Source organism: Dipteris shenzhenensis, chromosome 13 (genome assembly GCF_047967505.1).
Source record: "Dipteris shenzhenensis isolate YYH24624 ecotype China chromosome 13, Dip_SZ_1.0, whole genome shotgun sequence".
Lineage (NCBI taxonomy): Eukaryota > Viridiplantae > Streptophyta > Polypodiopsida > Gleicheniales > Dipteridaceae > Dipteris > Dipteris shenzhenensis.
In genome coordinates this window covers 29,141,000-29,213,088 of record NC_141608.1, presented here as the reverse complement: position 1 = coordinate 29,213,088, position 72,089 = coordinate 29,141,000, and the positions used below count along the sequence as shown (strand labels likewise).

The following is a 72,089-nucleotide window of genomic DNA, read 5'->3' as shown; positions in this document are numbered from 1 at the left end:
GTCTATAACTTGAGGCCAAGTCGGGTACTCCTCAAACATCCTGTGTCATAGTAGGGACTTCCCCAATGAAGTGTTGTTTGCAAATATCTCATCTAGCTTTGCATCTCCCTTTGGCACTTGATGATTGGGATGGATAGTATCCATATTCTTAAGAGTCCTGAGCCGTTGCTCAAATCTCTCTTAACAATCTTGGATTAGCTATTGTGCCTCAGCCAGTAGGCGTTGCTTCTCTGTGACTAGGTCAGGGTATTTGTTTTGGCCCACTAGGCTTACATCCCATCTTTGAGACTGTGCTTTCCTTGCTTTGCCCTTCACCTTGGACCACAATGCTGTGGATTCCATGATTGATCGGTTGTGTCCTGATGATGTTGAAGTGGAGACCGTTGCAGTCTCTTCGTTTGAACCACTTTGGATAATGAATTGATCTAGACCTTTCCCTACTTTAACTGCAGTCGTGCGAGCCTTGCCTTTGGACTGAGATGCGGATGCCCTTTTCCTATTGGCCTGATTGTGGAACTCCTTATGTCTTTGGCTTGGGCCCTCATGATCACATTCAATGACATCAAGGACACTTTCCCCCTTTCAATACTTAGCAAGTTAATGCTGGCTTTTGGGTCAAGAGCTAGCCTAGGAGTCGTTCTCATAGGGCAAACTTTATAGAGATGATCCACCCCACAATAGGAACGCAATGGGGTTTTTGAATTGGTTGTTGTAGTTGGCCCAAGTGCGGGTCGATCATCCTTATATGGATAGTCAGTGATGCCCTTGACATTTATAATAGGAAATGGCCTACTTAGTAGTAATTTTTTATGAACACTCACTAGCGTGGTGTGGACCTTGCAAGTATAACATTGGATTGTTGGTTTGCTATTCACGATGTCCATGTCCCTGGCTTGCAACATTGCAAGAGCTGTTTGATACGTCAGGATGTACTATTCATCCTGCATCACATAATGACTAATCTGACTAGCTTGATACACATGACTCTCATAGGGAGATGGCTCAGATTCGAGTAAGGCATAGTCAGGGTTCTCCCACTTGCTTGGTGGCTCCTCAATGATTATCTGGTTTATGGGCCCTTTCAATCCTTAGCAAGTTAATGCTGGCTTTTGGGTTAGGAGCCAGCAGTCTAGGAGTCCTCATAGGGAAATATTTATAGAGATGATCCACCCCACAATAGGAACACAATGGGGTATTTGAATTGGTTGCGGTTGGCCCAGGTGTAGGTTGATCATCTTTGTATGGGCAGTCCCTAAGTAAGTGAGGCCCTTGAAATTTATAATAGGCAATGGCCTAGTTACTAGAAATTTTTTACGAACACGTACTAGCGTGGTGCGGAACTTGGCAAGTATAACACTAGATTGTTGGTCTGCAATTCACAGCATTCATGTCCTTAGCTTGCCACATTGCAAGAGCTATTTTATACACGGGGATGTACTATTCATCCCGCATCACATAATGACTAATCCGACTAGTTTGATACATGGGACTCTTGTAGATCCTGGTAAGGTGTAGTGAGGGTCCTCCCACTTGCTTGGTAGCTCCTCAATGATTACTTGGTTTATGGGAGTAATCTGAGGCGATGGGGTTTGTGGACCTAGAACTGGCAATGGGAATGAAAAATTTTGATCCCATATTGGCCCTTGGTTGGCCTAGAGGGCTCCCTACAAGGGTAATTGGCCCTAATTGTATTGATTAGGTGGTGTCAATAAGTATAGTGGTTGCCTTTGTTGGTACATGGGTGGGGGCATCGTCTTAGGGTAACAACATTGTGAAGTTTTATGATTTCCCCACTTGGCAAAATGGCCATAGTAGAGTGCTGGCCTTGCCCATAGGTGAGGGCACTCATTTGTCGGGTGTTTGCATATGTATATCCCACACAATACACTGTCTCGCCTTGAAAACAATTGCAAATTACTTGGGACCTCCTTGCCCAACCCACCCTTGAGTTGTTGTGCTACTTGATTCAGTAGGTTCGTGGCCACTTCATCTATGTTTGCACCCTTAGTCCCTTGGGTGGCATCCTTGACCTCGACAAAGCTACTGCTCTTGGGCAGAATGAGACACTATTGAAGGAGGAGCCGATGATTTGTCAGGCTATGCCTCATCCTTCATGTTGTATTCCAGGAGCATGGTAGTCTTGCTACATAGATTGAAAGATGTGGGACTTAGGGTGAATATATGGTCATGCAACTTAGCATCCCTTAATCCTATGAGGAATTGAGGCAACATCTACTCGTCACTCATCCTCTCATGTGATTCACAATGGGAATTTAAATGTTTGATCCTTGCAATGTATTCCCAATGAGTTTCATGCTCCTTTTACTTAACCTCGTATAATTGGTTGATCGAAATCCACTTTGGACCCATGGGAGCAAATCCCACTACAAAGGCCTTCCTTAAGGGCTTCTTGTTATCTTTTCCTCATCCCCTAAGGCTTTGTACCACTGGCATGCCTTGCCATCAAGGCTAAGCCTAAAAGCATTTACCTTATCTAGGTCACTAATGTCTCCAAAGGTCTTGCAAATGTGCTCAAACTTTTTGCCGTGGGAAACACGATATCCTTTGCCTAAAAAACTTAGTGATGAACTTCATGACCACTTGCCTAAAAGCTTCGTGATGCACTGGTGTCTCTTCTGGACTAAAATACATTTAAATGTTTTATAATGGTGTTCTAAAGATATTTTAATTAAAGTGTACTAAAATACATAGTACAAACGTAATAGAATTACTTATTTTAATACTTTGAACCTTAAATTTTATCTAGAACCTAAACTAAAAATGATTAATTTTAACTAACTCCCTAAATAAAACTCCCTAAATAACATTTTGTTTAAATTCCCTATCTACCGTTTTATTTTAATTCCTTAGCTAACGTTTTATTTATCCTAACAAACATTTAATTTAAATTCCCTAACAAATGCCTTATAATATTGTTAGAACTCTCTGCCTAGGCATTTCCCTGAGGGTAGTACATCATTAATTTCTTGTGTGAATAATCATGCAAAGTTTTGTAAGCTTTTGGATGACTTTGTTTATGAAATGTTGGCCCTGATCTAAAACAATTTTGATTGGAACTGCAAATCTTGTAATGATGTTTTTATATTAAAAAATTGCCACTACTCGCTTTGTTATCTCTGAGAGCAATAGCTTCAACCCATTGTGTGCAATAGTCAATTGCAATCAATATATACTGGTTTTGTGTGTACTTTGCTGGAGGTTTGATTGGACCAATAAATTCGAGTCCCCATTTTTGAAAGGGTTTGAGTGGCAAGATCGGTTGGTGTGGCATCCTATCAAAATCTATCGGTTTTCCATCCCTTTGGCATGGTAAGCAGTATTGATGTGCATCTTTGAATACTGTTGGCCACCATAGGCTAGCTTGCATAATTTTTCTTCATGTAATCTCTTGTGAGAAGTGACCCCTTGTTGTCCCCTCATGAGCCTCAGTTAGGACAGCTTTTTGTTCATGGGTAGGTACACATCTTTTGATCACTTGATCAATGACTCATTTATACAACACTTTTGCAATCACTAGCTAGGGTTTGCTTTGCAGTACTAGTTTCTTTTTTTTATCTCGAGTCAGTGATTCTAATATGACACCATCAGTTAGGAAGAAAAGAATCTTGTCATACCAATCTAGTGGTGCTTCCACTCGAACTAGAAAGATGTCTGCATCAGGTAGGTCATCGAAAATACCTATAGGAGGTTCTCCCTTGGTAAGGTTGCTTAGATAGTTGGCTACAGTGTGTTGTCACCCAAGTTTATGAATGATTTGGTAGTCGAATTATTATAGGATGAGCATCCATCAAGCAAGTCTACTTGCCAAGCTGATCTTTATCAATCAAATAAATCAATGCTTGGTGGGCCACATGGAAAATCAATTTGTTGGCTAGTAGATAATGTCTAAATTTCCTGAGTGCATACACCATCCCCAATGCTTCCCTCTCCATGACTGTGTAGTTTTTCTCTACACTGGATAGTACTCTACTGGCATAATAGATTGCTCGGAACCATTTTTGAACCTTTTTCTACATTAAAACTACTCCTACATCCACATCTGCTGCATTGACAAAAACATGGAATGGTAAGGACCAACGGGGTGGTTGCATAATAGGTGCAATGGCGAGCATTTTCTTCAAAATATCAAAATCCTTCCTTTGACTTTTGCTGCAAACAAAGGGTGCATTATCCTTAGTGAGTTCAGTCAATGGTTTGCATATGTGGGAGAGATATCTCAAGAATTGGTTGTGCCATTTTATTTAACCAATGAATTTGGATAACTGCTTGACATTTTTAAGAGGGGAAACTTTATGAACTACGGCTACCTTCCTTGGGCCTCTATCACAATACCTTCTTTAGAGATGATATTTCCCAAGAGCACTCCTCCTTTGACTCTGCAAAAGCACACTTGGCAAGGTTAAGACTTAGTCGGGACATCCTGCATTTTTTGAAGATAGTCGGAGATGGTGGAGATGTTCATACTTTTTTCCAAAGACTAAAAATTCATCCAAGAAAACTCTCATGAATTCATTCTGATATGGTCAGAAGAAATCTTGGATCCATTTTGGAAATGTTGGAGGACCATTGTTAAGACCATAACCCATGACATTACTGGCAAACAGTCCCCATTCAGTGATGAAAGATGTCTTGTCTTTGTCTTCCGATGCCATTCAAATCTAGTTGTAACCACTGAACCCATTGAGGAAGCTATAGATCTCATGGCCAGCTACTGCATCAAGCATAGTGTAACAAAATGGTAGTGGGAATAGATCTATAATTGTAGATGCATTGAGCTTTCTATAGTTGACACACACTCTAAGCTTACCATTCATTTTGGGTACAATGACGAGGTGAGAGCCATGTCACTTTGTCTAGAGGATAAATGAAACCTACACTCAGGATTTTGTCCAGTTCCTCTTTGACTTGTTTAGCATAATTTGTATTCATCTGATATCTTTGTTGCACCACTGCCACAACGTCTTTTTTGAGGTTGATCTTGTGCTCACAGAAGGAGGGATCAACACCCTTCATGTCGGTGTAATTCCAAGCAAAGACATCCTTGAATTCCAGTAAGAGTTTTTGTAAATCTGCTCTAAATGTTTGTTCCAATTTTGCACTGGCATAGACTAATTCCGGGTCATTAGGAAAGCCCAGATTGATCTCATCTAGATCATCCTCCTTTGCCCTAGAGCTCTTTCTCATATGTTCTACAAATGCTCTTTTTGCCTCAAGAATAGCCTGGCTCTCTGTTATGTCGAATGGATTCATGCACTCATTGAACTAGTCTGTTTGGCATTAGTACCATCTTACTTCTGAGTTTGATCGGCAGACTGTTGTCCATTCTGCATCTCCCTGTGAGTTTTGTTGGTCGAACTAGGTCTCGTTTGAGGATTACTGTTAGTTGTGTATTGATCCATAATCTTGACTACATCTATCTCAAAAAGAGGTACTAGAGATGGTTTTCTCTACAAAAAATACTCTTCTTCATCTTCTTCAAGCTCAATCACCATGTTAACTCCTTCGGCCTAGAGTGGCTACATCATTCGAGGAATTGGGTGCTTACAAGTACTAATGGAATCTTGTATTTCTTCTTACCTCTTTAGATTGTAATCTGATGTCCTCCCTAGTCTAGCTTCACCTTAGTAGCTTTGAGCGATGGTCATCCAAGCAGCATGGGGTAGGCGCCATCTTCTCCTTCCATTCTTAGGACTAAAAAACTTATTACTGGAAAAGTTAGTCCATAAACTCTAATTTCTTGATATCTCATGATTCCCAAAGGTTGGATCCTTCACCTGGATCCTTCACTGATCTACCATTTTAACTTGAAATGGTGCTAGGACGAGTTCATGACAACAAAATGTTTTGTAGAAAGATTCAGATAAGATATTGACACCTGATCCCCCATCCAAAAGGACATCGGGGATTTTTCATCTCTTGTACACCACGTGGATGGTGGGTACTTTGTAATTCACCTCTTCTACCAAGGAAACATAAGTCTCCGGATCCTTTTGCTCAAGAGAGGTGGCTGGCTGCTTATCAATTATGAAAGGTAATGGTTTTTCCTACAACCTAGATATTAAATCATCTTTGAAAGCTAGTATCAAGTTGAGAAGTTGACTTAGTGTCATGCTAAGTTGGGATTCTAGCAAGGCTTCAAACAATGCATCAGATAAACCTTTGCTATTGTGGGAGTTATGTTTGATCATAGTACCTTCAAGGTGTACCTCGGTTTGAGAGGGTATGTCCGTTGCCCGCTTTGTTGCTTCTAGTATCCTGGTTGGATGGGGTTCCCATTTGTTCCAATTATTATCGGCCTGTGACTAGACATCGGCATTTTGGCATGTTGGCTTGTTCATCTTGGACTGTCCTTGTTGTTGGGAGTTAAGGGGTAAGGTATCTGCCATCCTTTCTTTTCCATGCATGGCTTCTTTGGCTACATTAATCTCTTGGATTTGTTCAAGTGCTTGTTCTCAGACTTTCTCCTATTGTACCCAATAAATGGGGCTCTTTGAATTGCTTCACGGGTTATATTTTTGTTCAGGATCCTCTGGAACTTTTCCCTTTGATCAGGTCATGACATAGCTTCGACCATAGGTGGTGGGTCGGTATGACCTGTCATTGGTGGAGTTGTCATGTGTTCAGACTCTTCCTAGATTGTTTCAAGGAGGATTGTGTTGATTCCAATTGCTGGTGGAGGTTACTGCTCTTGCCCTTGTCTTTGGTTGTATTGCACTATCAGTATACCCTATTCTCCTTTGTGTTTGCACCACAATTCACATAGAAGTCCCTACTGGCATCTTGCTACTCCATAATAAGCATGAGGCTTGTTGGCATTGGGTCTTGCTGGTGGTCCCCAATTCTGATTTTTTGGTCTTCTAGTGTTTTAGACTTGGCCTTGTTGTTGGTGTGTCACTTTTTCTTTTTCTCTAAATCCTCATCTAAATCGAATCTTGAGTCTAAGCTATCTGAGGATGATTCTTCACTGTCATCCTCCTCTTAGCCAGAGGCTTCTTCTTCATCGGACTCTGTATCAAAGTCTTGATACTTCTTCTTCTTTCCTCTTTTGTCCTTTGGCTTGATGATGCCAAACCTTCTTTCAGCTCGCTGAGCTGCTTCCACAAAGTTATTGAAATTGTTGGCTCCTACCAACTGATCTCTTCTGGCCACTGTAGTTTTTAATTGCTTGTTAACACCCTCACAAAAGTAATCTCCTAACTATTCCTCAAATGGCCTTTGTGGTGCTGCTAGTATTCTATTCAAACTTCTAAATTTTTGGGCATAGTCCTCTACCAAAAGGTCTTTTTCTTAAAGTGTTCTCAACCTTTTCAGAATGGCTTCTGGTGTCTTTTCTTTGCAAAATCTTCTGGTGTCTTTTCTTTGCCAAATCTTGCTTTAACTCATCATATGTAGCAAAATGTACAATACCATATTGCATAAACCAAGACATAACTTTGCCTTCAAATGTAGTAGCAAATTTCTCCTTTTTAACTGCATTCGGAAGTTGTGCTAAGCCAATGGCTACCCATCATGTTTCGAATTGCCCCACGTGACTGTCAGGATTGTATCCTTTCTTACTTATGAATTTCATGGCCTTGATCATTGGATTCTACATCCTAGGTGGTTGTTGGGGTGGAAGCGGTTGTGGGAGTGGAGCATGCTATCGTCTTTAAGGTCGAGGAGGTAATGGGTCGAACAGTCACCTCCTAATTGCTAAACAAATTCCTGTAGACAAGTGAGTCTCACAAGTAGTTCAGATGAAGACTTTAGCTAGGCTGAGTCTTTCCAAGAGTTGGATGTTGGCTTCAACTTCCTAGAACTATGAGCTCTAGATTCTAGAGCTCTAGATAGAATCTAATGAAGAGCTGACATCACTAGGAACGTAATCAGAATACTCCGTACTATTGTCAAAATATTCAGATATTGTTCTATCTTCTGAGTGATCTTCATATTGTGCTTAGGCTCTCTCTTGGGTGAAGTAAGGTTCTATATTCTCCTCGTCTGACATTTGTTTTGAGACTTTCCATGAGAGACTAGTGCTACTCTATCAAGTTTATTGTAGTGTCTTGTTGTTGAATAAAATTAATGCCATGGTCAGCTGCTGTGATCTTATAAAGGTCACTTTACTCAGCTTTAGATTGGATGGTATTGCATACAGTCTCAGTCAGATGCTTTGCCACCATGAAAATTCATCAACCCCAACTGGTCAGATGCTTATAGTGATATCTTTCGATCACCTTCCACTACCCTTGTCTGGATGAGGATGTCATATTTATGCGCCTTCTCCGTTTGAGCACATTGGATTGTGAAGTTGTATGTTGGAAGAACTTCATGTGTTGTTTCCGCTCAAGAGTTCTACAGTGTAGCTGCTTGTCAGATTGGAGTCAGAATGTATTCTAAGCTGCTAGTTGGTTGGTCTATCACAACCAAAGTAATTCAAGGTCATTTAGAGGCAAGATCACCAAATGTATTATGGGCTAAACTTACCCAGAACAAAAGATGTATCAGAGCTATGCAAGGCAATATGACAATGCAAAAAACAGAAAAGGTAGTCATGGACACAAGTCGGGACTATGTATTAACTCAGAAATGTATCATTTAAGGAAAAAGTAGATATAATAGGGAAAGATAGGAGCAAAAAGATTTCTCCTTTCAATAACCAATAGTATAACTTGCTCTTCTCCTCATAATATTTAACTAGTGAAGAGAGCGAGAGTTGTGACACTTATCATATTACCATGACTATATTTTGTAATAGTCCAAATAGTCATAACTACCCATATGGCTATTTTCCCCACTACTACTATTACTTCTGTTGATTAAAAAAGTGTGTTCTACTTGGTGATGTGTTGTCCCCTAATTGCCAGTACTTCAAGAGTTGACACGAGTGCCATAATTTCAATTTTCTACCAAAATAAAAAGGCCATGACTATCTTGAATGGCAAACCGAGTGTCAGTATCGTCATGAAGCAGTGTTGGCCAAAACAGTGAAAGCCTAAGATGGAAATCACCAATTTGATTGTGCAACTAGCCGATAGTGCAACGACACAGCAAGTGGGGGTCCTAAAGCACATAAAGATCAAGACCTTTGGTCTCACCTATTGTGTTGAGTTTGTGGTGATGGATTTCCATGGGCAGCTGGATGGCCATGATGTCATCCTAGGCAAAACTTTCATGTATGATGTAGGCCTAGTAGGCCTCTAATCAGATTTATATGCACAAGGACAAGCATATTGTGAGGGTTGACCTATTGACTTGGAAGGCACACCCCATGACTGGCAATCTAATGTGTTCCAGGTGTGCAATGAAAGAGATATGGGTGAGGACCGCCAAGACAAACACTGGTATGCTTTGCTATGCCAGAGATTCAGTTTTTCCAAAACTTGATGCATGTCTTAGCAACTATAGAGGCGGTTGAAAAGACAAAGACCAAGATTGCGGCTCATGATCAGATACAATAGTTTCCCTTAGCATGATAAATGTTTCCCTTAACATGATAAATGTCTTGAGAGACCCCACGGAGGATCAAGGGGGAGGAAATTCAATAATTCATTGGTTGAGTTATGTGGGTGCTGTTATGGCACACCACAATCTCTCATCAAACTAGGAAACTAGATTGAACAGGCTAAAGGTCCCCCTTGGTTCCCTTAAGTCAAAGGAGGCTCTTCTTGTAGATATGTCTCATATAGAGGATAAAATACCCCAAAAAACCAAGGCCCCAAAGGCCAAGGACACTAAGGCCCACCCCCTACAAGGGAAAGTAGCACATCTACACCAAGAACTAGCACAATTTTGATTAGGCATTAGGTTAGCTGGTCAACCCAGGGGTGAGAGGAAAAGAGCATCAACATTTTTCAATCCTACTAGGGAAACATGTGTTGAGAGAATGAGTGGGGACTTGAGTGGATTGAGCATAGGAGTCTTAGGATTGAGTGTACAAACATTAAGAACAACAATTCACGGTAACAGGTGACAAGCTATGGTAGTTGCTTAGACTACTGTCCAGGCAAGAACACCTACATCAAGGTGAAATGAGTTGGCAAAATCGGTAATGGAAGTTGGAATAGCATAAAAATTAGGGATAGATGGTCAATGGTGATGAGTGGAAGTAGCAAAAGCCATACGACAATGACGAGCTCAAGGATGGAGAAGGTCTAGCTATGCACATGGTGAGGCAAAAATTGACTACTACACCACTACCAGGAGTGAACTAGTCTCTTAGATTCATCCAAGATGACCCAAGGAGCATGCAATTCACAAGTCCTTAAGGTGATGGTATGAATAATTCAAGCATTTTTTCATAGAGAGCTAATACTTTGATATGTTCAATGAGTCCACCCATGAACATGGTCATCAACCTAGAAGGCATGAATCAAGTCTAAAGGTAGATGATCCTTGAAGTCATAATTAGGGAGACCTACCCATGAGATGGAGTCATAATTAAGGAGAGACCATGAGATGGAGGTGGATCATGAACCAAGTCATTGTTGATAGAATGCACCAACTAGATCATGTGTAGAAAAATTAGCCCTAGTTGGTGGAAGGCCAGTCTATCTCGAAGAGATTCTAGAAGAACTATTGTAGCAAGAGCAAGTACTTGGGTCTTCTTGCAAACACTATGGATGAGTACCTAGATGGACATATTGCAACCATGTTCACATTGGCTAAGTACCTAGATGAACACACGGTAACCATGTTCACAGTGATAGTCACTAGCATGAAATAGATGGACACACACCCACAGACACAGACACACCTATATGTGTATGTATATACATATACATAAATATAATTGTATATAAATTTAAGAGAGAGTGTGTGTGTGAGAGTTAGAGAGAAATATAGAGATAGAGGGAGAGAGAGAGAGGCAGACAGACAGAGAGAGAGAGAGAGAGAGAGAGAGAGAGAAAGAGAAGATAGAAAGAGCGGGAGGGAGGGAGGGAGGGAGGGAGCAAGCGAGCGAGCAAGCGAGGGAGAGAGAGAGAGAGAGAGAGAGAGAGAGAGATCCAACACCCAAGAGGAAAGGAGCCTTTAAAATGTATAGGGAGAATGGTTAAGAGCATACAAGAACCTAAGAGTGACACCAGAGGCACTAAACCCATGAGCAAGCCTAGAGTGTTAGAGTTGAAGTCAAGGAGAAAAGAAGGAGAAAGCCTAGTGTGAAATGCTCAGGCTAGCCAAGGAATAAGATCTTCAAAAGCCACATTTCAGTTTAGAGGCTTGGCAACTTGTAAATATTAAGGCTTAGTTCCATCTCAATTGATCAAATAGTCTCAAGATTACATAGTGGAATGGAAAGAGAACTACAAGTAGCATTGGCAACACAAAAAAGTGTTAAAGGTAGGAAGGAGGGCCAAAGAAAGGTCGTTAAGATGGAATGATGCAATGGTTTGGAGTCGATAGATAGAATGAGATGTTAGATAAAATACAGTCATAACCCAACTATATTTTTCAAGCTAGGAAAATGTTGATCCAAGGAAAAGTCTAAGGGAGGTAGCAGTGGAAGAAGTTGCATGACACTTGTTGGCTATAGTTTTGGGTCGAGTCCCAATAGATTTGGTGATTTTAGATGCACTTTGTATTGCATCATAGGTGTGTCTCCCTACATGAAAAACTAGTATTGTAATGGTTTTGGATGACCAACTATCAGTCTTGGCCATCACATAGGTAGCCTTCCACATAACCTTGAAGTCTGCAACCCAAGAGAGAAGAAATGTTACAAGAGAGGATGATATAAATTTATTGAATGTATCCATCAGATGAGGAAAGGTGAATGTTTTCCCCACCCACAATTTCTGAGAGAACCTTCTAAACATGGCACCAATGTCCTCATGTGTGTGCCCTACCATCAAGAATCCCGATTGAATAGTCTTGAAAACATATCTTGCTGTAATAGTAGAAAAAGGTATGCAAATAAGTATGTGTTCTTGTTCTTCAATACACAAACGTCTATTTGGAGTAGCAAGTTCTCTAGCAAAAGAACCTTTCCAAGATGGTATATGAGAAGCACAGGTGGTTTCTTACTGTGGACCATCCATATCGATTGGATCCATCTTTTGGGGAGGCAAAACTAGCTCCAACTCCTCCAATCATGAGATTCGATGATTGCAAGCAACTTTGGCATGATCAACAAGTCAAAAAACCTCCACCTAGCATGCAATATCTTTCCATATTCTACACTCTTCTTGATTTGAGGCATCATAAAGTCAATATCTATTAGACCCAATGCATATATTCAAAAATGTGTCAAAATTTTTGTGGAAACATATGATTGGGGATGGAGATAGTCCAAAAGCACGAGAGGACTTGAAAGTGATGAAAACAAAAAGACCCTTCTGGCCAAAACAAAACCGTGGCGGCAAGGTGATTTTACCAAAGGCACCATGGGTGTTGCGAAAAGCTGAAGGGGCCTTGGTGAAGAGTGTTATTGCGGGTATGAAAACCCCAACTTGTTACGTGTTAAAGGGTGCCTTTACTTTGGATGGAAAACTAAGTGGTCTAAAGTTGCATGATTGGCAGAAAATGATACAAGTCACATTATTTCCATGCTACTTGATTTAGAAACATTTTGGACTCTTGTTTCAAGTTTAGTAACACATAATTGTTACTATACCATGTATTTCTAATTGCTTTGTAGGGATGTAGTACTAAGATGTGTCAAATGCCATCAACAAGCTCAGTATGTTTGTGAGGTATGTCAAAGGGTATGCAAGTGCATATTTAATTTCCCTTCTCATTGCAAAATTTAGCTCCATTGCTTACCAAACCAATAAATGCAAGAGGATATCATCAAAAGAAATCATCCATTTTAGAATTGAGAATTATCACCATCAAAGCCGTATGTTTGATGATACTGTAGGAGGATATCATCAAAAGAAATCAAGAAATCATCCATTTTGGAATTGAGAATTATCACCATCAAAGCCGAGTGTTTGATTGAAAAGGCATTTCCAACAAGTATCATGGGGACATCCAATTTGCATCTACTCGTGCACTTGGTAGATGAAGTGGCATATCTAGGCACTTTATGTAGTCGGTGGATGTTTTTCTTGGAATGGTTTATGAAGATGTTGAAAGTGTCTAGTTCTATAAGACAAAAAGCTAGAAGGCTATCTGGTGCAAAGATTCTAGGGCCTGGATTGAAGTGCAATTTTCACTCATCTCCTCCCTTGGATCTACTAGCAAATCTATGGCCCATATTGAAGCACATTTGTCCAGTAGATCTTTGTGTTGGTCAAGGGTTGAGATTTGATTCTTCTATCCTTTGATGGTATCCCTTATATTTGCCCCGTTTTCTAATGGATGGGAGTGCTCTACCTCAAATTCAAATGTATCCCTTGGATTGGAGATTAGATCAAGGGCTAGGAGTGAAGATCATGGGTCCAAACTCTGGATTAGAGGTCTCCACATAGTTAAATGCTTTTGTTAACTTCAACATGGCATTGCCACACACCTTAAAGCACTCTCATTGGTACGCCTTAAATTGCTCTCTAATCCCATGAAATTAGGAAACACTAATTGGAGGCCCTTTTGAGACCCCAAATCTCCCCTAATGGGAGGTAATAAGTATCCCCCAGAGTTACCGAAAATGGATTATAAATGTACTATTGATCGGTTAGAAGACAGTCTCAAAGACGCTAGGCAAAGAGGGAAGAGTTTGATAGATATGGAGGAGGAATTCGCACAAGATTATGATCTAAAGGTATATAATCATGTTACTTTTATTTACATTCATTTATAATCTTCTTTCATAGATTGCTAAGGAGAATCCATCACCTTTGATCACTACAAAGTACAAAAAATATGTAATATGAAACACAAGGGAGTCATGGCCAACTTTTTGCAAGAGAGTAGAGCTAGTGCAAGGGATACAAATCTCATTGCATGTAAAATGGATTATGTTGGTGGTATCCCTTACGTCAGGCTAACATGAGTAGGGGTCAAAGTGCAGTCACCGAGTGCCGACTTACTTGGAAGCGATGGAATGTTTTGGACCACCGAGCATTGTTTTGTAGTTAAGGTGAAGGAGATTGTAATAGATCCACAAATGGCAAGTAGCGCCATGATTCTAAGTGCTACTGCTCTTAGAAGGTGGCTTTGCTTAGCTAGAAAAGAGGTAGTTGTAACAAGGAGAGTAGAGAAGGGAACAAGAGAGTAGTGTGCCAAGCTCTCTCCCTCTCACTTGACCTTGCTAGGTTAGGAAGGTTACTGAGTGTTCATTACAAGCCCAGGCAGCTTGGTTGTAAGCAAAATATCAATACAAGTTGATTCCTTTTGTTTATACTCTTGTCCTTTAAGGTAGATTTCACTCAGTATTCTCCCATTATCATATGGTCTTCCTATGAACAACCAACCCCAAACTCTAAGTGTTAATGTTGCCATCTGTTATGTCACTTGAGCACACCATAATTAAGGGTTGCTAGAGCAAATGTCTTCACCAAAGGGTCAAGTTAGCATCGATCACTTTAAGTTAGCCATGCATGAGCAAAAAGAAGCATCAATATTTTGGCAATCCTACTGGGGCAAGGTCAATTGAATTTTGAGTTGACAAGTTGTTGTGGTAAGGTTCATGTTGACCCATGAGATGAAGTGAAACAGTTGTTGGAAAGTGTGGGCTACTATAAGAAATTTCTCCAAGTAACTCCAGACGAGTGGCATAGTTTGGTGATGTGCTTGAAGATTGGTGTGTGGGATACAAAAAGTATTCAAATAGCCACTCGGATAATTTCTACCTTAGTCAATGGCTAACACATGCTTGGAAAGAAGGTAAAGATATGTGGCTAGTCATCGTGAAGAGTGGAGTCTCTGTCATCGAACAGAACAGGGAAAAGCTCAAAAAACGACTTTTTCTTTGAAACCACTTAACCAGCTCTCAAAACCACTTCGCAAAGCCAAAGTGACTTTTCCAAAGGTTTCTCCAAGGTCTCTACAGACTCGGATGCAAGTAAAGTCACCCACAAAGCTTCCCACATAGCTTCTCCTTCTTCCCACAGAGCTGCTGAGCTTCAAGCATTCACGCACGCTCAGCTAGATCAACCGGGCTCTGATACCAGTTGAGAGTGCTCTCAACAAAAGCAAGAACGAAAGAGGGAGAGAGAGAGAGAGAAACAGAGAGCCACACAAGTTTTGGTGGGTGCAGAACCACCCTAATCTTCTTTTTCATTCATTTATATACGTGTTTGAGTATTGTACATAACCGGGGTAAAGGCACAGTGACCTTTAACCCCCACAACTCCCCATAGGGAATAGTTCTCCACTTATGACAATGGAAAGACAGGTTGTGTGCATCTTGGAAATGACTATGCATGTGACATAGTGGGAGTAGGTGACATCTACAATGTGAGACATGTGCCTAAGTTGACCAAGAGTCTTATTTTAGTGTGTCAACTAGATGATGCTGGTTTTCACACCACTTTTGGCTTTCAGAGTTGGAAAATTCAGAAGGGCTCTATGCTTTTGGCCAGGGGTGCCAAGTGTGGGACTTTTTATCTCTTACATGTATTAGGGGTATTTGATCATGTTGTTGCAATAACCGAGCAGCCAAGCACTTCTTTATGGCATTGTAGGTTGGGGCACATGAGCCAGAATGGAATGAAACTCTTATGCCGTTTGGGTTATGTACCGCATTTGAGTTTCTCTGATTTTGAATTTTGTGAGCATTCTCTATGGGAAGCAGACTAAATCAGCCCATAAAAGAAGGGGAAGGAAAGAGTTTAAAAAGCTTGATTTGGTGCATTTAGACGTATGTGGTCCCATGCCTACACGGTCATTAGGCGGGGCTGAATACTATGTGACATTCATTGATGATGCAACTAGGAAAGTGTGGGCTTATGCTATAGCTCGGAAGACTAATGTGTTCCAGATATTTCAGAAATGGCTGGCCTTGGTTGAGAATCAGTCAGGTAGAACGCTTAAATGCCTACGGACTGACAATGGTGGAGAGTATCTCTCTCATGACTTTCAGCATTTCTGTGATACACGTGGGATTAAGAGGGAGCTCACATCCCCTCGTACTGCAGAGCAAAATCCAGTTGCAGAAAAGATGAACCACACCATTCAAGAAAGGTTGCAATGCATGCTTTCCAAAATGCAAGTCTTTCTGGTGGTTTTTGGGCTGAGGCAATGAAGACTACAGTGCATGTGATCAATATATCACCTAGTAAGAGTTTGGATGGTGGTATTCCTAAAGAGGCATGGAGTGGCAAGAAGCCCTCTTACTCTCATTTGCATATATTTGGGTGTGAGGCATATGCACATGTGCCAAAAGAGCTTCAAAAGAAGCTAGATCCTAAGTCTAGGAAATGCATCTTTCTGGGTTATGGTGAAAGTGGAGAGATGGGCTATCGTCTCTGGGATCCAAAAGCAAAGAAGATCATACGCAGCCATGATGTAGTCTGCAATGAGAAGAAGATGCATAAGGCACCCATGAGGGATGTGGAAATGAGGAGAATCACTTTCTAGGATGTGAATCCACTTGCATATGTTGATAGACAGCAAGCTGTCGATGCACCAAATGTGCAAGAAATGGTACCACCAAGTACTCACACATGTATACAATCAAGGGTAGATGATGGATCATCTATTGGTGGAAATGATGAGCCAAATGTGGTTGATATGCAGGTGGGACAGCAAGCTGAAATGCCCTTGAGAAGATCATCTCGAGTGTCTAGACCGCCTGATAGGTTTGTTCCAGAGGTAGACTATGTGATGCTTACTAATTGCGGGGAGCCTTCTTACTATAGAGAGGCTATGATGCGCGAGGATCAATGCAAGTGGGAGTATGCTATGCAATCAGAGATGAGTTCACTTATGAAGAATAATACTTGGGACTTGGTTTCTTTGCCACATGGAAAGAAAGCATTGCCATGTAAATGGGTCTACAAAATGAAGGTCACAGGTGATGATGTGCCTAGGTACAAGGCCCGTTTGGTCACTAAAGGGTTCAAGCAAGAGAAGGGTGTGGACTTTGATGAGATATTATCTCCGGTGTTGAAGATGACCACACTTAGATGCATGCTTGGACTAGTGGCATCAGAGGATATGGAGCTTATGCAAATGGATGTCAAGACAGCTTTCTTGCATGGGGATTTGCATGAGGAAATTTACATGGTGCAGCCGGAAGGCTTTGAAGAAAAGAGCAAAGAGCATTTAGTTTGCAAGCTGAAGAAGAGTCTCTATGGTCTTAAGCAAGCGCCTAGAGAATGGTATCAGAAGTTTGATGCTTTCATTTGGTCCCAGGGTTTTAGAAGGAGTGAAATTGATCACTGCCTCTACACTAAAAGGGCTAAGGATAATAGCCTAATAATCTTGGCACTATATGTGGATGATATGGTATTGGCTAGCAAGAATACTTATGAGCTAGATGCATTAAAGGCCAAGTTGCATGAGGCCTTTGATATGAAGGATTTGGGACTTGCAGGTCATATTCTTGGTATGCGCATCACGCGTGATCGGAGTAGGAAACTCCTTTGGCTTTCACAGAAGGAGTATGTTACAAAAGTATTGCACTATTTCAATATGGAGGGGGGGAAGGCAATGAGTACTACATTGCCTCCATATGTGAAACTGAGTCATACAGATAGTCCCAAATTAGATGAGGAGAGGGCCATGATGGCCAAGGTTCCTTATGCATCAGCGGTTGGGAGTCCTATGTATGCTATGATAGCTACTAGACCAGACATTGCATTTGCAGTGGGAGTTGTTAGCCGGTATATGGCTAATCCAGGAAAGAGGCATTGTGAGGTAGTTAAGTGCATCATGAGGTACATGAAGCGTACCAAGGAGATTTGCATCTACTTTGGTAGAGGAGACGTGTGTACTTGGGTACACAGATTCAGACTATGCAGGGCATGTGGATAGTAGGAGATCCACTTCTAGTTATGTGTTCACCTTTGCAGGTGGTGCAGTGTCATGGATGTCTTGTGCACAGAAGTGTGTTACTTTGTCTACCACAGAGGCTGAGTATGTTGCAGCCACAGAGGGTTGCAAGGAGGCTATATGGCTTGATCGGCTAGTGGGAGATTTGGGGATTCATACAGGTGTACCAACATTGCATAGTGATTCCATGAGTGCTATTCAGCTAGCACAGAATCCGGTCTTTCATGCAAAGACCAAACACATTGAGGTCAGGGACCATTTCATCAGGGAGGTACTTGAGGACAAGCACATAGAGCTTGTCAAGGTTCATACAGATGATAACCCTGCAGATATGCTAACGAAGAGTCTACCTAGTCAGCGGTTTGAGTATTGTCGTGTATTGATGGGCATTGGATATTATGCTCACTGGTTGTTCTCCCTTAAAGGCACATTGTCCTTTAAGTGGGAGGTTGTGGGGGTTAAAGGTCACTATGCCTTTACCCCGGTTATGTACAATACTCAAACACATATATAAATGAATGAAAAAGAAGATTAGGGTGTTCTGCACCCACCAAACTTGTGTGGCTTTCTGTTTCTCTCTCTCCCTCTTCCATTCTTGCTTCCATTGAGAGCACTCTCAAAGATGTATATCATTTGATTAAGAGAATTATGCAAGATGTCATGCTTGGATAGCTCAACATAGTGAAGATATCTAAAGAAGCATGGGATATGTTCGTAGCTCTGTATGAGTCTGATAACCATCCAGGATTCTCATGTCACTAAGAAACCAAACCATGTCACTAAGAAACTAGATCAACCAGAGTTTCTACAATAGCAAGAAAACTTATCATGCTTATTTACTTAGGATCAAGGATTACAGCAATCAACTTGCAACCACAAAACATACTATGAATTCCGTAGAGATGGTTCAAGTCATCCTAAATGGAGTAGGAGAGGGATACAATAATCTAGTCTAGAGTATTGCCATTCAAAGGCAAATTCCAACACTAGAAGAGTTATAGTCAGTGTTACTTGGTGAAGAACTCAAGACTCGATCCATTCAAGAACAAAAAGGTCATTCTAATGATCAAGACTCACTGCCCTAGACAAGGGTAGAGGTAGAGGAAGAGGAAGAGGTAGAGCATCTCAAAGAAGTGGTCATTATCATCATCAAAATCAGCATCAACAACATCATTAGCAGAGTAGTATCAGCATCAGCATCATCATCCAAGAGGAGATAATTCCAATACAAGAATATTCAAGGAAGAGGGGAATGCATTCACCAATGTGTCAAACATTCAGTGCAAGTATTGTCAAAAGTTTGGGCACTATGAAGGAGATTTTTGCAAGAAGCATTATGATCAAAGAGGTCAATCTAGCAAAAATAGAGGGAATTTTTATGGAAGAGGAAATCACCGTCGTGGACATCCAAATCACAATTATTATGCCAATGAACCTCAGATAATCTATCTTGCAAGTGAAGATATGAAAAATAATGCATATTGCAAGTGAGCCTCAGATAATGTATCTTGCAATTGAAGATATGTAGAAGAATGAAACAGTTTACATGGACATTGATTGTAATTCCAAATGAGAATACAACTATCAAGTTAATCAAGCAAATCAAGATCCTTGGTACATAGATAGCAGTGCATCATATCACATGACAAAGAATTAGGAATGTTTTACAGAGATGAAACCGTTGGAAGGACCCAAGAATGTTATCTACATGACAGCTAACACACCAAGTCTAGTTCAAGGGAAAGGCATTGTCCCTATAAACAATTTCATTCGTATGAAAGGACTGGTGAAATATGTACAAAGCAATCTTGTCAATTGGGCAAATGACTGAACACTATCGAGTCATCTTTGATGGGGATGAATGCACAATCAAAGATAAGTCCAGAGGATATCATCTAGTGGGAAAAGTAATCAAGGAAGGACGCTTGTTTAAAATGCTAGCTTCAATACCATATTTATATGCCATGTCAACTCGACGGTCACCGATGCTACTTTATGCAATTTGGTACAAGAGACATGGACATGTCGATTTCAAAATTTTAATGCAATCGAGAAATCAAAATATGCACTTGGCATTCTAAAATTTCAATTTCTAGGAAATTTTTGTGAAGCGTGTTGTTTCATAAAACCAAAAAAAAAAAACAAATTTTAAGAGAATCACCTCTCGAGCAAGAGGTATTCTTGATTTGATACATACAAATGTATGGGGTTATGCACAAAATCACAGCATTAATGTTCACTTTACTACTTGACTTTCATCGATGAGTACAACATATATTATTGGGTGTACTTTCTCAAAAGAAATCAATGTTTTCCAAATTTTAGGAATTCAAATCCATGGTAGAGAACCAGACCGGTAGAAAGATCAAAGTCATGAGGTCAAATAAAGGAGGGGGATACATGTCTTTAGCATTCTTGGATTTTATAGAAGCAACGGAATTCGAAGGCAATTCACATGTGTAGATACTCCTCACCAGAATGCAATAGGTGAAAGAGAGAATGGGACTTCAACAAATAGTTCTAGAGCAATGCTCAATGATAAGCATCTTCGAATTGGTATTGGGCAGAAGCAATTGCCATGGCAAACTACTTGCTTAATCGGCTTTCAACCAAACCAATTAAGGGTATGACACCTTATGAGACATTCGCTCGATACAACCCATGCATTGGACATCTAGAGCTGCATATTTGGTTGCATATCAATTATGCCCACATACATGATTATCATCACAAAAAGTTGGATGTCAAGTCATGTAAATGCATCATGGTTGGCTACGTGAAGAGACCAAAGAATACAAGTTGGACGATCCCATCAACCAAAAGATCATAATCCATAGAGATGTAATCTTTGATGAAGAAGAAGAGTTTGAGATGAAAGATCTTGGGCTTATGCACTATTTCTTGGTATTGAGTTTTGGAGAGTCATGAGCCAACAGAAATATGTGGATAGTCTTCTAAAGAAGTTTCATATGGTAGATTGCAAGATTGCAGCCACTCCCATGGATGAGAGTTTAAAACTTACCAAAGATTTAGACAAGCTTACATACAATGGACAAGTACTATTGGCAGCTCATTGGGTCTCTTATATATCTAACTATCACATGGCCAGATATTGTTATGCAATAAATTCACTTGCACAATTTATGGCAAATCCAAAACAGTCCCACTAGATGCAGCCAAGAGAGTCTTAACGTACATCAGAGGTACAAGACACTTTGGAATAGAATACAGAGGAAGTCATCCAAGGTTGCATGGATACTGTAATGACAGTGACTATGAATCGAGATCATGAGAGTAGGAGATCATGAGTGTAGGAGATCCACACAAGGATATGCATTTTTCCTTGGTCAAGGTGTTATATCATGGTTGTCAACAAGCAGCCAACTATTTTTATGTCTTAAACTGAAGCAAAATATAGGGCACTCACAACAGGTGCATGGCACCGAAAGACTAATTAAAGACAGCATTCATCACTGCATGAGGTGTGTATATATGTATAGTCATGTGGTTTGGATTGCAAAATGCCTGCCCACATTCTAGTGGGCCATGCAGGAAATCTTTGGGTCTTATTTGACAAAATTTGTGTGCATCTTCTTAATAACCCAAGTGTCTTTGGTACTCGTACCATGGTATGAGCATTTTACAGCTATGCTTTCAATTATGTAAGTAGGTGTCATTCAATCTCAGCCCAATGAAATGTGCCTTTGCAGTAAGAGTGAATGTTTATTGGGCCATGCCATCTCTACCAATGGCATTGCAATTGACCTAGACAAGGTGGCAGTCATTATGCAAGCTCCTACACTGGCTACTCCAAAATGATATTTGTAGTTCATGGTCCAAATCCGGTGGCATCGGTTGACATTTGAGGTTTATGGTGCATATGGCTATCTTGCTCAATGCATTGGCACATGTGGAGCCAAAATCCTTTGCATGGATGGAGGAATGTGATAAGGCGTATTATCAACTGAAGATACTGTTGGAACTTAGGGAGAGAGGAGAGCTTCATCATGGAGGTGAGTGAGAACACATGAGATATAGCGATGGGTGTTCTTTTCATTGTGAGAGGGAAGTCCCTCTTTTATAGAAATGGAGAGAGGGTGGCCTAAATCAATGGCACCTCTCCTACATCAAAGGAGGTAGCTCCTAAATCATAGGAACTCCACAATTATAGGCACCACCCCATGTGGGGGCCTTTGCATTACATCATCACCTGTGTCATGGTCTATGGCACTAAGTGTGCCTCTTCTACACACACACACACACAACCATATGACTGCTAGTGGATGCACACATGCTCCTAGCAAGCCCTTGATCACACATATCCCAACATACCCCCGCTCAAGGGTTTGCCTCTTGCAATGTCAAGGATACATCTAGTCTCATAGTTTCTCATGCCATCTCATGGTGGTCACACATGGCCATGGTTATCTCTCTTGCATGTACAAGGATTAATCATAGGCCTTTGTGTGGACCTAGTTTCTCATGTCTACAAGAGATGCCATGGGAGCAAACACACATCACATGGCCTACATCATATGGTGACTAGAGGTGATTTACAAAGACCATATGGACTAAAGCAAAACCATAACATTCTTTTTTTGAGTACTAATCCAGGCAGAGAACCTCAAAATTGACTACATGACCAAGTGATGATAAATAAAATTCAAAAGACAAAGTGCTCAAAAGGCATAGTTCTTGTCTTCTACTACAAAGTTTGATTCTTCATTTATTGATGGAGTCTTTCCTTCAGCAAGATTTTCTTTGTTGTTGATGCAACTCTTGGGAGTCATTCCTCTCCTCTTCTTGGGATTGTCTCTTGGAGAGCAGCTATAGAGAAAACATTTTTAGATGGCAATACTCCATAGTATGATTGGGTACTCCACAAAAGGCACATATCTTTTTCTTAGTGTTCACCTTGATGAAATATTCGCCATTATAGGGCTTTACTCTCATTGTAGGCTTCTTTTGGAATGCTTTCCTCTGAGATACATAATCAATGTTAGAGGAACAATATGATGAAGGCATATTGGGAAGGTCTTACCACCACTAATGTGGTAGTGTCTAGTCCCTTACAAATAAGTCTCCTTCTCCACAAGTATAATTGGTTGGAGAGATAGTTAGATACCCCAAACTCTTACCATAAATGAAATACAATGTCTATTGCTTCAAAAAGATAGCATTCAAGCATATTCAAAACATAAATGCATTATGAGCATTTACCAAAACTGTCAAACTATAGGACAGTGCCCAAAGATAAGACTAAAAAATGCCTCAGATCACTTCCAATGGTCAAACATCCAAAAGACCAAAGATAACTGACATAATAATGAAACTTTCTAGCACTTAACCATATTCAATGGTTCATCTTAGAAGCAGATATCTCTGTTACCCCCAAATCGAGCATTTTGAAATTGGAGGGTGCAATTGAGGCTAAAGAGAAAATCTTTGAGATGGTTTTCAAAGGTAAATGGAAGCTCTTACTAAGGACTACTTCCAGGAGAAAGGAATGGCAAAATTGCATGTTGTGTCACCGTGGAAAGATGCGCCTATTTTGACTAGTTTTTTGCTTGTTTCTCCTTATTGTAGCAAGCATTTGAGCTCAAATTTCATGAGCAGCAAGCTCATAGTGTCATCCACTTGTGGCTAAGAGAAATTGGTAAAATATTGCGTCAATAGGCAGAATTGCTTGAAAGTTTATCGAATAGAGATCATGTTGGCACGGGCTGTAGAGGGCATCTCTCCCTAATTGCTTGGTGTCAAACGTGCACCCTAAGTAGAGGAAACTTCAGCTCAGAGGGCTTTGGGAATGGTCGCTTAATGGAGGAGAATAGAGCTAAGCAAAATTTGGAGAGAGAGAGTGTAGAAATGAAGAAGAAGATGGAGGGTGGAGAAGAAGATGATGAGGTGGCATATTGAAGCTACAATGGGCTAGGGACTCAAGGAGGCTCTTATACCAAATGTTGGAACTTGGGGAGAAAGGAGAGCTTCATCATGGAGGTGAGTGAGAACACATGAGATATAGCAATGGGTGTTCTTTACATTGTGAGAGGGAAGTCCCTCTTTTATAGAAATGGAGAGAGGGTGGCCTTAATCAATGGTGCCTCTCCTACATCAAAGGAGGTAGCTCCCAAATCATAGGAACTCCACAATCATAGGCACCACCCCATGTGGGGGCCTTTGCATTACATCATCACCTATGTCATGGTCTATGGCACTAAGTGTGCCTCTTCTACACACACACACACAACCATATGACTGCTAGTGGATAGACACATGCTCCTAGCAAGCCCTTGATCACACATATCCCAATAGATACAAGTGCCTAGAGCGTCGATGCTAGTACTGGAAAAAAAATTTCATGTGTTTGTAGATGCCTTTGATAAGGCAATTGGCAATGTTCTGATGTAAGAAAGCATTGCCGGCTCGTATCATCCAGTCTACTTTGCCAATGGAAGATTGTCCGTTTGTAAGTGGAGAAGAATATTTTATGTTTGAACTGAAAACTTTTGGGCATGATCTATTCCATGAGGAAGTTCTGGCGCTATTTTCTGGGCTGAGAGTTAGCTTATCAAAAGTATTCAAAAGACCAAAGGTTCTATGAGGCTGAAAAAACTTGATACAACAAGCTGAGGGGGTGGAGCCTCTAAGCACGCATCAACACCCATAGGAATACAAAAAGGAGCCATAATCATAACGAGACGAATACATAAGGAGAAAAAATTGTGAGCTCATAGAGTGGATAGGGGCTGGGGACACTATGGTGGTCATCTAGAAGATGGCAAAGAGGTCAAGCCTAAGAGAGGGTCATTGATGCATGAGGCTATGGTGGTAGAAGTCCTCTGATAGAGAGTTGAACGGTTGTCCGTATGTGTGACCCACTGTGGTCTCCAGGCAACCTGTGATGATACTGGCACTCTCGTTGCACCGAGTCCCCGGTTTGGTAAGCAAGGAGGTGCAAGATAGCACTAACCAATAGAGCTCAAGGAGATGACAGACCCAAGGACCAGAGCAAGAGATACAGCTAGCTCATTAGCAAGTTGAGGCAGATATACGACTAGGGGACCTTGAAGAATGTAGGTATTTGAAGAGCCTTCTGCCTCCATGCTTGAGGAAGTGCAAGGCTTCCAAACAAGGGATTCAAGTAAGGGGTGAGTTGGATTGATAGATAGATAGAGAAAATTCTCTTGGAATCCTAGGAGAGGGGCACACAATGAAAGGGACAAAGTGCTCCCACATTGACTATTGGGATGCACACAAATTTTCCATAGAACTAACAATATAATGTTTGTGATCCATTTCTTTCCATCTATCTATATTGATTCCAAATTCTCAAGCAAGGCTAGCTACAATACCTTATCTCTATAAAAAATAAGGGATCTCAATAAACCATGATGCATGAAAGTATGTCAAACATAAAGTTGGGTTGCTTCTATGTCTATACCTTTCATATGGTCAATTCATTTTCCCATCTTATCCCTTGCATCTCAAATCTGAGGTAAGCCTACAAAAAGGCATCCCTGTGTAACCTGATAAGTCTAGTACAGGCTGGAAAATGCAATCTATATGTGTAGCTAGCCCACATAGGGACCAAAACCATCTAACCAAAGAGTATAACTCTCAAGATGAGTGCTCTTAAAGGTACAATACTATCCCATGACAAAAGAAGAGGCCCATTACATTACTTCTCATAATCCAACCTTCTTTATTGTAGCTTTTTAATATTAATTCATCTAATAAGATTGCCTATTTGTATATTTACTAGCGTACCTCATCTAGCATTCTCTTGTGCTTGGTATACAAAGTAACATGCTTGCCTTTGGCCATCTCACATCATGATGAAGAAGATATTTCTTGAAACCAATCTGCTAGATGTAAATTGTCAAATAACGTGTATGCTTTACTTTCTGTAGCGTATCTAAGAGACATCAAGGTCTAAGTACGTGTCAAATACATAAGCTTAACTTTCTTTGATAAATCTAAGAGATACCAAGATCTTGCTATATTTTCATTAATTGAAAGATTTTGTCAAGGCACAATTTGCACAACCAAGGCAAAGGATACCTCTCAGACATTTGTATAAAAATCCCAAGTCTGAATAAGGATTAAAATCAAGCAACCTCAACAATTCATAATGTTCTTGCTTGTACTCCTATCTTCCTCAAGATCTCTCTGTTGGAAATATCAAAGTGTCCTCGCATGTGTCTTAGAGTACTAGAGTGAGAGTGTCCTACAATTGTGTGGTCTAGATTAGATTTTATTCTTCTGTGTCACATCATCTATGGTGTCAATGAGATTCCTCTCACTGACATCATCAGTGATGTAGTTGTGTGGCCTGCCCAGACTAAAAAGAGGCGCTTGTGCTTGCACCTACCTACTATCTGTCAATCGACTAAGTACCTTGCCCCCGCTCCTTCGCTGGTCATGGCTCCCTCTTGCTGAAAATCATTGAGACCTTCCCCTTGCCTTTTTCTTCAATCAACCATTGATCACTCTTTCTACACGCATGTACTCTTCACACCATGCTGCTTTTGCTCTCCACTTACTCCAAAACCATGATTTGCAACTATGTTACTCTCACACTCAAAAAATGTGCACAATCCCTTGCTATAGCAAACTAACATCAACTATGAAGCTATCGTCTATGATCTCCTACCTATTTTCAAGCCAACTTGCCAGCAATACACATTGCCTTGTTGTTTTCCTTGAGAAGTCAACCTGCATCTTGCACCACCATGATAATCAACATCGTTTGCCCAACCTGCACACATCACTTTATGTTCTAATGGAGCCGGTTAGCCAGCATGACAAAAACGTCTCCTGCTATAATCTACTTCCCGTTTGACGTTGTGCTATCATCAAAAGGAATGATGCAATGCCATCAAAATTACTGCCCAAGACATGTTCTCATTCAATCGGTGCGGCTATCTTCCTAATGCCTCTACGTGTCTCGCACCGTCGTATTTCTGCTTTGTCAATCTGAAACAGATCTAACATTGCTTCCAGCAACACAAGTACTTTTTGTTGATTGAGGTCGTTGGAATGGCCTCCAACTCTCCTACCATTCTGATGGCATCTCTACCTCTCTAAAGAAACATGGCATGTCCTCTCTATTTGTTGGCTGATAGTCTTGGTGCTAACCTATTATGCCCGTGCTGAGGAGATGCCATTGTTGAGCCCTTCATCATTGCTCTAATTCTACCTCGACAATTCGTGCTATGTGGATGCAATTTCCTCTCAGGCTTAGTTGAAAGAGGCAATGAATTTTGTCCTCTTTTCTTCTCCATTTAGGTGATCAAATGTTTCCAAATTGTGCTTGGTTGCCTCAATTTTTATGAGGATACCTCCTCCTCCTATCCTTTGTAATCAATTTTATCATTGATGCAGTGAAAATGACACTTTAAAAAAAGTTATAGTGGTAAGAATTTTTCCACTTGGCAGACAAAAACTAGGTGGCTTCTCATGTGGGAAGGGATTTGGAATATAGTCAAGTCAATAATAAAGAAGAGAAGCCAGAAGGTAATGCCCAAAAAGTGTTTGGGAAAACCAAAACAATAAGGACTTGGCCTTGCACTTGTAGATACCATGCGGACTTGGACAAGACAATAAGTGAAATATGGAAACTGTTTGACAATCTATTTACAACGTGAATTAACAATTCAAAAGCCTTTCTCAATTAAAAAGCGTTTTCAATTTGAAGATGAAACAAGGTGAAACCCTCAATGAGCACCTTAGCACACGGGGATCTCTTTTTCAAGAGTTGGGTGCCCTCAAGGATAAAGTTGATAAAGATGAATAGGTTGCAATCTTGCTCCCTATTATTATGCAAATCTCAAATTAAATTAAGTGCTCCTAGTACTCAAGGTCGATCGAGAGATGGGCTATGATGACATGGTAGCTATTCTCCTTGATATGGTACTCCACTTTGGCTGAGAGATGGACTATGATATGACCATATTACAAAGCAAGCCCAAAGGACAAATCAAAGAAGAATGGGAAACCATTAAACTACACTTTCTGCAAGAAGCTCGAACACACCATGGATGATGATGAAGATAAGTTTGAAACCTCCATTGTACCTGAGGAGAAGGCTTTTACTACAATAGTTTCTGGTTTGTGTAGTTTCTGGTTTGTGTCTTGCTAAAGAGATAGACACAATCACATGTGTCAAGTATTCCCCCTTGGGTAGTCCGCCAAAAGTGAGTAATAAATTAAGAGTTCTTTTGTGTGCCTTGTTTCATAAAAGGATCCATTATTTTCTATATCCGAGTAGAAAGCCAAGGCGGGTTGTTTGGATGGTTTTTATATAACAAGCTTGGCGCTAAGTCATGCATCTATACTTAGACTTGAGCTTTGGTCATGTTTGAACTTTAAGCCACAATTGTCCAAAGCTCCAACCTCGTAACCCTCCTCAACTTTAGCCTCTCAGATTACATGGAATGCACGTGCCATCATCGTCACTCACCCTAGATCCGAAAAGGGTTTGTTGGAAATATTGGAGTCCTAGTATTAGTGTCCTAGAGTCCTAGAGAGTGAGTGTCATACGGTTATGTGAGTGGAGAGTTCTTGGGCCAATTGTGTACGGACCTAATTTGATTCTTCCATCGTTTATGATGTCAATGAGATTCCCCACGTTAGCAATGAGTACCTATAAAGAAGTACTTGTACTTGCACCTACTTATCGATCAAATAAGTGCCTTGCCTCGTCATTTTGTATCAACATCATGTGATTCACATCAGCTCTTCCTCTCACCACGTTTCTAACACTTTCATCATTTGACAAGCACCTCAAGCTAACGACTAATTGGTAAAATCCTAAAAGATGCCACAACGCTAAGTGACAAAACCAAACAAAATCCTGACATTGAAAGAAGATACAGACCTTATGAAATTGAAAATTTGTATGGAGTTCCATCAACCAATTCCACAAGTACTGCATAATTTAGCCCAACTCAAGAGTCCCCTAGAAGTTACATGCCATTTCATTTGGCAATTACACATGCATCCAGCTGTTTCAAGGCATACCGTTGTGCGTTGAGTATTGATGTGATTCAAATGTATGACCAAGTATCCGGCAGTACATAGGAACACATGCAATTTGCAAACAATTTCTGTTCTGCTACACTCCAACTCGAGAGTGTAACATTTGAAAAAATCTTCTATTGATGATTTTTCTGGATTTGACTTGAGGGCACTTCATGTGCAAATACAAAGCTTTGACTCCCGTATCATTATGCAGCGTTTCTGGGAGAGCTGACAAAGACCTCCATCAAGGATACAGATGTAGAGGTCATCCATTGCTCAATCAAGTTATTGGCTACATCTGCAAACACTGAAGGTAATCCTTTCAAATACATACATTGTTGACATAACAAAGCTTGTACAAAATTGGGTCTCTGTTTTACTAATGGTCTTGTTCGTAATCAGGATTTTCTTTCAAGATAACAAACCCCTCTAGCACTGATGACAACGGGATGTACCTGCCATTGGAAATAACAGCACAAATCATCAATTTACATTCAACTAAAGATCAAATAAAGGGATAAACTGCAACCAAGAATTTGATGATGATACTGCTATCAATGCTACGCATACTTTTCTGTTGCAAGCTCAGCTCTATCGCCAGTCGCAAGGAGAACTGGAGTTGTGTGTGTCTGAAAACCAGTGATGGTCTTAGGGCGGCCTGCCTGACCTACAACATCAACTGCTTGCCCCACTCGAACAGGAACTGACAAGGGTCTCAAGTTTTCATCCAAAGTCATAAGCATTCGAGGCTGCACAAGGCCAACAAAGAAATGCTAATGATGACAAAGAGGTTCACAAAACTTTACAAAGTTTTTAAAAACGTCCAGAAAATTAAATAACACAAGGCTTTCACAAACCTGGATGGCTAAAGTAAGAAAATACAGCACATAGTGATACTTTCCGAGAATAATGGCTTTCATGTCTAGGCATCCATGCAAGAAGCTTATCAGCCCAGCAAGAGCAACGCTGCACATGATAAAGTACATACAATCGCTCAGTAAGCTCAAAAGCACCCTAGAAAAGCAGAGATGGGAACAATCTGAAATCACTTCAAATGACAGTTAAGACATCAGACATTGTTTTCTTCACTTCTCACTCTTGAGAGCATACTTTGAAAGTAAAAAGCGGTCTGAATGATATGGGTTGAGCGTCAACAACCCCTTTCCCATGTGTACAAGACCTTGGGCAATTCTAACCTGCAGAAGGCATTCTACTATCAGAGACTGAGGATGAAAAATAGCTGCTAAACAAGAACAAGCCTACGTTTTTTATAGAGCCACCCGATCGGCTCAAAGACTCACACAGAAAAGAAGGCTTGGATCCTTGTAGTAATAGCTAGACAAGTTGCGAAGCATGCCAGCAATTCGAGCATTATTTGTTCCTGCACCAATGAGACCCAGGGCCACTATAGCCGTCTGCTCAAATCACAGCAAAGACTCATGAAAAGCAGCCAAGGAAAAGTTTAGGAGCTGAGCTGAGCAAGCAAGGAAAAGTTCAGTAAACTGAATTGAAGGAATGCACATATACCATGGCAACTTCAGCATCACTATCATGGCTAAGTCGGCTCAAGGTATCCATTACATTTATCTGGAAGAAAACGGAAGTTCATTAATCACAGGGGTAATGCTAAAACCAAAGCCAACAGAACACGGTGAGGACTGCCAGCAACTTCCTGCAAGACCCAAAGACTTACCTTTGGATGGGATATAGAGAGCATTCCAAGGGCCAATGGCACGGATCGTCTAATGTTTTGCTCACCATACTGTAAAAGATGTTCTAACGAACGAATTGCCATATCAAGACCAAGCTCCTCAGCCATGGCCACAAGAGCAATCCCTAGGACTGCAGGTCCCTGATAGCTCTCCCCTTTATCCAGGTGCTCTCCACAAAGGCCAAGGAACTGTTGTACCTGTACACACAAGTACAACCATTGCAGCAATACACTATCATTATGGAAGACAAACAGACCAAGAATAAAAAATACTTAAGAGATCCCAAATCATTCTGTCTGAATCTCCACACATTTCTTCAGATAATATATCAATGGAAACCTAGGAATATTAGCAAAATTAGCCTGATAAACATGAACAGGACACATGACAAACGTGGAAAATTTTATATCCTGCCAATTCACTAAGAGCAGAGCATGAAGAATACCTTAAGAACGTTCCCTGTTCCAGCATAAGCACATGATTCCAAAGTCACTTGCAAGTACCTAGAGATCTTTTCATTCAAGGTTTTGGCCACTTCCATGCTGGCAACAACTGCCTCCTATAGTTTGTGTGAAGAAGCACCAGAAGCAGACAAAAGATTACCCATATTGATCAAAAGAGCATAAAGCAATAACTTTTTATTCTCAATTTCTTGATTTGGTTTTACTTGTGCACAGTCAAATCCTTGGCCTTGACATGAGCCATGGCTAATGTTGAGTACTAAGAAACTAAAGCATACAAAATAACTCGTTATCTCAAATTTGATTTGGTTTTACTTGTGCACAGTCAAATCCTTGGCCTTGACATGAGCCATGTGGAGTACTAAAAAACATGTGTTTTGAACTTTGACAAGTTGATACAAATCAGCACCATACATCATCCTTAACACATAATCTAATCAGACCTTTAAGCACCACTGGATAAATATTGATCAATCCTATCCCAAGTAGAACTCCTAAGAACTGTCACTCTGTTCTGGCAAGCTCTCAATAAAACTGGATAGTAGCTTCAAAGACTCTATATGCTATAACCTGATCATACTAGCCAAACCTGAGAAAAGGTCACATGAACAAAAGCCTTTGCAAAAAATCTATATTTATCTAAATGTGCTTGGACTTTTAACAATACACAGATTTCTACTTTTAACAAAATACATGCATTCAGATTTCAGTATGTAATAGAAGGAAAAATAGGCTAAGGTAGTGGGGTTTATAATATCCAAGCTGAACTTTTCTTGCAAAGAGGACCTAATGCAAGAGCCCTATGACCTCGATTTCATTTCTAGTAATTAACTTTTGCAGGATTGTGAAAAACCTTACCTGCTTTCCAAGGTAAAGCAAGCCTAGCCCCAGGCACAGCAATCGTACAAGTGGATCTCCAAGCTCCGCTTCACTTCGCTCCATCAATGCAATTATTATGGATTGTGCTATGCCTTCATGGCAAGAACCCACGTAAATAAGACCAAGAGATAAGGCAGCAAATCCAATTACATCTAGACCACTCCTTGAATCTGTTATAAGGGGAGCGAGGAGAGTATAGACCTGTGAGAAACCAGAGTTAGAATTAGTGTCAACTATTGGGGAAAAATCATGACAACATCCCAAGGAGGAATGACACATAATTACTCAAGTTAAGCACATAGAACCACCATACTTAATGGCTTCAAAAGACCAACTGACCTCTTCCTTCTGCGAACCAGCATAAGCTAACCCCAACCCCATTACAGCACCAATACGTACAGCAGAATCTTCCTTGCTTACATAATCAAACATTACAGCATATGCCTGTCAAAAGAAAGCCAAAGATGTTACAATATATGCCTGCCAAAAGAAATCCAAAGCTGTTGCAGCATATGCCTGCCAAAAGATCTCTTTCTCTTCCTCTCCCACTCCCTCCGCCTGCCCCTGCACTTCCACCTCAAGTTTTCATTCCCCCTTCCTCTCCCCCCTCCCAGCTGTTCCCATGAAAGCCTTTCTGTTGCTTCCTGTCTACATGAAAGCAGTGCGCAGGTCACCTCGAGCAAGCCAAGCCTTCCTGCCCAGAGTGCAAACACCACCACCACTCTTCAAGTCCCAGGTCACATGAAGCAGGTTGAGGAAAGGGAGCAGTAAAGATTGAATAGGTAGCAAGGTACTTTAGAGGAAGAGGGCAACAATCCCAAACAACAATCGTTTTACTAATGGCACATGAGTAGAAAAAGTTTCTAGGCTTGCTTTCGCTGCCCACCCAAACATCAAAATATAAAAGAGCCACTTGAGCCATTGGCGATGGTCCCAGCCTCAATACACACAAATGCGCATGTTGCCTGATGCAAAACTCTAGGGCGATAATTTGTAGAGAAATCACTCTGCAAATGTCTTTATTCCACCTTCTGACCCTCCAAAGAGAACGAAACAGAGATAACCCCCAGAGCAAACCAAGTGCCAATATAAACCAGAGGAACTTCAAACCAAAACCAAAGCTGTTTGATTCCAGAAGTAGGGATTTTGATGTACTTAGGTACCAGTCCATTCAGTCTTTTAAAGGCTACATAGGACTAGTTTGCATTCAACTAGTTTACGCTTAGGATTCTCTGAGAGCTACTCCTTTCCCCTAACTTTTGTCCTTTAAAAAAAAAGAAGACAAGGTTTTCTAAGGCTTTACTTACAGGGTCACACTCACTCCGGACACCACAATTCAAGATGCCAACACCCAACAGACCACCCGCAACCACGTGATTATCATTGCTGTACAGGTATTTATCAATTTGCGGAAGCCCATCATCAACATCCCATAACATAATCAATCCCTGCAGTACAAACAAAGAAACAGCAGGGGTGAGGTGCCAATTTCTAACCTAGAAAATTCCAAAACCATCCATATATGTGTGTGTGTGTGTGCACGCGCGCGTACGTGTGTGTGTGAGTGTGTGTGTGTGCGTGTGTGTGTGCGCGCACGTGTGTGTTATACACAGACACACACCCCTTCATAAGGCTAGTATAGACTTTTATCAAACAAGCAAAAGAACAAAGAAAAGAAGGGAGCTTGTAAGCTACTTTAAACAAAATATGACTAATTTAAATTTTAATCCTTTTAACCAAAAACAATCAGTTACCAGACTTGCTGCTGCACTGGCCTTTCCATGCTCCTTGTTCTTGAAGAGCCAGCTGCCAGTGCTGGCTCCCTCTGCCGGAGCAGCAGTCATCAATTTGTCCTGCAAACAATTGCAGAAGAAGAGAAGATGATCTTTTGTTCACTCCGGGGAAGAAAAGGAAATAGTTCAGCATGAAAAACACAAAACCAAAATTTACCTGTCCAAATCCAGCATTCACAAAAGCATTCACAAATGTCGCAGCCAAATTTTGGCGTGCTGAATCAACACTAGCCCCAGCACTTGCACGTCCATCAATAAGATGTGCCTGCAGATTTTATTTTGCATACGACAAATACGCTTAGTTTTCAACGCACTGCTAGTGATTTTGAAATTCATTGTAGAAAAGGGACTAACTCTCAATGAAACCTCACAGTCATACCTTATAAATATCTTCCGGAGTCTTGGGTTCCATGACATCAAGGTCCCGGGCCAAAGTGAGATACCCTTCACTGAGCTTGCTGTTATTAATAATATCTTGCAACGAATCTTTCTTGTCTTCATAGCCAGCAATCAAATGATCCTCAAGCTCAAAAATAACACCCTACAAAAATCAGGAATATCATTAATACCACAGGAATTATCTTAAAAATGCACATGGTACCCATGATCCACAGAGAAAAAAGACAACATTAAAAATTTTTTAGAGTAGACACCAAGACAAGATAGTATTAACATAAATAGAGCTCTGAGAGAAAGAAAGAAAGAAAGAAAGTTTATTAAAGTCTTCGGAAGACCGATGGGTCTATGAGACTGTGAAAAACCTGATACAATGAGCTGTGCTAGTGGAGCTACTAAACGAGCATCCACACCAATGCCAAATGCAAAATTGGCAGTACTAAGTCCTAAGTACAACATAGTCATATCCCAACTATATATATATATATCAATCTCAGCATCATCGTCGACATCATCATAATCATCGTCAGCAACAGGACATCAAGATGGATGAGGCTGTGGAAATGGAGGCATGAGGTCAACAATAGAACGTTGTTGCCTCCTCGAGGGTGCAGTCTTGGTACGTCTCCTGGTCGTAGCTCTGCGTCTAACCAAGGCCACTGTGACCCCCGTCGGTCATGCTCCGACCCTAAACAAGGAGGGGATGTCCCCAAGTGTGATCTGTGAGTCAACCCTCTGTCTGAGCTGTTGGGTCACAGACTCCGAGTCACGGTCATGCCGAGGTCTCACCTCGAGGGGGTCTATGTGATCTGGCTGAAAGAACTCCATGATAGAGCTCTAAGAGGTATCAGTCAAGGGAGAAGGCTACTCTTGTCTCCATGCTCGGAGTATCCTATCGCGGTGTTTGAGCATCTCATGAATGAAACCAGCCAAGCATCGTTGGTCTGGGTAGGAGAGGACACGGGCCAACATCCCATAACTATCTCTGAAGAGGCAATAGAAACGCCCTCAGATCTCATAGTAAACAAGACACCCGAAGATGAAGTACTCCTCTGTCTCAACCTCCTGCATGTCACACAGTGTGCATATGCGCCTCTCCCTGGGTAACCGCTCTACTCGGCCGCTCTCGATGCGAAGTCCGTGATCTCTGTAGAAGCCCAGCTTCATTGGAAGATCACTCGGGTCCAACCAAATCCGGAATGTGTGTAGCTGTAGTAGATCCTCACGGATAACCTCGTTGACCTCGTGTGATAGGAGGGGAGAGAAAAGAGCATCCATGCTGTACTGGAAAGGCGGTAGTCTGTCCATGTGGAGCCCTAGTCCTACAAACTCTCTCTCTATGCGTGCATACTAACACCTCCGATCTCCCCCTACTGCAAGTGCCATAGAAGAGGACAATGCTAGCCATGGTATCCTACTACATCCAGAGGTGTAATCCCCATACTCCCTGACTCGGTACAGATATGTAATGACTGAAAATGCAACATCTAGCTGTAATGGGGGTGACCCAAACTCCGCCCGAATGATCTGGTGAGGGACAGATGGCTTACCACGGATCATCCATGATAACATGAGAACCTGTAGCAGCTCCCCCCTAGCCCACTCTGTATCCGACAAATCTAGCCCCCAACATGGGCTGCCATACATCCCTGCACGGCGGACCAAGGAGTCAAAAAGCAACCCTTTGGTCTGTGGATCCTGAAAATGAAAGCGAAAGCATTGTCTCTCTAGTCTAGCCAATGAAGCATATCCACTGCTCTGCATCGCAGGTCTCATGGTGAAGGTGGATCCGAAAAAGACCACCCCCAAATAAGTGTATGATGAAACTACCTCAACAAGGGACCCATCAAATATGAAATGCTCATCACGCATGACGACTCGAGTGTATTGAAGATCATAACCTTGGTTTTACCCAAGTTGACCTTCAAATCATGAGACTTACAAAAGGATTGTAGTGCGTCAAGGTGTCTTTCAAGCCCCTCTGCTGAGGAAGACAAGAGAGCCACATCATCTGCACAAAGTAATATCCGAATCAACTTGCCCGCGAGAGAGCAGCCTACCCCACCCTGTGCCTGCATCACTGTCTCGAGCTCGTCGATGTAGAGGCCAAACAAGGTAGGTGATAATGGGCATCCTTGTTTGACCCCGATAGTGCTCATGATCTCGTCTATCCATCCAAATCCTGTTCGGACTCTACCTGAAACTCGCTCATAAAGTGCCATGACAGCCCAAATGATCTAGTCGTAACCCAGATCCAGTAGGCATCGTATGAGGCGAGCTCTTGAGACAGTGTCGAATGCCTTGCGGAAGTCCACAAAGCAACAATAAACCCTCTACTTCCGTGCCCTCGCCTCCTCGATGATACATCTAAGCACGAGAATGTGGTCCATGGTCCCATGATCCCGCCTGAAACTGGCCTGTCCCACTGCTCTGAGTCCTTGACACTCCGCAAATCTGCTGACCTCAAAATCAAGTACTGATGCATAAATCTTGGACATGACATGTCCAATCATGATGGTCCTATAGTTCTCCAGGTTCATCGGATCCCCTGGCTTGTGGATGGGTGAGAGAGTGTTGATGGTCAAGGTGCATGGAAACCCCGAGCAAACGGCTTCATTAAATAGCTTGGCTAAGATCGGGGCTGGGAGGTTAATCCTATATGCAATGCACTCAGTGCATAGTCCCTCATGATCCTTCACTCGGCCATTATGAAGTTTCATTATGACATCCTTACCCCCTCCTAGTGATAGCTAGGGACTGGCTGATTTGGGATATCATAGAGCGTAATCAGACCACACCTAAGTGTCAATGAGTAGTGGGAAGGACCGTCCCTCTAGAAATCTCCGCCAAAAGTCCTTAGAGTTGTTACTAAACAGAATGTTCAGTAGCTCCTCCTCGTTCCGATGCACGAAGCCAAGTTTCTTCCTACGTACCAGACGACGGTACTCGCGTAGCATCTCTGGTTCGCTCGGAAGGCTGTTTTTTGTTTCGAATCCGAATTGATTGTGTAAAGCCTTACACTCATCATCGTACCAGCTATTACAAGGTACGGTCCCAGGAGGTGGTGGACGGGTGGAGCGGGTGGTGGGAAAAGACGTGAAAAGGGGTCTCGTGTGGTGAGCGAGTGACTAGGACAACACGGTCTTCTAATAAGGGTATAAAGTCAATGTATGCGATAAGTATATAAAGATGGCCAGAGTAAGCAGGTGAGTGATCGCGATCAAAGCGTATATCATGGCAAGTGAAGTAAGAGCTCAACGGGGTAGAAAGTGCTGTGCGGCGGGAGGGTAGAAATGCTAAAGAAAAGATAGGTATGGTCAACCCCTGGAGGGAGAGGTGCTACGGTAAAGTCAGTGATGCAAGATATGAAGGCAGGGGATCCCATGATGTAGTCCACAACACTGAAGCCTCCTCCATGTAGAAAGCAAGCGAAGCCACCTGATGAGGGCCATCTGTCAAGACCATTATAAATAATGAGATCATGCATCCTGCCGAGGTCTAATAGGACCTGTCCATAGGATGTGAGCGGTCCTCGTCTGTCAGCCGAAACTCGTAGCATACCTGCCTCCTCAAGGTCAATGTCTAGCAATAGAGTGGAATCATCCTTGAAGTCGAGGAGTGATGCCTGACGAGCGCCTGTTCTTGCGTTGAAGTCCCCAACTAAGAGGATTTTCCCGCGACTAGAAAAGTCAACGATGGACTGATACAAAGCAGCAAATGGGGATGTCTCATCCTCCCCTCGAATATCTCTAGCAAAGCGGGAGGTCTCGAGGTGAAAATAGCAAACTGCGATAAACAATTCTCGGCTATCCATGTGTCGGATCCAAATCCAGGAAAACCTGGAGTGTGGATCTCTCTGCTCCACTGAGATGGTCCCCAAAAGTGTGGATCTGTAAAGGACTGCAACGACTCCTAATCCTCGAACCCCCCTGTATCCCTCGTCTCATCTGTAGGCAGACTCTCATATATACCCGCTGACTGCTGGTAGTGGGCGCTCTGGACTTTCATGAGTCTGTGTAAAAGCCTATGTCGTGACCTGTATAGGATTCTGAGAAGTTCCCTGGTTCTACCATAAGGTACCATTACAGATCCAGATGATACAGGATAGGGTCTCAGATGTCTGGGTCTCATAGACCCCACCCCACTATGCGGGAGGAGAGGTGGGTGCCCAACGGGGGCTTGTAAGGAGTCATCCATCCCGTACTACTGCTCACTTCCCCTCTTTGCGGACCTGATCCCGCTGCTGCAGCAGAAAACGCCTCTCCTCAACCTGTAGTGGAGTGAGGTCCTTGTACATGGAGATCGTTGGCTGGTCTCGTAAGACTGACCTACGACAAAAAGCTGAAAGCCGTGCCTGGGCATCATGAAACCAGATGATAAGGGACTGCTCTCGGTTGGGGTCCCTCCCAACCCGCCATGCTCTCTCAATCATGTGCTCAGTCGCCCATAGGATAGTAGAAACGAAGGCCTACGCATCTGCCATCGGGTAACCTCAGTGTGGCGAATCCCACGTACTCTGATGTTGAGAGCCTTGCTGGCTCTCTGTTGCTGTTCCAGGAGGGTAGCCGAAGCGGTTACCCTTGCAGGTTCCCGTTTGGCTACATCGACCCATTTGGATGTCTCCTCGATGGCAAATTGCATGCTCGCAATCTGTGCCTCCACAACTGGGGTGCTCCCTAGGACTATACGTACAACAGTGACCTCCTGTCGGAGCTGTGAGATCTCATGTATGAGCCCCTAAATAAGATCAGCCTAGACTCGGATAGCCTGAGACTGCTCATGTATGAGTCGTGCATGCTCCCAGGTGAAACGTGTCTGCTCCTTTGCGAAGCGTGACAACTCCCTCTCGTGCTCTCGGATGCTCTGGACCTCCATCAGCAAATACTCCCAAGCCTCTGATGGGTCAGCTCGTCCGTGGTCTAACAGAAATTGATAGGAATGTGGCCTAAAGGTATGAGTAAGAGACTGGAGACTGGGTGATGACTTAGTAAGACGGATGCAATATGGGGAGACAACAACTCTATCCTAGGGGAGGATGGGACAATCGATGTCATGGGTAGGGGTATATCAGAGCCAGTAGCTGTAACAGTAGAGGCTGTGGGCGGAAGTGGAGCTGAAAGTGGAGCTGGAACTGGAACTAGAGCTGACATTGAGGCTGAGGCTGGCTATGAGGATGTAGCTGATGTAGCTGAGACCGAAGCTGAGACTGAAGCTGAGGCTGTGGCTGAAGTGGGCCCCGCCTTTGCTTTGCTGTCCACTCCAAGTCCACTACGGTTGTATCGTGTGTTCACATTTTTGAGTTTCAGCCGTGTCTGTTTTTTCTTGGTGGATTTATCTGTATCCTTGCCACCTTTTCCCATTTTGTTTGATTGACCCGTGTTCCATGCAGGTCTTAGTGCAAGAGCAAGAGCGGGAGCGGGAGCAGGAGCGGGAGCGGGAGCGGGAGCATGAGCATGAGCATGAGCTCCCTCCCCATGATGGGAGGTACCCCCAAGGGGGCTGAAAAGAGGCTGAGGGGTGGCGGGGGGGCTGTATGTAGGCTGAGAGCAGGCAGGGGGGCTAGTAGGGAAGGGGGGGGCGACTGGAGAGCAAAAACAATGAAACCTGAAAGATAATGAAGGGAACCGTGTGACAAGACATCGCAAATTTCAAGAGCTAGCTGGGAGACCCTGCAGTCCGTAGATGCCAAAACATTTTAATATGATCTAAGCTTCAGTCATTAACAAAGCAAATACATACCTATGACCTCCAGGACCATGCCTCAACTCATCATGTAAAACAAACAATGTCATTTTAACCTCGTGATAATCACCACAAAGTTGAGAACAATTAATTCCACCAAGCATGGCAGGGACTAGCTTCTACAAGATTCCCACATCATTAGTGCTCAACGGTTGCTGTTGGACGACCTCACACATGCACATATCCTTGCACCGACAGACATGAGCATCCATACACAGGCTCGCACATAACAAGAAGGGTGATTAAAACTGATATGAGCTCACATAGTAACAAAGGAAATTCTCACAAAGCCCAGAACAGTTGCTTTGCATTCTTCTGTTACAGTACCAGACTAGAGATCTGATCCTTCATACCCTATTAGCGTCTGTTATATTGTTGGGTGCTGAGGCAGCCCATGATCGTTGAGGCTTAAAGGCTAAGAAGATGAACATTGGTAGGATGGCAGGCTGCCACCCAACCTATATCTTGTACACCAGGTTTTGGGAATTGAGGGTACTCAAGTTCTGTATAAGAGAGAAATTTTCCTCAACTTTCTTTCCTATTTTTGTTATGCCTGCTAACTGGTTCTCTCGTTTTCCTAACTGGTTACTACTAGCAACTCGTAGTAGAAGTGCCTCAACTTGAGGCAAATAGCATGACAGCGCCATAAAGATGAAGAGTAACACAAACAATATAAAGGCAGCAGCAATATGCCAACATCTTCTCTGGGTTGTATGACAGTAGGAGGAGACGACAAAAGTCTCACCACCGGGGATTGCCAAAGTGTTGAGGCATAACCCCCCGACTTCACCTGTATTGCCTTTCAATGGAGCATATCTATGTGTGCAATCTAAGTTATACCCAATCTCCTTCCTGGAATTCCACATCTCTTCTGTTCAGGATCTGCATACTCTTTCTTCTGGATTGTGACCTGCATAAATTCTATTTGGCCAGATGTAAGGCTGCATGCATTCTCTCTATCTCATTCTTTGCATGCTGACTAAGGAAAGTTTGATCTTTGAGTGTAGAATGTAGCTTAACATGACATCCATTTAAGGCTTCAAATGGGGACAACTCTAATGCAAGCATGCCTTATAGAATTATAACAGAACTTTACAAAACATAACCACCTATCCCATGACTTTTGTTTGTCAAGACTCAAAACAGAAATGGCCATGCAACCTAAATATATATTCCATGAATTGTATGGCTACTTGAGAAGAAATAGAAGTGGTTTAGTTGGCACAAAGTGAGCTGTCTTTGTCAGCCAATCAACAACACCATGATACTGTCCCACCACATTTGTTGTGGTGGCATACCAGTGATAAAATCCTAACATACCAAACCCATCCGATTGACATTGTCTTAGAATGTGATTGGATGAAATCCTTGGGTAGTTTAGTATTAACCTAAATGCCATGATGGTCTTGCAGGGTTTGACAGCCCCAAAACATGCAGACTATTTCAGCAAGGCAGTTGGCCCATAAGCTCAAGAGAGAAAGGGCCATTTATGCATTGCATATGTCTATGACTCAAACCTCCTTGTTTTAAAAAAAGATGGTTCATACGCCATGTACATTGATTACAAAGATCTAAACAAGGCCATTATAAAAAACTGAATTCCAAGTTCACAAGATCGATATCAAAGGGTGCTCAATTCTTCACGAAAATAGATCTCAGATAGGGCTATCATCAAATCGGGGTGAAAGAGGGTGATGAACACAAAACAGCCTTCCGTACAAAAGGGTCTGTATGAGTTAGGGGTCTATGTGAGTTCAAGGTAATGCCATTCAGGTTTACTAATGCCTCAGCCACCTTTCATGCTAAAATGTTGCAGCCATTTCTCCTCCCTTATGTGTTGGTTTTCTTTGATGACATCCTTGTTTCCAGAAAAGGCAAACATGAGCATATTGAGAATCTCAAAACAAGCACTGGTAAAATTGAGGTTGCATCAACTTATGCATAAGTCAGCAAATGAACTTTTATGGCAGAAGAGGTTGAATACTTGGGCCACATTGTGGACAGAGATGGGATTCAGGAATGGCCGCAGCCACTAACTCCCACCCAGCTGAGAGGTTTTTTGGGTCTTGCCTCCTACAGACAATTTATATGAAAATTTGCCAAGAGGACAGCTCCTCTTACGAACCTCTTGAAGAAGTGTACCTTTTTGTGATCAAAAGAAGCACAGGTCAGTTTTCAGACCTGACATTTGCATTGACTCATGCCCAAGTGTTGGTATGCCTTGATTTTGCACGGCCATTTATTGTGAAGATAGATGCTAGTGGCAGGCTTGGGCGAGGGGCTGTTCTAAGGCAAGAGCATGGTGTAACACTCGTTGATCTTGTTATTCACAATTGCTGTGAATTCATGTTTCATAAACTCAAGCTGGATGGTAACTAATTATTGTACCTTGGTCACACGTTGTGGTGCGGGTGTTGCTGTATTGCATTGCTGTTCTTGGAGTACTTGCTCTTTGCCCTTGCTTTTCATTTCTGAAACTCTCCTCTCTAGAGGCAATGCGGAGCTTCGCATCTCTAAGATCTCACTGTAGGAAATAGATCTGCTCATGTGGATCAAATTTTCTTCAAATTTGTGGTAGGTCAAGGCATAGGGAGGCAGTATAGCAACGTAGAACGGCCAAATAGTTTTGTCTTGGAGAACTCCCTATGCTTTGTACTTAGGGAGTGCACTACTACGAAAAACTACATATCACGTGCATTCAAAGGGTATTAAAAAAACCCCTCAACTAAAATTTATCCCACAATGAAAACACCCCTATCCACTTATGAACTAAGTGAATTTTTTCAAAAATTGAATTTAAAAACCCCTCCTGTTATTGTAATTCTGTTAATTTTTTCCCAAAGGTTGGATTAAAATACACGTGGTACACTAAATTTAGAAAATTTTGATGCCAAAGAGCTCACCTACCAGGTTTATAATTAGAAAATGTTTGCCATCCTAAAGGCCTTCAAAAAGTGCTACTACCATCTCTATGGGAGCAAAATCAAAGTCAAAACTGATCATAGAACACTCAAGATTTTCCCTTACACAGCCCAACTTGTAAGCCAAGCAAAAGGACGGTTGCCTTCACTGCAGTCCTATGGTTTTGACATGAGTACAGAAAGGGTAAAGAAATGCGGTTGCACATGCTTGCACACTGTCTACAGTTTCTACAATTTACCAAGATTGGATGCATGGCATTCAAGCAGAGTACACGCAGACTTGCAAGAGCCCTCTTGCCAGGATCACCCTGGCTTTAAATTGCATAATGGTTGTTGTGGTTCCGGAGCAAATTTTACTTGGTTCCAAACTCACAATATGGGAAGTTCATGTTGTTCTTCCCCTACGGCAGGACATATAGGAGCCACAAAGACATATGAGAGGATCAGGCAGAGTTTCTTCTGAGGGGTATGGGGAAAGATGTAGTCAAATACTTGCTGAACGTTTGCCATGTCAGCAAAATAAAGTGCACAGCAAACTACCAGCTGGTTTTGCAGCCAGAGGGTAAATGGTCACACATAGCAACACCACGGAATCATCTCGTGGATAGCTGACAAAACACACATTTCATATGCACCAGGTCCCAGTATTCAGCATCACGGGTTGCTTTGGTAGTTCATTGATCGAGTGTTTAAGCATCATGGATTCCCTCAAGAAATTGTCAATGATAGACATGTAAATTTTATGTGTCATTTCTAGCAGGAACTATTTACAGCAGCAGGTACTTTGCACACCCCTACCACTGCATACCACCCTGAGACTGATTGTCAGTCTGATAGGAGGAAAGGACTACCAGAGGATGAACAATCATGGCAGCAAGAGAGCATTGTCCAAGAGTATCCCTATCTTTTATCAGGCTGACTGGCATCACTTTCCTGTCATAGCGCACTTGTGTGACAGACAAAACATGTTTTCAGGGCAAAATTCAATGGGAAGGCATGGCTGTCATGAAGGGGGGGAAAGGGACTAATGTAGAAGTACTCTAGTATAATTTATAGGGGATTGTGGAGAAGACTATATAAGGTCCAAAACCAGCACTCCATTTTTGTATGTGACCTCTAATCTTTTCCCCTACTCTCCACATCCATACCTACCTCTCTCTCTCTCTCTCTCTCTCTCCTTCATCTCCCATTCCCTTTTCCCATTTCTCTCTCTCTCCCTTCTCCCAGTTCTCTATCCCTTTCTCTAAATCTGCCCCATCCCCTTTTTTACATTACTTCAGAAGAGATGGTCCAAAACTGGATGCTCCTCGAATGAATGCAATGTCCTCCTTTTAGACTTCTAGGGAAAATTAATTGACCTTGGTCGGCTGGTCAACACCGACTGTTGACCAAGTCGGTCAAATTTCAACGTTGAGCAAAAGTCAATGCATTGATTTTTGGTTGGAAAAGTCAACTCTGCAATTTTTTGACCTGCGTTGTCTTCTGCGTATTCACTGCCACCTGTGCCCTCCCATTGACCTTCTCGGATGCCCTTTCTGGCGGTCGTAACTAGTGATGAAAGCTGACCTTAGTCAGCCAGCTTGTCACCATGCACTTGACATAGGGGTGAATGTGACAGTTTCAGAGAGTGGGAATGGATTGAAGCACTATCTCCCCATAGGACACTCTACGTCGACTACACAGTCAAGAACATCCTCCTTGAGTAGCTTTGAATGGACAGCTGGCAATTTCTTGCTTTGGCTTAGGCGAGGAGCTTTTGTCATTTCATTTTGAAACATTTCAGCAACCTTTCAAGGTGACTTTTTTTTCATGACTCTCCCTATGCTTTCAACATGAATACGTTGCCCAACTAGAAGCAAACATATGTCACCAAACTCAAATCAAACATCGCAAGCCAATTCCCAATTTATTAAGCAAACGCACGACCATTCGAACTTTTACTCTCTTCAACAGGCTTAATACCTGTCTTGCCAAAATGTAGCAAAGCTGCTGTTTCTCCAAAAGATCCTTGCAAGCTGCAAAGGTATCCTTTACAAGCTGCAGATATTCAAGCTTCCTTGTCAGTATAGCCTCTGAAGCCAGTTTTAATGAGTTGAAATCCCGATAGTACCTGCATCATTGCACAACTTACTTGCAATTTATCCATTCGAAGTGCCACCCTTAAAGCATCTGGGTACTTCTCAAATTTCATATAGATGTAATATGCAATATCCAGCACCCGTATATCATCAAGTTCTGGAACATAGCTGCAAAATACAAATTGACTAAGCTGAATGAGCAACTAAATCATGGGATCAGTGTGTTCATCCAAACATCATACTCAGAAGAGCCCTGCAAAGTTACCACCATGACGCCAAACCCAGAAATTACATCTTCACCAAAAAAACTGTCAAATGAAAAAGAATTTCATTACCAAAGTTGCTGTGTTCATACAAGGCAGACAAAGATGATCTGATGATATAGTCGACTTCTCCTGATCATGGAGAACTTGCATATAGCTTGCTGTCCGCACATTTTTCAGCACACATTGTGATTCTTTCATTCCAGGTGTTCTTTTGGATTTTATCATTCATTTGTTATAGTAAATGGCCTGCAGGCACGTAAATATATTGCTCCAGATGGGACAAAGGTGTATACAGAAGGAAGCCTCCCACGTACCTAGCACCAGCATCCACGGGCTGCTATGTCTGAATCCACAATAGGGGTTGTGTGCTTTCCTATTGCCACGTGCACTTTAAAAGACCTTCAATGGCTCTGCTGGTTGGCCAGACTATGGACCAATGGCCGCGTTACATAGAACAGGGGCAAGGGCTGGCCGGCCCCTCCCCAAACTAATCAGAGCTGACTACAGACTGCCAACCCATCTGGTAGTGCCGCCTGTCATGTTTCCCACATGGCAGTCCACCTAACCACTAGATCTGCCCTCTCTACATAATAGCCTACAGAACCCCAATTTGTTGCAAGTGTCTAGCCCCCATGTCCACCTCATTTTGGGACACAGTGACTCTCTACCCCAACACTATTCTCCTCCTCCCTGACTCTGTTTGCATCCAGGCCCCATGAATATCTCTTTTGTGAACCTGGTTTAGTGGTGCAATGCTACTAGCAATATCAACTTTGTCAAGCAATGAGAGTTTTGTTGCCCAAGGCACGAGACAAGCAGAAGTAAGAAGACACACAACCGACACTGAGAATGCCGGACACGAGAACCCAATCCCTAAATAGCAAGATCCTGACTAGAAGCCACATGCCCCCTTTGAAGCAGGTTAAGACTCTTGCAGATGGATCTAACTGCCCAACCAGGCCAGCCCATGGCACAAACATTGACCCACGGTATAGACTTGGCAGGGCACAAAGATATATTAACAAGGTAGAGGGAGGGGCTGATCATACTGTCAGCCTCCATAAACCTAGATCCCTTTCACAGCTTTTGTTGTAACATACTTCTTGATTTGGCCGAGTGACATTTCTATTTGCAACCCTTTTTATTCTCCTTTTGATTATAGCAATTTCAATTGATAGTTTCCTCGATTGAGAATCGTCTATACAGATTCATTGCTAGTGTTACCTTCGACATTACAAAAAATACATTCATATAAACAAACACAAAGACATCCGACAGGAATGTGATATAAAATGGAAGAAACAAAGTGCCCCAGATAAGGGAAAGGACGAACTTCTCATCTAGCAAACTCTCATACATCACAACGAGCTCATCTCAGGTCCTCTATTGTATGCACTAGACTTCTAATTAAGCCCCCAAGAGCAAATGCTCATGGAGAGAAATACATCATGCATAGCATGAGAAACAAAATACCCTAAAAGCAAAATCATGACAAGAGCTAGAAAAGCACCAAGGTTGAGGCTGAAGATGCCATCTCCACCCTTCGAGAAAAAATATATTGAAAAAGTCTGACAAGCATATAGAGAGAAATTAAAGTTTCTATGGACAAAAACTTTAAGTTCAATGGGTTCAAAGAATAATCAAGAAGAAGTATAGGTCTAGAACACAAAGCATGTACTAGATATCATATGGGGCCATCCATCTACAAACCCTATGAGACATATACAATCATTTGACTCTAGAGTCCAAAGCCCATCTCTGTGTACCGTATTCTATTCAAATGGTCAAAGTCGGTGGGAAGATTTGTTTCCTAGAATGTTGTACAAAGAAGAGTGCTTAGCACTTTGAGAGTAAAGGACACCTAAATGAGAAACAAACCACAAAATAGTTCCCATGCTTATACCTAGATAAGTCCAAGAACAAGCCCAAACTCATCCTCTAAAAACACAACATAGTGCAGTTTCAATCTCATGTGCTTGGTGTATTGTGTCTTGTATTAAACAATTGAGCATCCTTTATAAGAGTTATTTAAGGAATTTCTAGGTGAGACTCTTGGAAAAGCAATCGCCCTGTCCCATCCAGGACCCAAAGCATTTGTCTACATTGATAGCCTTGATGAGGTACCCACTTAACCTTACAAATATTACTCGCCGTCCCTATAAAAACATTAGAAAATAAGGAGAACCCCAGCAAATCATTTTGGCTTCCACACTCCATTTGAACTTTTTTATTTTAAAGTCATGTACTTAGGGATCATTGGGATTTAGTATATAAATGAAATGTACGATTTTTGAAAAATCATTGTATTTTTGTGATAAGCAACTTCTCTTCTAAAATGACCAAGGTTTCATCTCAACGAATTTACATGGCCTCGTTCCCGATCATTTCATGAACTTTTAACTATTAGAATTATCATAAATGATGTAGATTCTTCAACTGGTAGGAATAGGACGATGAGAATAAGACCTACAAAGATGTTATGCTTGAGACACCTTACTATACTAAGAATCCTTATGTTGGTTTTTATATAATGCGCACTAAAATGGATTTGAATTGAGACCACCATTATCAACTGTAGATCTCTATAAGAGTTTGTCACACTACTAGATGCAAAACCACTAGGTGGAAGAAGTAGAACGTTGTCTCAAAGGCATAGATAATTGTAGAAGTCTTGTTTAAACTTTCGGTAGTAACAACAATGTTTAAAATCATGATAAAATATGTATGAGGTCAAATAGGGAAATCTTGATTGCACCACCACTTTTCTAGCACCGTTTTGCTTGAACAATGAAGCCAAAAAAGGTTTTCATTACAATACACAAACTATCAACAATAGTATGTGGTCAAGAATCCGTAACTTCTTGGTATAATCATTACTTGTTTCCTAACGACCTTGCATGTTTTGCATAGGCATAACACAAGTCTATGTCCCTAAAGTGAAAACTTACTATTTGTTTACAAATTTCGTGAAATTTGAAATGTATAAAGAGTTTTAGCAAAGCTAGCACCAAATATGTATTTATAAGACTAGGATATTAATAAGTACATAGAGATGCTAACCAAAATTACTCCTTACTATCTCTGCTTCTTCATTTACAAGTATTTGCAAGACACATTTATGTGTATCCTAGGTGATTCCTTCGCTTTCAAGACCAAACCCTCGCACACAAAGAGAAAGGAAAATAGTTAAAATCAAATCAAGAATACCACCTTGCAAAGCTTGTCAAATATGCACAAGTCCGCTTGTAATTTGCCTTCTCGACATGATCAATGAGCAAGTCCAAGCTCTCAACCTATGAATGCATAGTTGAATATTAATACTTACAAACAAAAAAGAACAAGAACAATGTAAAAGAAGCTGCCAATAAATGAAAAAACATCATACACACCTCCAAGAGAAGGTCTACTGCTTCTGGCTCTGCATTATGCTGCAAATGCTCACAAATTATGAAAAATATTAAGATTTTACATCTTTATGATGCTAGAAATGGCTCATGAAAGCTCTTCTCTATTCAAGTGCAGCGTCATTCTCTATTTTTTATTATGATGGAAATAATTTATGTTCTTCTTTTGCTCTTGGTCTATAGATAGGTTTTATTTGTAAACCAAGAGCAAATGAAGAACATAAATTATTTCCATCCTAATAAACAATACTGAATGACGGTGCACCGATTACATAAATGCAATCAGTTAAAGATGTAAAACCAAAATATTTATGCCACGATCAATGAGCTAGAATCCATTGTCACTCAAAACCCAATCCAAAACTACCTAACATGCTTCACGCCACTTATGTATACCACGGAAGAAAGCTTACCTTCACATGAAAGGGTACAATTTGTTTAACAAGTTCCATAAGGTCCTCCACAGGCTTTTCTTCCATCTGTAACAATGATGATGATCTTTGATTAAAACCAAAACCAAATGAGCAATATTGAAGATAGAAACCCCCTCCCCCCTCCCTCCCTACGTCGCCCCCCATCTTCTCTCTCTCTCTCTCTCTCTCTCTCTCTCTCTCTCTCTCTCCACCTTGCTATGTATTCTGATTTTGACTATGAGATTGAGCACTAGAGTAAAGGATACACGTAAGGTAGGAAAATGGGCGGTCTATCAAGACCAACAAGGGAGCCGGCCGGACCAAGCAGTCAAAGAAGAAAGCCTTGATCCAAGGGTCCTGGAAAATGTGAGTGGAGGCACTATCTCGAGTCTAGCTAGTGAGGCATATCCTTTGCTCAAACGGGCTTGCATTGCCGGTCTCATCATAAAAAGAGGGCCAAAGAAGAGAATTCCTAGATAAGTGTACGACCAAACAATCCCAACTAGTCACCCATCAAAGGTGAACGACTCTATATGCATAGGCTGCCCATGATGTGTTGAAAACCATGACCTTGGTTTTACCAAGGTTGACCTTCAAATCATGTGACTCGCAAAATGACTGCAATGGAGAACAACAACACAACGTCATATGCGAACAATAGGATTCGAACGAGGGAACCAACGAGAGAACATCCAACCCCCCCAATGTCTCGAGCTTGTCTATATAGAGGCCAAACAGGGTTAATGAGAGAGGGCACCCTTCTTTGACCTTGATAGTGCTCATGATTTCCTCTATCCATCCAACTCCTTTTCGAACTCTCCCTGAAATCCTCTCATAGAGTGCCATAGCAACCCACATAATCTCCTAATCGTAACTAGCTCCTGTAACCATCTAAAAAGGCCTCACAGGCCTACAAGAGAAAGTACACACTAGACTAGAATAACTACTACATGTCTAAGTATCAGAGAGTTGAGGATTGCACATGGCATCTCAGCTTGAGATTATTATAACACACATCTATGTTCTAGTTCTATAATAAAGCGGCCTTCATTACATCGTTTTAAGACTGAGAGTCTTTGGGTTTAGATTTGAAATCCTTGATTAAACGCATGTATGGTAGCCCATGTTGGGGACCAGATCCTTTTGATGCAGAATGGGCTCGAGTAGAGCGTCTCCAAGTTCTCAGGCTATCCAAGATGATACGTAGTAAGCCCACTAGATCATCCAAGCCGAGTTTGGGTCATCCCCACTGCGGCATTCCAGGTCATCACTTATTAGAGTAGTGAGTATTTTTCAATCGGTGGACATACCTGAAATTCCACTATTTCCCTGGCCAGCCGCGGTCCAAGATTGTGAGAAGGGGAAAGAGTAACAGTGAGAGCAAGAAAAAGGAGAGTGAGAGAGCTGAAAACATAGTTGCAATTAGATGAGAGAGTTACAACTAAATGGAGTAATAAGTTTTGTCTAAGTGACAAAACCTTATCCTTCACTAACCATAGTTAGTGAACTAACTGTGGTTAGGGGAAAAAACCTCCAAGTGAGGGAAAAGTGCCCCTAACCTACTTATTACATTACATTGGTCACTGCTAAATTATAGCAATAATTCTAATACCCCCCTGCAGTGCCAATGTCATGTACAAGGAAAAGATCAATCACCAAAAGGAGATAAGTTCAGGGCACTGCGAAATGCCTCAAACTTTTCACGTGGAAGTGCTTTGGTGAAAATGTCTGCAACATTGTCATGTGTTGACACATAGATCATGCTGATCTCTCCTGCATGCAACTTCTCTCTGACGTAGTGATAATGAACCTCAATGTGCTTCGTGCGAGCATGAAACGCAGGATTCTTTGCTACTGCAATAGCACCCTGACTATCAGTGAGAATTGGAGAAGAACCCTCCAATGAAAGATGAAGATCAACAAATAAATGACGCAGCCAAACACATTCAACTGTCACTGTGAAAGCTGCCCTGTACTCAGCTTCACATGAAGAGGTAGCCACTGTAGATTGTTTCTTGCTCAACCAAGAAATACAAGCTTTGCCCAAAAAGAAACAATTGCCACTTGTGGACTGCCTAGTGTCATAATCTCCAGCCCAATATGAGTCACTGTAGGAATGCATCTGCAAGTCACCCCCCCTGGGAAACATCAAGCCAAAAGACTTGGTACCTTGCAAATAACGGAAGATGCGTTTTACGGCCTGCCAATGCATAGTCTTTGGGCTGTGCATATATCTGCTCACGTGAGAAACTGCAAACTGAATATCAGGTCGTGTATTGCACATATAAATGAGGCATCCAACACCCTAACTGTAGAGTGTGACATCAAATGATTCACCTACTTCATGCATTGTAAGCTTCAGCCCCGGCTCCATGGGAGTAGCTATGGGCTTACAATCCTACATGTTGAATCTGTCCAAGAGTTTGTGCACATACTTGGATTGAGACATACCGATGCCACTTTGCTCTTGAGTGAACTGGATCCCCAAATAAAAGTGTAGCAGCCCCAAATCTGACATGTCAAAAGTGGTCTGCAATTCAGCTTTAAAATCTGCAATATTATCTTCATTTGACCCTGTGAGCAGTAAGTCATCTACATAAAGAATAATGACTAAAATATCCCCCCCATCCTTCTTGATGTAGAGGGTGCTTTCAGTTGGACTGTTGTGCAGCCCCTTGCTGGTCAGAAAGGCATGAATCTTTGCATACCATGCACGTGGGGCCTTTTTCAGCCTATACAAAGCTTTATTTAGCTTGCATACCTGAAGTGCATTTCCTGAAATTTCAAAGCCTGGAGGTTGTTTGACATAAACCTCTTCCAACAAGTCTCCATTAACGAAGGCTGTTTTTATGTCCAACTGATGAACATTCCGCTGAAAATTTGCAGCCATTGCTATGACTGACCGGATGGTTGTCATTCTGGATGTAGGAGCAAAAGTCTCCTCATAGTCTATGCCCTTTTTCTGAGCATATCCTTTTGCGACCAGCCTTGCCTTGTACCTGTCAATGGTGCCATCTGGCTTTCTTTTAACTTTGAAAACCCACCGTGTACCTATGGCATGTTTACTTGGTGGCAAATCAACAACTTTCCATGTCTGATTTTTCTTAATGGATTGCAACTCATCGTGCATGGCATTCATCCAATGCACATTATCCTGTGCCTCTTCAAATGTCTCAGGTTCCTCTTCATCAAGAAGAGTACCTGCATAAGCTGATTCAACTAAAAGAGCACCTCCCCCATGCCTTATTGCACTCCGAGTTCTGCCAAATCTTGCGTGTGACAAGATTATAGAGACGGTACCCCTTGCTTTCTGCACTATACCCAACAAAAATGCATTTGAATGCCTTATCAGACAACTAATGCCGAAACTCAACAGATACATGAGCATAAGCAAGGCATCCAAAGACACGGAAATGATCCACAGAAGGCTTTCTTCCTTGCCAAACTTCATAGGGAGTCTTGGTCTTCAAAGCTTTTGTGGGTGCCCGATTTAAAACATAATTGGCGCACATGAGACCTTCAAGCCAAAATTTGTGAGGCAATTTTTTGCTTTTCAGCATACATCTATCCATCTCCATAAGAGTACAATTTTTTCTCTCAGCTTTCCCATTTTGCTGAGGAGTTAGCCTCACTGTAAGCTGATGTACAATGCCCTTGTCTTTCAAAAAAGCATCAAAATCTGCAGACAAGTACTCCCCTCCTGTATCAGTGCATAATGTCTGTATCTTGAGTCCGGATTCATTCTCAACCATGGCTGCAAAGTGTTTGAAGACCATAAACACTTCTGATTTGCGTTTCAGCCCATAAACCCAAGTGTAGTTGGAGTAGTCATCTATAAAAGTGACAAAGTAAAGATGACCACCCAATGATGGAGTCCTCATGGGACCACAGACATCACTATGTATAAGCTGTAATTTTTGAACAGCTTTAACTGATCCATCCTTCTTAAAAGGAGATCTGTGCATTTTACCAAGAATGCACCCTTCACAGGCATGTGGAGGAGGTGTTTCAAGAGGAGGCAGTGCATCAACCATGGCATGTTTTTGAAGCGTCATCAAGCTGCCATAATGCATGTGTCCATATCTCGCGTGCCATAACTCCACATTCTGCATAGCAGCAGTAGGAGTGGAAACTGTAAGAGCATGTGCTGGTCTTTTCTCATTCAAGCTGAAAAAGACCACGCAACAGAGTGCGAGACAATCTCAAGGCATAGTCATGCTCTCTATCATGGACTGCACACTTGTCATCTTCAAAAATGACCTAAAATCCAGCTCTGTTAAGAGTGGACACTGAAAGTAGATTTTTTGTGATACCAGGCACATACAAGACATCAGAAATTCTGAATGTTGAGCCATCAATGGCTGTAAGTTCAACTTCTCCTGTACCACGGACTGAATAGGAGGAGTTGTTGGCACATGTGACCTTTTTACCAACAGGTGGTGGATGCAGAGATGTGAAAGTGTATTATTGTCCACTAAAGGCCAAAATGGGCCCATGGGACATCAAGAACTCTGAGAGAGAGAGAGAGAGAGAGAGGCAAGCCAGTAAATAGACAATGCTCAGAGACAAATATAGAAGCAACACTTTATATTTCCGTCCGGCCACAAAGTAGGACAGGATACAATACCAAAAGGTTCTCCTGTCTGAGGCCGCGTGCTCCACCTCGAGCGTATGTAGACTCTCTGTCCAGAGTGTTCTTCTCAACCTTGCTGCCCTGAGTGTCAGCCTAGGTAGGCATCCCTCCAAGCTCACTCTGCAGCTCTTCCTTCTCTCCTGGTCCTCTGGGAATAGGCTCCAAGAGTAGGTCTCCTGCTGCTCCTGACTGCTTGGCTTTTGCTGCTCCAGAAGATATAGAATGAGGGCCTGGAGGCCCTCCTTTTATAGGCCCCCAAGGGGCTGTCATAGAACCGACCAGCCGGCGTCATCCTGGCCGACCAGTCTGTTTGCTGGCCGACTTGGTTGGCTGGTCCAACCAGCCCTATATAAGGGCCCTAGCCAGGCCCTTTTGGGCTGCTGCTAGGCTTGCCTTCGTTGCTGTTGGAGAACCTCTTGCAGGCTGTATACCTGCCCACAGACCCCCACCATGCTGCAGCCCTTTGCCAGCTCCATGTCCTGCATGTACACGTCCGTACTATTGCTGACATCATCACACCTCTTTCCTGGGACACCCCACCATGTCTGCTGTTCCAGATCCCCACCTCTTCCAGGCCAGATCCTGATGCTGAATGCCTCGCCGTCTGCTCCTGTTGTTGGCGCCATCTGTTGCAGCCATCTTGACTACAGGTGTGTTCCCTTTGCTTGCTGCCCACATGGCAGCCTGTGTGCTGCCCATGTCGCAGCACCCTCTCTTTCTGAATAACACCCACATAGCAGCCAGGATGCTGCCCATGTGGTACTCCCTCAAACCCTAGGTTCACCCCCCCCCCCCTGCTCTCCTCATATGGGAGCTTACAGATGGGGAGGTACCATTCCAACAAGTGGATGGATCATGCTCCAAGGGGAAAGCCGTCATAAGCAGTGGGATAGGAGTTAAGCAAGGTTCCCTCTCTATCCAACTCTTTTTTGGCCTCTTTATCGATGATCTGGAAGATGGGAATACACAGCAAGAAGGGTGTCAGGATTGCAGGTTATGCGCTGCTACTACTTATCTGCGCAGATGATGTGGTATTCTTCCCAAAGAGCAACGAGGACTTGCAAGCACACTTGGATGCACTGAGAGAATTCTGCAGACACGTGGCAATGCATGTCAATATTGACAATATATACCTAGATGAATCCAAGAACATTCCCAAACTCATCCTCTAAAAATACACATAGTGCAGTTTCAATCTCACGATAGTCATAAGATTGAAAACCATACTCTCCATTACGCATAGCAGGGACTAGCTACTATGACATCCCCACTGACGTCATCAGCACCCAACAGTGGGTGTACACCATAGTATAAAAGTATGCTCTCACACATACAAATCCACACACCCACACATACTTGAGCATCCATTTATACAAAGTCTTCGAACTGAGTTTCTATCAGCACTCCGGAGGTGAAGGGCAAACCTAGCCATGACGAAGGCTAGCACTAAAGGAGAAGGCTAATCAAAAAGTAGTCCAAATCTCTTTATTCAAGCTACAACTGCTTGTGAAGTCTAAACGATTTCATTTTAGTCTCTCCCAAACAAGCATCTAAATCTAAATCTAGCTAATAGGGCAACGCACCATTTAAGATAGAAAGAATTTCACAATACCAGTAGGCTGCAACTTGGACGAAAACTTCGCAAGGTGAAATTTGCATGTCCGCTAATACGGCAGAAGCATATATGTAGATGAATCCAAGAACATTCTTAAACTCAGGGTGTAGACCATAGTATAAAAGTATGCTCTCACAAATACAAATCCACACACCCACACATACTTGAGCATCCATTTATACAAAGTCTTTGTACTGAGTTTCTATCAGCACTCCGGAGGTGAAGGGAAAACTCAGCCATGACAAAGGCTAGCACTAAAGGAGAAGGCTAATCAAAAAGTAGTCCAAATATCTTCATTCAAGCTACAACTACTTGTGAAGTCTAAACGATTTCATTTTAGTCTCTCCCAAACGAGCATCTAAATCTAAATCAAGCTGATAGGGCAACGCACCATTTAAGATAGAAAGAATTATCGCAATACCAGCAGGCCGCAACTTGGACGAAAACTTCACAAGGTGAAATTTGCATTTCCGCTAATACGGCAGAAGCATATACCTAGATGAATCCAAAAGTAATATAGACAAGACAAAAGTAATGGTGATTGGGACACATAATAAACAGATTGATGTCACCTTTGAAGGACAGCCCTAGGAAACAGTCAACACATATGAATATCTAGGACTAGAATTCACAGACAACTACAAATGGGATTCATGTGTACAACAGTTGCAGATATACCAGAAGATGCATGTGAAATGAGGGAGGGAAATGCTATAGAAACTATGGCCAAACCCAAGGACAAAAATGCAATTCTACCAACAGGAAATTAACTCAATGGGCAGCTATGGAATGCAAAAATCCTGGGGGAAGACATATCAATGTTTAAAAGGCACCTAATCTGCATAGTCAGAACCAGATCTAGAGGTGGAGATGGGCAGGTGGACAAGACCCATGATACCCACAGAAGAAAAGACCTGCAAAACCTACAAGGGAGGTAGAAAATGAGCACCATGTGCTCCTAAGATGTAGAGCCTACGCACAATCAGAGAAGGTTACGGGAACAGTGGAAATAACTTGGAAAATCTGTTGGAGCAGCCAGCCAAACAGCTAGGAACCTAATTAAAGAGGTTTTGGAAAACCACAAGAAGGTTGTAGGACTAGCACACAAAGCTAGCACAAGTATTTACTACATAATATTTTGTTCACTGGATGTAAGGGATAAGGTTTATAGTGATCACCTTGTCCCATAGACCCTGAAGAGTCTCACAACTATTTCACTATCCTACCCTTCACTACATTTGGGCCCTCTTTACATGAAGATTTTGTCTAAGCTAGCCATAGACAATGGCGTGGCAAGTGTAAAACAACACTCCATTGAATCTTTCATGCAAGCCCATCGGATAATCACATCAATGCATACATACATACAAACATCCTTGTGTGCATACACATACACACTACATACATACAGAAATAAAGATTCAAGCCCATCATATATTCACATCAATGCATACATACATACATCCTTGTGTGCATACCCATACACACTACATACATACATAAATGCATACACCCCATACATGCATACATACGACATACATACATACATCCATATATGTATATGTTCCTCTGTATTTTACACATATGTGCATGTATAAACACACACAAGCACACTATACGTATAGACATAAATGTATGTATTTATATTGCATATGCATGTATGTTTAACCTTGTCTCGTTCTTTCTTTTTTTAATAAAACTAAAAAGGACAAATATATGATATGTTCTATTTCTTCTTTGAAAATGTGATTACAAGTCATTATCCGTAACTCGTGGCATGCAAGGACAAAAGAGCTTCAGGACACTTGTAAACACAACAGAGAGCTGAGAAAAAAAAACCTGTCGATTTTGGAATTCAAGGCCTATTTCTCCAGCGAGATTCCTAAAAGCAAGGCCAGACAATGCAAAGCTTAGGGACCGTCGTGCATTTCCTTTAGTTAAACTAACAATCTTAGCTTTCGAAGTATTACCTGACATATTCATGTCCCCATGAACCAATATCTCCAGTTGAACCCAGTAATCTGAACTTCAAACTTTCCTACAAGGCAAATCGAAGGTATGGCAGATTGAAAACCTCCAAGGGATACAGCATCCAACCAAAGCTGTTAAGCCAATTAAAAATTGTAGCAAAAAGGGGATTCGTAATTACCCTTTCACCATCTTCAGACATTGTCAATGCTAATACCGAAATAATGTCGGCCAGGTATTTCTGAAAGGCATCCAAGTAACATAGTAAATTAGAGAACAATAAAAATTTGACAGAACTCGAACTTGATAAACTGGCGAATATTTAGCACCTTCAGCTCTGTATCAGCCATAATGGGGTAGAACTTCTTCAAGGTGCCATAGTGTGGTCTTAAAAATTTTAAAGGTTTAGGAACAGAGGTCATCGAGCTTGTTGCGGTCCGAATTTCTTGTCTGCAATCAACAAAATATAGGAAACCAAAGCAATAGGAGTCAAATTAATTGAGAAAACCAGCACCAAGTGTGCAAATGTACGAGAAATACAGATTTCAATAACTTTCACCTAGACAGACTACTCTGTTCAGCATGAGTTTGTAAAATAAGCAAGCCAAATGACATCTATCTCATGCTACATTAGCGGGACAAAGGGAACGTCATTGGGATGTGACTACGTAGATAGGGTTGAAAAAATCTGGTGAATCTTGTACTTCACAACCAATAGATGCATCATTTGCATCCCTATTACAGACTGGCTGACCAGTCTGTCACACCAAGACTGTCCGCCCCGTCTCTGATCAGCTGACCCTGCTCTGGCAGCCTATTTGAGGCCCTCCTTCCAAGCGCCTCTTGCTGGGATCTGACCCAGCTCACCTGGAGTTTCCAGGCCCTGAAAGTGCCAGCAAACTGGCGACCCATCTGGCTGTCCTGCCATACAGTCCTGCAGCCTCTGCTCTGACATGCTGCTGTCAGTCTGCTGCTTGTTGCAGCCCCGACCTGCAGACACAGTCTTCCACTGGGTGTCCTCAGCAGCCCATTTCTTGCAGCTGGTGCTGCACACTGATGCAGACCCGCTGTACCTCTGCTGTACCAACGTAGGTACCTTCATACTCTTGAACTCATAAGCGATCTATGTGCTGCCCATGTGCCAGCCATATTGCATGACAGCCTCATCCCCTCCCCTGCAGGTTCATATGCCCACATGTATGCTAAGGTGTGACCCCCCTGAGCTCTCCTCATTTGAGGGCTCACAGGTGGGGCATTGACCCTCTTTACAACACTCTAACACTCAGCCAACTCTAGGTCAGACCATCCTTAACCACAGATCCGATCAAGACATTACCTTAACCATATTTTCAGAAAGGTCAAATCACCAACTCCTAAGATGAGCATCCACTATTTAATTGGATGCATACTCTTGATACTGCTAAACTCAATCAAATATACCACCTGAATTATTCAGTGTCAGTATATTTCATCATCCACTGATGCAAAACCACCCCCACTGGATAGTTCTGGTTAATCTCATGTTCTCAATATGAAACAATCAACCAATACACACACACACACACATGTTCATAAGACTAGAATATGTCCAATCTTACAAATTATATTTTTTTATAGAAGAAGTGAAAGAACAAAGGAAAGAAGGTGACATTAAACAAAATTATGAGTAAATGAGAAAAATAAAAAATACTATTTTAAACATAAAAATAGATATTAAAATAACTTAATAACCAACCACTAGTTGATCTCCATATTTCCATATGGAACTTTCAACCGCCATGTTAAGGAAATCTTACACCATAAGTGAAGCCCAAAACATTTTTGTTTACCATCATATTTGAGGCTATCATCAAGTAGCTCTCAGCCAGGCCCACTATTTGTCTCCAGAAGGTTGCCAACCCACAACAAACAGGTCTTAAGCCTCTATCAGTTCTTCCCTCACCCTCATAAACCAAGATGCTATGTATGTGTGTCTGTGTGAGTGTGTGTGTGAAGTAGCTCTCAGCCTGCCCCACTATTTATCTACAGAAGGTTGCCAAACCAAAATAAACGGTTTCTAACCCTCTATCAGTTCTTCTTCCCTCACCTTAGAGTCAACACACCACAACTCCCAAACTGAAATTGATGGACTGTCACAAAGAGAAAGGCAGAATTGTTTCTTGAAGAAGACACTCTTACCTTATGCATATCTTAACTCCCTACCAAGTCTGAATTTACAGCATCATATGTCTGAACACACTATAATAGTGGGTATCTCCTTGTAGACTATGTATCTTGGGGATCCATGCCAACCTAGGTAGATCTATTAACTTTTAAGCATCAATATCAGATACAAATTACCTTTGAATCAAGGTTTATACTAAACTGGCAAACTTGCAAAAAGCAAATCAAGTCACTGTAGACATTCAAAAGAAATGCAAGTGTATTTTTTTAGAAAGACTTTAAGTATTTCATTCCTAGAGAACTTCTAAAACAGGTTTCCCATTTCTATGATCAACTTCACTCGCAAGGGTCACCGTTTCGGCTACCCTCATGGAGCAGCAGCAGAGAGCCAATAAGGCTCTCAACATCAGAGTACGTGGGATCCCACGCACTGAGGCTACACCGATGGTAGATGCGACTGCGTTCGTGACCGCTACCCTGGGTGTGGCTGAGCACAGGATAGAGAGGGCATGGCGGGTGGGGAGAGATCCCAACCAAGAGCAACCCCTGATCATACGATATCATGACACTCGGGCACGACTTTCAGCTCTACGACGTAGGTCAATCCTTCGAGATCAGCCAGCAATCTCTATGGATGAGGACCTCACACCTCTACAGGTTGAGGAGAGGCGCTCTTTGCTGCAGCAGCGGGATCAGGCACAAAGGGGAGGGGAAGTGGGCAGTGGTACAAGAGGGACGACTTCTTATAGGCCCCCGTAGGACACCTGTCCCCTCCCCTACATAGGGAAGCGGGGCCTATGAGACTCAGATATCCGAGACCCTGTCCTACACCATTTGGAACTGCAATGGTACCTTATGGTCAGAACCAGGGAACTTCTCGGAATCCTATACAGGCCACAACATAGTCTTCTATACAGAGACACATCAGAGTCCAGAGCGCCCTTTCCGAATAGTCAGCAGATATACATGGGAGTCTGCCTACAGAGATGAGACGAGGGGTACACGAGGAGTTCGAGGCCCAGGTGGAGTTGCAGTCCTTTTCAGATCCACACTTTGGGGGATCATTTCAGTAGAGTGGAGAGATACACATTCCAGATTTCTTAGGATCTGGATACGACACATGGACAGCCAGGATCTGTTTGTCGCAGTTTGCTACTTCCCCCCGGAGACCTCCCACTTTGCCAGAGATATTCGAGGTGGTGATGAGACATCCCCATTTGCTGCCCTTTATCAGTCCATCGTTGACTTTTCTAGCCGCGGAGAAGTCCTAGTGGGAAGGGACTTCAACGCGAGGATAAGGGCCCGTCGGGTACCACTTCTTGATTTCAAAAATGATTCCACTCTACTGGCAGATGTTGACCTTGAGGAGGCAGGTATGCTACGGGTTTCAGCTGCCAGGCGAGGTCCATTCTCATCCTATGGGCAGGCCCTATTAGACCTAGGCAGAATACATGATCTCATTATCTATAATGGTCTTGACAGATGGCCCGCTTCAGGTGGTTTCACATGCTTTCCACATGGGGGGGGCTCTAGTGTTGATTACATCATGGGATCCCCTGTCTTCACATCTTGCATTACTGACTTCACTGTAGCACCTCTCCCCCCAGGGGCTGATCATACATACCTTTTCTTTTGCATCTCCACCTCCCTTCGCAGAGCACCTTCCACCCCACTCAGTGCTTACTCCACCTACCACGATATACGCTTTGATCGCGATCACTCACCTTCTTACTCTGGCCGTCTGTACATACTTCTCGCTTATATTGACTTCATACCCCTTTTAGAGGATCGTGCTGCCCTTGTCACCCACTCACTACACGAGGCTGCCATTCACGCTTTTCCCCACACCACCCGCCCACCACCCCTTGGAACCGTACCCTGTAATAGTTGGTACGATGATGAGTGTAAGGCCTTACGCCGTCAACTCACATTCGAAACCAAAAACAGTCTTCCGAGCGCACCAGATACACTACGTGAATACCGTAGATTGGTACGAAGGAAGAAACTAGACTTCGTTCGTCGAAACGAGGAGGAGCTACTGAACATCTTGTTTAGTAACAACTCTAAGGACTTTTGGCGGAGATTTCTGGAAGGACGGTCCCCTCCGCCACTCACTGACACCCAGATCTAGTTTGATTATGCACGCACACTTTATGACATCCCAAATCAACCAGCCCCTAGCCTCTCACACATGCCTCGTCCCACATCCTGCACCCTCTTCACTAGAGGAGGGGTAAAGGATGCTGTAATGAAACTTCATAATGGCCGAGCGAAGGATCATGAGGGACTATGCACTGAGTTCATTGTATATGGGATTAACCTCCTAGCCCCAATCTTAGCAAAGCTTTTTCATAAAGCGGTTTGTTTGGGATTTCCACACACTTTGACCATCAACACTATCTCACCCATCCACAAGGCAGGGGATCCCATGAGCCCGGAGAACTACAGGACCATTATGATTGGACATGTCATGTCCAAGATTTATGCATCAGTACTTGACTCCGAGGTTAGCAGACTTGCAGAGTGTCGAGGACTCAGAGCAACAGGACAGGCCGGATTCCGACGTGATCATGGAACCATGGACCACATTCTGATGCTCAGATGTATCATTGAGGAGGCAAGGTCAAGGAAGCAGAGGGTTTATTGCTGCTTTATGGATTTTCGCAAGGCATTTGACACGGTCCCGAGAGCCCACCTCATACGGCGCCTACAGGACTTGGGTTATGAAAAGGAGATCATTTGGGCTGTCATGGCACTTTATGAGAGAGTTTCTGGCAGAGTTTGAGTAGGATCCGAGTGGACAGACGAGATCATGAGTACCATCGGGATCAAACAAGGGTGTCCTTTGTCGCCTACCTTGTTTGGCCTCTACATTGACGAGCTTGAGACAGTGATGCAGACACGGGGGGTGTAGGTTGCTCTCTTGCGGGCACGCTGATCCAAATTTTGCTCTATGCAGATGACGTGGTTCTCTTGTCTTCCTCAACAGAGGGGCTTCAGAGACACCTAGACACACTACAGTCCTTTTGTGAGTCTCATGATTTGAAGGTCAGCTTGGGTAAAACCAAGGTCATGATCTTCAATACATCTCGAGCCATCATGCGTCAGGAGCAGTTCACATTTGCGGGGTCATCTGTTGAGATAGTTTCATCATACACTTATCTTGGGGTTATCTTCTCCGGACCGAGCTTCACTATGAGATCTGCGATGCAGGCACACTTGAGTAGAGGGTATGCCTCATTGGCCAGGCTAGAGAGGCAGTGCTTCCGCTCACACTTTCAGGATCCACGCACCAAGGGGTTGCTTTTGGACTCCTTGGCTCGCCCAGCGGGGATGGGGCCCGTGTGGAGCGGCTACAGGTTCTCATGCTATCACGGATGATTCGTGGTAAGTCATCCGTTCCTCACCAGATCATTCACGCTGAGTTTGGGTCACCCCCTTTACAGCTAGATGCTGCATTTCAGGTCATCACATATATGTACCGAGTTAGGGAATATGGGGATTATACCTCGGGGCGTAGCAGGCTACCATGGATAGCTCTATCCTCTTCTATGACACTTGCAGCAGGAGGAGATCAGAGGTGCTGGTATGCACGTACAGAGAGATGGTTTGAGCGACTGGGGCTCCACATGGATAGGGTACCTCCCTTCCAGTACAGCATGGATGCTCCGTTCTCTCCCCTCTTATCACACAAGGTCAACCAGGTTATCCGTGAGGATCTACTACAGCTACACACTTTTCGGACCTGGTTGGAACCGAGTGAACTCCCAGTGAAGCTTAGCTTCTACAGAGATCACTTCTTACATATCACAGCGGAGGGTTTCATTGACCCACCTGGATACACACAAATTCACCTACCCCACTCGATGAGGATCTCTCTTGGGCAGTTCCAGGTCTCTTCACACAGACTTCGCATCGAGAGCGGCAGAGCAGAGCGACTACCCAAGGAGCGGCGCATATGCACACTATGTGACATACAGGAGGTTGAGACAGAGGAGCATTTCATCTTCAGGTGTCCTGTGTACTATGAGATCTGAGGACGTTTCCACTGCCTCTTCAGAGATAACTATGGGATTTTAGCCCATTTCCTCTCCTACCCAGACCAACGGTGTTTGGCAAGTTTCATTCATGAGGCACTTAGACACCACGATAGGATACTCCGAGCACGAAGACAGGAGCAGACTTCTTCCTCAGTTGATCCCTCTCATAGCTCTATCACGGAGTTCTTTCAGCTAGATCACATGGACCCCAACGAGACGAGGCCTCGACATGACCGTGACCCGGAGCCCGTGACCCGACAGCTCAGACAGAGAGTCGACACACAGATCACACTCGGAGACATCCCCTCCTTGTTTAGAGTTGGAGCCCGACCGACGGGGTTCATAGTAGCCCTGGTTAGACGCAGAGCTACGAGCAGGAGACGTGCCAGGGCTGCACCTCTGAGTGGCCGACAGCACTCTATTGCCTTGTTCATGCCTCCACTGCCTCATCATCCTGATATCTTGCTGTTGCTGGGGATGATGATGATATTGATGATGATGCTAAGATTGATATATAGTCGACCATCGACATGACTATGTTGTACTTAGGACTTAGTACTACCATTCTGCATTTTTTGCATTTTTTGCAATATGGACGCTCATTTAGTAGCTCCACTACCACAGCTCGTTGTATCAAGATTTTTACAGTCTCATAGACCCATCGGTCTTCCAAAAACTTTAATAAACTTTATTTCTTTCTTTCTTTCTTTCTTCATTACAATACAGAGTCTAACTCTATACGATGGCCCAAGTAAAGTGACCAGCTTTACAATGCACTGGCAAGTGATCCAAAGAATATTACCATTTCTTGCTTCCTAAAAGGACATCCTCTAATATAATTTTCATCCCATGACAAGTTCAACAACCATATACCAATCATTCTACGTCCGCCTCTCACTATAGGTTTTGAATTCACAGCCTTTAGGGAGAGAGGCAAAAGAGTGGACTTTAGTCAAGACCCACTCTTTATCCATCCAAACACAAGCTTCGCATAAGACGTAAGTGTTTGTGCACAAGATTGACTCTCGTACTATGTCCAGCACACACGTTTCTTTGTGTTTCTTGCATCTAGTCTAAGAATTATAACTCAAGATGACAACCCGAGGGGTCAATGCACTTGCCCAAAAGATCTCTCTTGGATCACATGTCTAAACAGGCTGTATACGAACCTTTCACATGTCTTTTGCTTCTGCATCCATGAAGCTTGCAAAAGCTCTTTGGACATCCTCTCCCTTGTATGATATGATTATTTATAGCAAAGAAAGGAAGTGAACTCCCAAACCATTGTAAACAAGATCATATGATGCTTCAATCTTGTGATTCACTCTGCATTTCATTGAGGCCATTGGAATAAATACATTTAGATTCCGTGCACACCTCTTTCTAGATCATAATCTCGGAATCCTTTTTTAGTCTTTGATATGTGCGACTGATGCCTCAGCCCAAATGCTAGTTTCTTTCATCATTCAGCATTCATCCTACTGAGATGGGAAATTTGGAGCAAGCATGACTGTAGAGTGTGTCTCCATCCAGCTAGATTTTGAATCAAGGCCAAGGCACCTTCTGTAACCGACCTACAATTTCCTAAAGGATAGTAGACCATAACTTGCATTGCATATTCATTACTCACAGCCACATTGCATCATTTCCAACCACTTAACTTTAAACAACACCACTTAGAAACAATTTGAGAAATAGCTGGATGGAGGCTAGAGTGCCCCTGCTCAATGAAACCAAGTACAAAACACCACTTGGCGCCCCTTTCGGTATTCATTTACTTCTTTAGGAATGAAATTGGTACGTACAACAAGGGCTCACCCTTGTGCTCTACCCCACGGGCAATTCCACTGTCCAAGCCAAACTTTGGCTACAACCTGCATTCCATCCTTGTGCACACACTAGTACCCAAGTGCCAAGGCAAGGCTAAGGCATTCACCATTGTCCATGACCACTGTAAAGGTGTCCAAGCATTCCACAAAGCATCCAACTTGCTCAACCAGCACTGGCAATCCCACAACCCACTGACCAACCTCTCAAGGTGACCAAGCTTCAACACAGATCTCAAACTGAACAAGTGACCACAATACAGAAAGAAAATCCACATGCTGCCCCCTTTGACTCCAATCTGGTTACACCCTCTGTGACTGGGTGCCTATTCACTGCATGAAGGGTCAAGAGGGGCTTCCAACAACAAAGGAGCAACGACAAGCTTCCACAATGACTTCAATTCAGCTCCAAAACACCTCCAGGGGCAGCAGAAAGGAAAGGAAATGGAAATGGAAAGAAAGGTGAACCAAAGAAAATCACTTACATGACCAAAAGCTCCACTTGAGTTGATTGATGTGACAAGTGAAAGTACAACACTCATGTAGAGTGGCCACACACACACTCAAGTACCATATGTATATGGGATAACTCCCAAGATGTCACATGGCACTCTCTCACACAGACTCATGAACTAGTTCCTAGTACACACTAGAACACACTCTTTGACTATAATTTCTCCAACCTTCCCCCTCAAAGCAAAGAGTGTGAGACCCAACACGCAAGGAGTAGACTGATCCCCCCTCCACCGCAATACTGCAAAGAGAAAGTCCAACTATCCAACACCGCCTGTGTGATAGTGACTTCTCAGTCAACTTGCGACCGGTAGTGAGAACCATCCCTCGTCACCCCCCTTTACTTTGAATTGGGTAGGAGTCTCACATAGCCATAAGAGTAAACACCCAATACAATCATTTTTTGTAGGACTACCTAGGGATGAGTACCCTTATTGTCTCCAAAGCCACAAAAGCATACATCATTTTAGAGGGACTACTCAGGCAGAGGACCTTTATTGACTCGCATAAGAGAAATCAAGATCCATATGAGTCACCATCCTCAATGAGGGTGACATGGGCAGATAGTGCTTGGTCGATGACTAGAATCTCCTCTGGCGTCTCCTCTCCTTCAACCAAGTTGGCATGATGCTGGTCTTGTTCTTTGGCTTACTTTGTGTAGCAATGTGCTTCAATATGGCCCTTGCGCTTACAATATCTGCACATGATGTTCTTATGGGCTTTCCATTTGCTGGTGTAGGCAAGTGCCTCTTCAGTGCCTGATGTAAAGAGCAAAGATTCTTTGTCCCGACGATCTTTTTCGAGAAGAAGAGTCACCATATCATCAAATGTTGTCGAGGCAAGCCTAAGTACTTCAAGAGTGTTCTCAAAAACGAGAGACTCCTTCCATACTCTTCATGAGGACAGCCATTTTGTCCTCGTCATCAAGTGGACACTTCACACTAGAAAGTTCTTGAACAAGAGACTGCATTTTTGCCAAGTGTGCGCTTAATGCATCATTGTCCTCCATTTTTAACTTATAAAATTACAACTTCAAGAAAACCTTGGAGTTTGTAATTTTATTACCAAAAAGATTCTCGAGATGCTCCCAAATCTCCTTGGCCGTCGATTTGAAGTTGATGTGATGAATCAAAGTGTCGGCGAGGCAAAGTCCAATAAGAACAATGGCTCTTGATTTTTGTTGCTTCCACATCTTGAGTTGTTGAAGCTCCGTTGTTGCGGCGTGGTCACGATCATCCTCAATCACATCCCATACATTTTCTTTCATGAGGGGCAGCATCGCCTTAGTTTGCCATGTAAGAAACCCCTTGCCCTTGAACTTCTTTACAATGAGGGATGTGGAAAGAGAAGTCATGGTGTGGCAACTCGAAAGAGAAGGCAGGGCCAAGAGGAGGCAGCGGGCAGACGCAAGTAGAAGAGGCAGCGTGTGCAGCGGGCAGAAGAGGAGATGCAACGCGGGCAGGAAAGGAGAAGCGCAGGGGCAACGCCGGCAGGAAAGAGAGGCTAGAGGCAGCGTGGGCTGTTGCACGGGCAGCTAGCAGCAAGCGTAGCAGCAAGTTGATGACGAGCAACTCCTCCAAATCGGCATCTAGATCTCCATGATGAGGCTAGAGCTTGAAGGAAGGGCTGCCCTTTGGAAGAAGATAGCTTCCATTTCCGGGCTACCTCACTCCTAAGGCTTGCCCAAGGAAGGGAGAGCTAGAAAGAGGACATGGCTCTGATACCACATGAAGGAATGGGAAGAAGGTGGAAAGGAGGCAAGGGAGCTAGAAGGAAGGAAACATAACTTGAAATAGAAATGAAAGGAAATGGAAATGGAAAGAAAGGCAAGAACCAAAGGAAATCATTTACAAGACCAAAAGCTTCACTTGAGTTGATTGATGTGACAATTGAGCGTCCAACACTCAAGTAGAGTGGACACACACACTCAAGTAGCATATGTCTATGGGATAATTCCCAAGATGCCACATGGCACTCTCTCACACACAGACTCATGAACTACTTCCTAGCACACACTCTTTGACTCTGATTTCTCCAACACAAAGTCAGTTACAACAAAGTCTATAATAACATAGCAGCAAATCTGTACTTTCAGATCACTCTCTGCAGTCAAATGAAAACTAACCTATGCAAAGGAAGCGGATTTCATCATTGAACTAGAAAGTAGAGTCACAAACGTATAATGCAGATCAGACCACTATTTCATTGAAGTCAAGACAATCCAATTCTACTAATTCATTGATGACAATCAGTGGTACAAGGCATAGGAGCTGCGTTTATTCAATTTCTATAGCTGGGGATTAATACTCTACACTAAGATGGCCTCTCCTTATTGCTCCTCCCCAGACAAGGATCCAATATCACATCTCAAAGCCAGAGGTGATTCCGGAGTATGAAGCTCGTCTCAAAGCCAACTCCAATCCCAAAGGAACACATCTTATTTCAAAACTAGCTCCAATTCCAGAGCGTTCATTAATCACTGGTACAAATTTACTAGACTTTTTATAACCAAAGTCACATAAGTTATGATGCGATGCAGATCATAAGATCATAAAAGTTCAGGAAATATTGACCTTGAAACAGCTTTCTTGGAATATATTGATATTTTCAACAACAAACGTGGCAATAGATGAATGAAGGGTTCCAAAATGTATTCCCTTGCATGGTAACACACTTATAATACAAAAATACATATGAAATTGTGACATCCAATTTCTGCTGTGGCAATAGATGAATGAAGGTTTCAAAATGTATTCCCTTACATGGCAACACACTTATTATACAAATACATATGAAAATTGTGACATCCATTTCTGCTAATCCACTGACGACAATCAGAGGTACAAGGCATAGGAGCTGCATTAATTCAATCTTCTCCAGCTGCATGGATCCAGCCTATTTCGGGATTAATACTCTACACTAAGATGGGCTTCTCCTTAGTGCTCATCCCCAAAAAAGCATCCAATATCACATCTATCTCAACACCAGCGGTGATACCAGAGCATGAAGCTCATCTGAAAGCTAGCTCCAATCCCAACGTATCTTATTCCAAAACTAGCTCCAATTCCAGAGCATTTCATTAATCACTGGTACAACTTTACTAGACTTTTTATAATCAAAGTCACATAAGGTATGATGCGATTCAGATCGTAAGATCATAAAAGCTTAGGATCATAATGTCCTTTTTGCAATATTGACCTTGAAACAGCTTTCTTGGAATATATTGATATGTTTCAACAAATAAATGTGGCAATAGATGAATAAAGGGTTCCAAAATGTATGCCGTTACATCGTAATACATTTAGAATACAAATACATATGAATACGAATACATATGAAAATTGTGACTCCGCGTTTCTGAACACCCTTAGGGTACTAGCCAGCCTTTCAACGAGCTAGGGCTCCTATCTTTGGAAAATCAATCGATGGGACACGTTACTTTCTTTTGACGTATTGCATTGCTAGCTTTTGTTAGCAACAGTAAAACCCTCCTAAAGTATGAGAACATTCGCCTTGAACTATTCCTTACTCCAATTCGTGTCAAGTTTATGCTCTGTCACAGACAACCACGAGCTAAAGTGTGCCATTCACTACTGTCCTTGTCTCAAAGTAAAGTCCCCTCATCAAAATCTCTGCTCTTTGAATGTGTCGCAATACCGGTTGACGGATAAAAGATTCATGCTCTCCTAGTAACAGCGAAGTTCACAGCTGGCAAACATAAAAGAAGCAATCAGCCACTTTCTTCCGTTTACCGGTCAAAAGTCTTTCCCCTTCATAGGAGGCTGCCACAAATTACTTTGCATTTTCGAGATGTCCATGTCAACCTGTCAAGGTGAGCTACACGAGCGTGCATTACATGTATATGGTTGATTGTCAGACTCGGAAAGCGGCTATCAACGACCTATTAATCGAGCTATTCCAAAGTCAAAGCTACTATGCATCAAGCATCATGTTGTCAGCCTATGGAAAGCCCAAGAGACAAGTTTTGAGCCGCCCATCAGACTTTTGGAAAAAAGCGGACGACATGGTATTTGCTGCCTGCTCTACTAATGACCGAGAAGTGGCACAAATTTCCAGCTCATAACATGTAAAAGCCTTGTAGCGGAAGCTATTCCTGGAAAATGCGGACAGACACACCATACCTCATACTCTCAAGGGCCAGCTTTTGCACGCCGGGATCTGAATCCTGAACGCGCTCAACGTAAAGCTCCAATTGTTGCTTCAAAGCGAGATCCTCTTCGGACTACACAAAGGCAACGGGAGCATGATCAGCCAAAACAGCAAAAAAAGAGGAAAACCGAGAGGACAGGGGAGAGAGAGAGACGCACCAAATCCTCGTCCTTCTTTTCTTCCTTCTTGAGCTTTTTGGCATCTTTAGGGCTGGGGAACTTGGAGGGAGGATGAGGAGCTTTGTCGACGGAACCGTTCTGCTGGGGGTCTGGAGCCATGGCGATGAAGAAGCTTGAGCTCGGAGATGGAGACCAGCTGCAAAAGTCGAAGCCCTAAATCTCCTCTGCACTTCTTCTTCCTCTTTACTTGTTTTTTGCTTTCCTTGCCATAAAAAGGCTCTTCTTCAATGGAACATCATTATAAAGAGAAGGTTGAAGAACGCTTGGAGTGCAAGACACAGGAGTTTGTGTGTGCTTCACTAATCAAGGGTTTGGCTTAGTGATAATCAAGGGTTTTCCTTCGCTTGCCCTTCCACCCTCTGAGGGACGTGGCGGCACCCTCTCAGAAAGGTGGCGACAAGCTGGCCTACCTGCCATCAAGCTAGTATGTCATCAAGATGTTGAAAAAATGGAAATTCTTATTACAAGGGTAATAAAAGGAAGATGGCAAGGCCATGATCAAACTAAGGGATAAAAGGGGCAGGGAAGGAGATTCAATTAAAGAATAATGGACGTAGGGGGCATTAAAGAAGGAGCCAAACACTTATGAAGGGGGCATTGAAGAGGAAGGGACGTAAGGGGGAAGAGGGACTATTCAAGCCAATGTGAGAGTAAATCGAGCAGAGTTAGAAGGACATTGGAGGCCCCTATTCAAGCCAACGTGAGAGTAAATCGAGCAGAGTTAGAGGGACATTGGAGGCCCCCAATTGGCTAAGCACTCTATTGCCCCGTGCATCCAGCACAGGCGTGGCCAAACGAGCCCTCCAAGATTTGTTAAATTCAATCTCGCACCCTAATGCTCAAACAGTCACCATCCCCCTTGCTACTTGTTTCGCTTCCCCCATAAAAGGCTCTTCAATAAAACATAAGAGGAGGTAGAAGAACGCTTAGAGTGCAAGACATTAATACTACTAAATAATAATCAAGGATTTGGCTTAGCTGGACTTGTTTCCATGACAGGGCTAGATACAGTTTGCTGGAGTTTGAACATGTACACGCTGAGGCGCTATAGGCACAAGAATGCTTGGTAATGCATCCCATAGTTTATCCAAAAATCCAAAAGCACCAAGTACTTCAAAAGATCCTTCTATTGCAATATTTAGGTATCACCCATCGGCCCATGCGAGAGCAGACCGAGGGTTGGAAGCAAATTGATGGGGAAGTTATAGGCCCCCAATTGGTGGGGCACTCTACTGAGTGCATCCAACACTTAGGGTGGCCAAAAGCCGAGGTGGCCAAATGAGTCCATCAAAATTTGCAATACTAATTAAGGGATTGGCTTAGCTTCTTGTAATCAGCCTCCAAAGCTCCTTTAATTAAACCTCCTCACTATGTCCACCATTGCTATGTAGTGGCACTACCAATGTGTTGGTATATGTGCAATGTCCACCTCTCATATGTAACCACTAATGTTCCATAGTGCCCTTTTGTAAGGCCCCCATTATGAGAACAAGCCATGGTGTGAGCACTGGACATTGGTAGGATCCTAGTTTTGACACTAGATGAGGTCTCGTGGTGACCATTTGATGGTTAGGAGATGGTAGAAGGAACAACGTACTTCTCAAGGGTTCGGAGGTAGTGCCCCTGATCCTCTGGGGGGTAATGCCCGCAATGAGGGTTCGAGGATGGCCTCTTGGATGGGCGTCTGTGGGCAATGCCCATAGCAATTATGTCTAGGGTCTACCAATAGGCCCCGACCCGGGCCTCGACCCGCAACAGTATGCCTCTGTTGCATGCGCACGAGCATTCGCGTGTGAATTTGCTTACGCACACATGGTTGATGGTCGGTGGTCAATGGTCTTTGTCCGGTGGCAAAATTCAAGCAAACATGTGCCACCATCCTCACACTTAGTCACACAATGTGCTAAGTCAATATGCATGCGCCACCGCTAGCCCACCAGTGTGGTGGAATCAGTTTACTACGAAGGGCTATATAAGGAGGCCACTTCTCAGGCCTCAACATCGAATGCCAATACTCC

General features: G+C 42.7%; 1 protein-coding gene across 1 annotated transcript; it reads right to left on the bottom strand.

The window, feature by feature from the left end:
• Positions 1–28,748: 28,748 nt before the first annotated feature.
• On the bottom strand, positions 28,749–70,342 carry LOC147895263 (26S proteasome non-ATPase regulatory subunit 2 homolog A-like). The gene is made up of 25 exons (XM_087383281.1): positions 70,051–70,342; positions 69,865–69,965; positions 57,510–57,630; positions 57,362–57,421; positions 57,183–57,250; positions 57,052–57,094; positions 48,965–49,030; positions 48,537–48,575; positions 48,358–48,440; positions 44,935–45,049; positions 44,766–44,840; positions 34,124–34,285; positions 33,902–34,009; positions 33,706–33,804; positions 33,259–33,399; positions 32,291–32,395; positions 31,931–32,152; positions 31,057–31,170; positions 30,593–30,808; positions 30,427–30,486; positions 30,201–30,314; positions 30,010–30,095; positions 29,757–29,865; positions 29,470–29,648; positions 28,749–29,354 (listed from the first exon to the last, which is right to left on the bottom strand). The coding sequence occupies exons 1-25, from the start codon at positions 70,168–70,170 to the stop codon at positions 29,279–29,281; spliced, it is 2,682 nt and encodes an 893-aa protein (XP_087239407.1). The 5' UTR covers positions 70,171–70,342; the 3' UTR covers positions 28,749–29,278.
• Between the last annotated feature and the right edge of the window lie 1,747 nt (positions 70,343–72,089).

What these genes read in the sequence shown, in the direction of transcription:
- LOC147895263 (XM_087383281.1), bottom strand. Translation starts at nt 70,170, where the DNA reads ATGGCTCCAGACCCCCAGCAGAACGGTTCCGTCGACAAAGCTCCTCAT. An exon ending in TGTCTGAAGATGGTGAAAGG is followed by an intron (nt 57,251 to 57,361) that starts GTAATTACGAAT and finishes TTTGCCTTGTAG; the next exon opens with GAAAGTTTGAAGTTCAGATT. An exon ending in CCAGTGCAGCAGCAAGTCTG is followed by an intron (nt 33,400 to 33,705) that starts GTAACTGATTGT and finishes TTTGTACTGCAG; the next exon opens with GGATTGATTATGTTATGGGA.